The sequence below is a fragment of the Somniosus microcephalus genome, chromosome 15 (assembly GCF_052327205.1).
Source record: "Somniosus microcephalus isolate GS21.2 chromosome 15, FLI_Smic_1.0, whole genome shotgun sequence".
Taxonomy (NCBI): Eukaryota; Metazoa; Chordata; class Chondrichthyes; order Squaliformes; family Somniosidae; genus Somniosus; species Somniosus microcephalus.
The window spans coordinates 125970532-126042620 of NC_141001.1; the positions used below are offsets into that span (position 1 = coordinate 125970532).

The following is a 72089-nucleotide window of genomic DNA, read 5'->3' on the forward strand; positions in this document are numbered from 1 at the left end:
AGTTCTGGTGACTTATCTATTTTAAGTACAGCCAGCCTTTCTAGTACCTCCTCTTTATCAATTTTTATCCCATCCAGTATCTCAACTACCTCCTCTTTCACTATGTCTATGGCAGCATCTTCTTCCTTGGTGAAGACAGATGCAAAGGACTCATTTAGTACCTCAGCCATGTCCTCTGCCTCCATGCGTAGGTCTCCTTTTTGGTCCCTAATCAGCCCCACCCCTCCTCTTACTACCCGTTTACTATTTATATGCCTAAAGACTTTTGGATTCCCTTTTATGTTAGCTGCTAATCTATTCACATACTCTGGGCTGGATTTTATCAATGGAGGCGTATAGGAGGCGGGACTATAACTTTTGGGGTTGTAGTCCCGCCTCCATCGAGTTGTGGCCAACCCACTTGATTTTCACTTGATTGACCTTGTTGAGCCCGCCCAGCGGGTCGGGGGTGGGATGGGTTTGTGCCCCCCGATTTCACGATTTTAACCCCCCACACGCCTTCAATCCCACCTCAACGGCCCGATGAAATTTGAGCCCTCTCTCTTTGCCCCTCTTATTTCCTTTTTCACTTAACCTCTGAACTTTCTATATTCAGCCTGGTTCTCACTTGTTTTCTCAACCTGACCCCTGTCATACCCGCTCTTTTTCTGCTTCATCTTACTCTCTGTCTCTTTCGTCATCCAGGGAGCTCTGGCTTCAGTAGCCCTGCCTTTAACCCTCATGGGAATGTACCTCGACTGTACCCCAACCATCTCCTCTTTAAAGGCAGCCCATTGTTTGATTACAGTTTTGCCTGCCAACCTCTTGATTCCAGTTTCCCCGGGCCAGATCCGTTCTCAACCCACTGAAATTGGCCTTCCTCCAATTAAGTATTTTTACTCTAGATTGCTCCCTATCCTTTTCCATAGCTAATCTAAACCTTGTGATACTATGATCACTGTTCCCTAAATGTTCACCTACTGACACTTGCTCCACTTGACCCACCTTATTCCCCAGAACCAGATCCAGCAATGCCTCCTTCCTCGTTGGGCTGGAAACATTCTGATCAAGAAAGTTCTCCTGAACACACTTCAGAAATTCTTCCCCCTCTCTGCCCTTTACACTGTTACTATCCCAGTCTATATTAGGATAGTTGAAGTCCCCTGTTAGCACTACTCTATAGTTCTTGCACCTCTCTGTAATTTCCCTGTAAATTTGCTCCTCCATATTTTTCCCACTAGTTGGCGGTCTACAGAATACACCTAGTAGTGTAATGGCACCTCTATTATTTCTTAACTCTAGCCATATAGATTCTGTCCTTGTCCCCTCCAGGACATCCTCTCTCTCCAGCACTGTAACATTCTCCTTAACCAATACTGCCACACCACCTCCTTTCTTTCCTTCCCTATCTTTCCCGAACACCTTATAACCAGGAATATTTAATACCCAATCCTGCCCTTTTTTGAGCCAGGTCTCCGTTATCGCCATGACATCATATTCCCATGTGGCTATTTGTGCGTGCAGCTCATCAACCTTATTTACCACGCTTCGTGCGTTTACACACACGCCCTGTAAACCTCTCTTAGATCGTCTTGTATTCTCTTAGTCTGACCCCACCTAATACCGCACTATTTCTTACTCTAGTGCTATCTGTCTCTGCCAATCCTTTGTGCACTTTGTTTCTGATGCTACATCCTGGTGTCCATCCAGATTGCCCATTTTATGCTTCAAAAATACAATTAAAAACTAACCTGCTTCCCACATATTCAAATGGAATTTGAAGTTATCTGATATTTAATGCTGAAATTGTTAACTCTTTTTTAAGACAGATCTGTATTCACTTATGGATATTGTACGGCAGGATTTTTATATATTTGTTATAGAAATGGTGCAGCACTCGTCCATTCGTCCTGCAGGTGGTGAACGAGTTCCTGTAAACTGGGTGCAGGGACACTGAGGATAGAATCCTGGGAAATGTAGTCCATCAGGACCAGACTGTGCGATAATCTCCACTTAATTAACACATTGAGAATACTGGAACTACTGAGCAGGTCAGTGGAGAGCGAGAAACCAGCATTTTCTGTTTGGATTTCAGATTTCCAGCATCCAAAGCATTTTGCTTTTGTTTTCTCTTAACTTAGTTTGATTGTGAGATTGTTATTTTAATATTTTCACATTTCCTTAAGTGTGTGGCGTTACCACAATCTGTTCTAAACTAGAAACATCGAATCATACAGCACAGGAGGAGGCCATTCGGTCCATCGTGCCTGTGCCGGCTCTTTGAAAGAGCTCTCCAATTAGTCCCACTCCCCCCTGCTCTTTCCCCACAGCCCTGTGAATTTCTCCTTTCAATTATTATCCAATTCCCCTTTGAAAGTTATTATTGAATCTTCTTCCACCGCCCTTTCAGGCAGCGCGTTCCAGATCACAGCAACTCGCTGCGTAAAAACATTCTCCTCATCTCCCCCTCTGATTCTTTTGGCAATCACCTTCAATCTGTCCTCTGATCACCGACCCTCCTGCCACTGGAAACAGTTTTGTGCATAAAACAATTATAATGTAATATAGCCTCCGGAATGTTTTCCTTAATTAAAGCTTAGACAGAGCACAGCTTAGAGAAGAAAAACACAGCAACAACCAATTGTTCCCAACCCAACATTTATTCAGGTCAGCGCCGTGGCTCAGTGGGTAACATTCTCGCGTCTCTGAGTCAGAAGGTTGTGGGCTCAAGTCTCACTCCAGAGACCAGCACAAAATCCAGGCTGACACTCCCAGTGCAGTGCTGACGGATGTTTGGTGTAAGGCCTATGCTCTTGTACGCTTCGGTGAAGGTGTTGCCGATGGTTTGGAGTTCGACCTCCGAGTGAGCACAGACACAAGCGTGGTCTGCATACTGTAATTCGACGACACAGGATGGGACGACCTTGGATCTGGACTGGAGGCGACGGAGTTTCCCATCTGTTCTGTAAATTAGCTCCACTCCAGCGGGGAGCTTACTGAGGGTGAGATGGAGCATTGCAGCAAGGAAGATCGAGAAGAGCGTTGGTGCGATGACACAGCCTTGCTTGACCCCGGTCCATACGTGAACCGCCACACAGTACTGCCCCCCGATTATCAAAATCAACAACAAGGCCTTGGACAACGTGGACCACTTTCCATACCTCAGGAGTCTACTGTCAACAAGGGCAGACGTCGACGACGAAGTCCAACACCACCTTCAGTGTGCCAGTGCAGCCTTCGGTCACCTGAGGAAGAGAGTGTTTGAAGACCAGGACCTCAAACCCGGCACTAAGCTCATGGTCTACAGAGCAGCAGTGATACCAGCCTGCTGTATGCCTCAGAGACATGGACCATGTACAGCAGGCACCTCAAAGCACTGGAGAGGTACCACCAACGCTGCCTCCGCAAGATCCTGCAAATCCATTGGCAGGATAGGCGCACCAACGTCAGTGTTCTCGCTCAGGCCAACATCCCCAGCATCAAAGCTTTGACCATGCTCGATCAACTCTGATGGACGGGTCACATTGTCCACATGCCCGATACGAGACTCCCAAAACAAGCGCTCTACTCAGAGCTCCAATACGGCAAGAGAACCCCAGGTGGGCAGAGGAAACGCTTCAATGACACCCTCAAAGCCTCCTTGAAAAAGTATAACTTCCCCACCGACACATGGGAAACCCTGACATAAGACTGCACAAAGTGGAGGAGAAGCATCCGGGAAGGCGCCGAACACCTCCAGTCTCTTCGCCGGGAGCAAGCGGAAGCCAAGCGCAATGAACGCACGTCAACCCAAGCACCCCACCCACCCGCCCCTTCAACTTCCGTCTGCCCCGCCTGTGACAGAGTATGTAGGTTTCGCATTGGACTCATCAGTCACCTGAGAACTCATTTTTAATGTGGAAGCAAGTCATCCTCGGTTCCGAGGGACTGCCTAAGAAGAAGAGAAGAAGTACTGATGGAGTGCTGCACTGTCGGTGGGGCAGTACTGAGGGAGAGCCGCACTGTCGGAGGGGCAGTATTGAGGGAGAGCCGCACTGTCGGAGGGGCAGTATTGAGGGAGAGCCGCACTGTCGGAGGGGCAGTACTGAGGGAGCGCTGCACTGTCGGTGGGGCAGTACTGAGGGAGAGCCGCACTGTCGGAGGGGCAGTATTGAGGGAGAGCCGCACTGTCGGAGGGGCAGTACTGAGGGAGCGCCGCACCGTCGGAAGGGCAGTGCTGAGGGAGCGCTGCACTGTTGGAGGGGCAGTACTGAGGGAGCGCTGCACTGTCGGAGGGGCAGTACTGAGGGAGCGCTGCACTGTCGGAGGGGCAGTACTGAGGGAGTGCCGCACTGTCGGAGGGGCAGTATTGAGGGAGTGCTGCACTGTTGGAGGGGCAGTACTGAGGGAGCGCTGCACTGTCGGAGGGGCAGTACTGAGGGCGAACTGCAATTCAGGATTGGTTAATGGACAGAAAACAGAGAGTAGGAATAAAGGGGTCATTTTTGGGTTGGCAGGCTGTAACTAGTGGGGTACCGCAAGGATCAGAGCTTGGGCCTCAGCTATTCACAATCTGCATCAATGATTTGGATGAGGGGACCAAATGTAATATATCCAAGTTTGCTGATGATACAAAGCTGGGTGGGAATGTAAGTTGTGAGGAGGATGCAAGGAGGCTTCAAGGGGATATAGACAGGCTAAGTGAATGGGCAATTCAGAGCAAATGGAATATAATGTGGAGAAATGTAATGTTATCCACTTTAGTAGGAAAAATAGAAAAGCAGAGTATTTTTTAAATGGTGAGAGATTGGGAAATGTTGGTGTTCAGAGGGACCTGGGTGTCCTTGTACACGAATCACTGAAAGTTAACATGCAGGTACAGCAAGCAATTAGGAAAGCAAATGGTATGTTGGCCTTTATTACAAGAGGATTTGAGTATAAGAGTAAAGACGTCTTACTGCAATTATATAGGGCCCTGGTGAGACCACACCTGGAGTATTGTGGACAGTTTTGGTCTCCTTACCTAAGGAAGGGTATACTTGCCATAGAGGGAGTGCAACGAAGGTTCACCAGACTGGTTCCTGGGATGGGGGGATTGTCCTGTGAGGAGAGATTGAGTAGACTAGGCCTATATTCTCTAGAGTTTAGAAGAATGAGAGGTGATCTCATTGAAACATACAACATTCTTACAGGGCTTGACAGGGTAGATGCAGGGAGGATGTTTCCCCTGGCTGGGGAGTCTAGAACCAGGGGTCACAGTCTCAGATTAAGGGGTCGGCCATTTAGGACTGAGATGAGGAGAAACTTCTTCACTCAGAGGGTGGTGAATCTTTGGAATTCTCTACCCCAGAGGGCTGTGGAGGCTCAGTCGTTGAGTATATTCAAGGCTGAGATCGATAGATTTTTGAATATTAAGTGAATCAAGGGATATGGGGATAGTGCAGGAAAGTGGAGATGAGGTCGAAGATCAGCCATGATCTTATTGAATGGCGGAGCAGGCTCGAAGGGCCAAATGGCCGACTCCTGCTCCTATTTCTTATGTTCTTTTGGATGAGACATTAAACTGAGGCCCTGTCTGTCCTCTCAGGTGAATGTTTTTATTTCAGATTTCCAGCGTCCGCAGTATTTTGTTTTTGTTTTAATGCTCAGGTTCTGGTGGTAAATTACACGGGAACAATTCTGCAATAGGACCCTAATTAGCATTGACTTGTCGAGAGGAGAATAGCGATGTGAAGACCCTGACACCGTCTCTGTGTTGTAGCCATGTTCATTCTTTGAAGCAGAAGCACGGCAGCAGATTGAGCCTGGATTCACTTGGCATCAAATTAACAACATGTGACGACGCACCAAATCTAAACCACACTCAGAATGGATTTTCTTACTGACTTAGTCATCAGGGACGACAGGAACTGCCTGCAACCCGCCTGTCAGACTGTGAACGGGACTCGGTGCGAGTTAGGACACGGGCAGCAGAGTTTAAGATGAGCTCAGGTTTACGGAGGGTGTAAAGTGGGAAGCGTTGGAATAGTCGCGCCTGGAGGTAACAAAGAGGAGATGGTTCGGGTACAGAGTAGACACATTCCCACAAGGGGGAAAGGACGGGCATCTAAAACTAGAGCTCCCTGGATGACTAAAGATACAGAGGGAGAAATTGGGCAACTTAGTGCCTCCTGTTAACGCCCGGAGATCGCAATGTCATCGCCATGCGCATCTACACTTTATCTATTTTTATCCTATCCAATTACTCTAAATTGGAGGGCAGTGGAAGCAGATTCAATCGTAACTTTACAAAGGGAATTGGATAAATAGTAGAAGGGGAAAATGTGCAGGGCTCTGGGGAGAGAGCAGCGAGTGGGCTCAAAGAGCCGGCACAGGCACGATGGGCCGAATGGCCTCCTCCTGTGCTGCCTCATTCTATGATTCAATTATATCAGAGTCATGGAGTCGTACACTCCCGATATATCGGGCTTCAGCCCAAACCCCCTCCAGTTTTCCCTGATTCGATTCCAATGACATTGGGATTAGATCTGTAGCCGCGGGCGGAGTGAGACTCCCGGGTACCGGCGCTGATCCGGAGTAAGTCCCGGGGACCGGCGCTGATCCGGAGTAAGTCCCGGGGACCGGCGCTGATCCGGAGTAAGTCCCGGGGACCGGCGCTGATCCGGAGTAACTCCCGGGGACCGGCGCTGATCCGGAGTAAGTCCCGGGGACCGGCGCTGATCCGGAGTAAGTCCCGGGGACAGGCGCTGATCCGGAGTAAGTCCCGGGGACCGGCGCTGATCCGGAGTAAGTCCCGGGGACCGGCGCTGATCCGGAGTAAGTCCCGGGGACCGGCGCTGATCCGGAGTAACTCCGGGAGCGGGCGGGGCGGGGCTCCGGGATTGTGTTCTGTCTCCATGGAGATCGCGAGTCGTAGGTTTGTTTGTCGGAGCCGAGATTCCGGAGGCAGCGAGAGAGACTGGATCAGTAAGTGAAACACTGTCTGCACCCTAAACACTGTCTGTCTGTCTGCACCCTAAACACTGTCTGCACCCTAAACACTGTCTGTCTGTCTGCACTCTAAACACTGTCTGCATCCTAAACACTGTCTGTCTGTCTGCACCCTAAACACTGTCTGTCTGTCTGCACCCTAAACACTGTCTGTCTGCACTCTAAACACTGTCTGCATCCTAAACACTGTCTGTCTGTCTGCACCCTAAACACTGTCTGTCTGTCTGCACCCTAAACACTGTCTGTCTGCACTCTAAACACTGTCTGCATCCTAAACACTGTCTGTCTGCACCCTAAACACTGTCTGTCTGTCTGCACCCTAAACACTGTCTGCACCCTAAACACTGTCTGCATCCTAAACACTGTCTGTCTGTCTGCACCCTAAACACTGTCTGTCTGCACCCTAAATACTGTCTGTCTGCACCCCAATCACTGCCTGTCTCTGAACCCACTGCCTGTACAGTGTTGGGTTAACCCAGCCTCGTCAGTGGAGATACCAGTCTCTGAATACATGCCAATGGACAGATGTCACATTGAAATAAATCTCAGTTCTCGAGTCCGGCATTGCTTCTGCTGGATGTTGCTGCAGCGTGTTTGAAAAGTGTGGCTTTGTTAATTAATTGATGAAGTGTTTTCCTTTCCCGAAGGTCCTGTCACTTCGAGCTGCAGCCATGAGCTCCGGGGAGTGGGTCGGAACCTGGAGACCGCACAGGCCAAGAGGACCAATCGCAGCTTATTACAGCAGCCCGGGACCCAAGTATGGACTGCCCGGATCCACAGGTGGGCACTGCAGGAGTCTGAAAAGTCACAACCCCTGTCTGCTAACTGCTGTGCGCGCCCAGCTTCAGTCCAGGGGCCATTCCAGCACGGCTATACCTACAGGCAGCAGTGGCATGCCCAGCTTATCACAGAACCATCCGGGAAAGATGAGAGTTTCTTGAGGAGGTAACAAGGAGGGTCGATGAGGATAGTGTGTTTGATGTAGTGTATATGGACTTTAGCAAGGCTTTTGATAAGGTCCCGCATGGCAGACTGGTCACTAAAGTAAAAGCCCATGGGATCCAGGGCAAAGTGGCAAGTTGGATCCAAAACTGGCTCAGAGGCAGGAAACAAAGGGTAATGGTTGAAGGGTGTTTTGTGACTGGAAGGCTGTTTCCAGTGGCGTTCTGCAGGGCTCAGTACTGGGTCCTTTGCTTTTTGTGGTATATATCAATGATTTAGACTTGAATGTAGGAAGTATGATTAAGAAGTTTGCAGACGGTACAAAAATTGGCCGTGTGGTTGATAGTGAGGAAGAAAGCTGCAGACTGCAGGAAGACATCAATGGACTGGTCAGGTGGGCAGAACAGTGGCAAATGGAATTCAATCCAGACAAGTGCCAGGTAATGCATTTGGGGAGGGCTAACAAGGAAAGGGAATACACTATAAATGGTCGGACACTGAGAAGTGCAGAGGATCAGAGGGACCTTGGAGTGCATGTCCACAGATCCCTGAAGGTAGCAGGACAGGTAGATAAGGTGGTTAAGAAGGCATACGGGATACTTGCCTTTATTAGCCGAGGCACAGAATATAAGAACAGGGGAGTTATACTTGAACTGTATAAAACACTAGTTAGGCCACAGCTAGAATACTGCCTGCAGTTCTGGTCACCACATTACAGGAAGGATGTGATTGCACTAGAGAGGGTGCAGAGGAGATTTACGAGGATGTTGCCTGGGCTGGGGAATTTTAGCTATGAGGAAAGATTGGAGAGGCTGGGTTTATTTTCTTTGGGTCAGAGGAGGCTGAGGAGAGATTTAATTGAGGTGAAATTATGAAGGGCCTAGATAGAGTGGATAGGAAGGACCTATTTCCCTTAGCAAAGAGGTCAATAACCAGGGGGCATAGATTTAAAGTAATTGGTAGAAGGATTAGAGGGGAGTTGAGGAGAACTTTCTTCACCCAGAGGGTGGTGGGGGTCTGGAACTCACTGCCTGAAAGGGTGGGAGAGGCAGAAACTGAAACCACATTTAAAAAGTACTTGGATATGCCCTTGAAGTGCTGTAACCTACAAGGCTACGGACCAAGAGCTGGACAGTGGGATTAGGCTGGAGAGCTTTGTCGGCCGGTACAGACACATTGGGCTGAATGGCCTCCTTCTGTGCCGTAAACCTCTATGATTCTATGATTTGCACCTTAGCAAAGGCTACAATTAGACTCAGTGCCGAGGTAGGGAGAGGATTTAAAGCAGTCCGGTCTCCCAGAGCTGGTAGTGACCCTTGCTACAGTTGTGAGTACATTGGTTGAGAGCAGGTTTGGGGCTTGCCTGTGATGCCCTCCCAGGTCCAGCAACATGCTAACACTCGCTGTTTGGAGTGACTAATGAAGGCTGGCACCTGGGGGAGGGCTCCCAGCAACAAGGAGAGGAGGGAAACAACAGAAAGATACACCGAGGTGGAAAAAGTAATGTTTGAGCTTTTTATGAGTGGAAACAAGTCAGTGGGCTGGAAATTGGCCTCCTTAGTGCCTCCGGGGGGGTTAATGGGGAGCTAATGACTTACCGCCCGGGCGCGGCGACATGAACAACTCCCGCAAACTTCGGTGAGAGGTTTGCAGCGGCAGTTTGGCGTGGCACCCTGATTTCCTGCGCCCGGAGATCGTGACGTCATTGCAGTCCACATTGCCCCGGTTGCGCCCCAGTCCTGAACTTAGGTTGCGGCCCCTGCAGCATCGCCGGGCGATGATACCGACAGCTGCAGGAGGCGTTGATCGGGAGGCCGGGTGCTTCGGGGGCGAAAGTTAAAGGCTTAAAGGTAAGTCCCTAAATTTCTGAAAGGTTATGTTCAATTTTTTTTACTTTTCCTGGGCCTAGATCGATCAGCCCGGCGCTCTGCTGGAGAGCACGGGGCTGATCGCGCTGGATCGCGGCCGCTGTCGAGGACCAGCTGATTGGTCCCAAAGCAGAGCCTGCAGCGATGGCCCTTCCCTTTAAGGGAGGGAAGGAGCCTCGGAACGTGGCAGTGCTGCACGGCCCAGTGTGCAGATCCTATTGGATTTTCCTATTAGATTTCTTGGTGACTATCTTTTATTGATGGCCCCTAGTTATGCTCTTCCCCACAAGTGGAAACATTCTCTCTGTATCCACTCTATCAAAACATTTCAGAATTTTAAAGACCTCTATTAGGTCACCCCTCAGCCTTCTTTTTTCAAGAGAAAAGAGACCCAGCCTGTTCATCCTTTCCTGACATGTAGACCCTCACATTTCTGGTATCATCCTTGTAAATCTTCTCTGCACCCTCTCCAGTGTCTCTATATCCTTTTTATAATATGGCGACCAGAACTGTACGCAGTGCTCCAAGTGTGGTCTAACCAAGGTTCGATACAGGTTTAGCATAACTTCCCTACTTTTCAATTCTAGCCCTCTAGAAATAAACCCTAGTGCTTGGTTTGCTTTTTTATGGCCTTGTTAACCTGTGTCGCTACTTTTAGTGATTTGTGTATTTGTACTCCGAGATCCCTTTGTTCCTCTACCTCACCCAGACTCGCACCCTCCAAGTGATAAGTGACCTCCCTATTCTTCCTACCAAAATGTAATACCTCACATTTATCTGTGTTGAACTTCATTTGCCAATTATATGTCCATTCTGCAAGTTTATTAATGTCCTCCTGTAATTTGTTGCAGTCCTCCTCAGTATTGACTATCCCCCCCATTTGGTGTCATCCACAAATTTAGAAATTGTGTTTGATTCCAAAGTCTAAATCGTTAATGTAAATTGTGAACAGCAGTGGTCCCAGCACTGATCCTTGTGGAACACCACTACCCACCTTCTGCCACTGTGAATAGCTACCCTTTACCCGTACTCTCTGCTTCCTGTCTGAAGTCAGCCAGCATTGGGGAGACCAAACGCAGATTGGGTGACCGCTTTGCGGAACACCTCCGTTCAGTCCGTAAGGGTGACCCCGAGCTTCCGGTCGCCTGTCATTTCAATTCACCGCTCCATTCCCACTCGGACCTCACCGTCCTTGGCCTCTTGTACTGTTCCACGGAAGCTCAACGTAAACTCGAGGAACAGCACCTCATCTTCCGATTAGGCACTCTGCAGCCTTCCGGTCTCAATATTGAGTTCAACAATTTCAGATCATAACCTCGGCCCCTATTTCATTTTCACTTATATTTTTCCACTCCTTTCCTTCCCCCCCTCCTTTCCTTTTGTTTCTCTCTCACACCTGGCAGCTATCTTTTACCCTGCCAGTACACTTTACACCCAATCACAGCCTATTACCATCTCGTCTAGCTTCTAATCTCTTTTACTTCTTTTGGTTCTTTTATTCTTTTGTCCGATCGCAGCCCTGCCTTCGATCCAGTTCCTTTTCTCTCCAGTTTTGAAGAAGGGTCAAACCCGAAACGTCAACTCAAATTTCTCTCCACGGATGTTGCCTGACTTGCTGAGTTTTTCCAGCATTTTCTGTTGTTATTTCGGATTTCCAACATCTGCAGTATTTTGCTATCAATCCATTCTGCTACTTGTCCCCTGACTCCGCATTCTCTGACCTTGTTCGTCAGTCTATTATGGGGTACCTTATCGAAGGCCTTTTGAAAATCTAGATAAATTACATCTACTGCATTATCCTTGTCTAATCTCTCTGTTAGCTCTTCAAAAAATTCTATGAGGTTGGTCAAGCAAGACTTTCCCTTTTGAAATCCATGCTGACTATTCATTACTGTTTTTGGTTTCTAGATGTTCTTCTATTCTCTCCTTTAGTAGGGATTCTATTATTTTTCCTACCACCGATGTTAAGCTGACTGGTCTATAATTCCACGGACATGTTCTATCCCCCTTCTTATATATCGGTATTACGTTAGCTATCCGCCAGTCCTCTGGCACTGCATCTATTTCAAATGAATTATTAAATATGTGTAACATAGAAGATAGGAGCAGGAGTAGGCCATTCGGCCCCTCGAGCCTGCTCCGCCATTCAATGCGATCATGGCTGATCATCCAAATTCAGTACCCGGTCCCTGCTTTCTCCCCATACCCATTGATCCCTTTAGTCTTAAGAAATATATCCAACTCCTTCTTGAATATATTTAATGTATTGGCCTCTACTGCCTTCTGTGGTAGAGAATTCCACAGGTTCACCACTCTCTGGGTGAAGAAATTCCTCCTCATTTCTGTCCTAAATGGCCTACCCCTTATCCTTAGACTGTGACCCCTGGTTCTGGACTCCCCGACCATCGGGAACATCCTTCCTGCATCTAGTCTGTCCAGTCCTGTCAGAATTTTATAAGTTTCAATGAGATCCCCTCTCATTCTTCTAAACTCCAGCGAGTACAAGCCCAATCAACCCAATCTCTCCTCATACATCATTCCTGCCATCCCAGGTATCAGCCTGGTGAATCTTCGCTGAACTCCTTCCATGGCAAGAACATCCTTCCTCAGATAAGGCAACCAAAACTGCACACAATACTCAAGATGTGGTCTCACCAAGGCCCTGTAGAACTGCAGCAAGACATCCTTGTTCCTGTACTCAAACCCTCTCGTTACGAAGGCCAACATACCATTTGCCTTCTTAACCGTCTGCTGCACCTGCATGCTTACCTTCAGCGACTGGTGCACAAGGACACCCAGGTCTTGTTGCACTTCCCCTTCTCCCAATCTTTTGCCATTCAGATAATAATCTGCCTTCCTGTTTTTGCCACCAAAGTGGATAACCTCACATTTATCCACGTTATATTGCATCTGCCATTCTTCTGCCCAATCACCCAACCTGTCCAAATCATCCTGTAGTTTCTCGGCATCCTCCTCACAGCACACACGCCCACCCAGATTTGTGTCGTCTGCAAATTTGGAGATATTACATCTAGTTCCCTTGTCTAGATCATTAATATATATTGTGAATAGCTGAGGTCCAAGGACCGATCCCTGCGGTACCCCACTAGTCACTGCCTGCCACTCGGAAAAAGACCCGTTTATTCCAACTCTTTGCTTTCTGTCTGCCAACCAGTTCTCTATCCAAGTCAATACCTTGCCCCCAATCCCATGTGCCTTAACTTTACACACTAATCTCTTATGCGGGACCTTATCGAAAGCCTTCTGAAAGTCCAAATACACCACATCCACTGGTTCTCCCTTATCTATTTTACCAGTTACATCCTCAAAAAATTCCAGTAGATTAGTCAAGCACGATTTACCTTTTGTAAATTCATGTTGACTTTGTCCGAGCCTGTCACTGTTTTCCAAGTGCTCTGCTATTACATCTTTTATAATGGACTCTAGCATTTTCCCCACTACCGATGTCAGGCTTACCGGTCTGTAATTCCCCGTTTTCTCTCTACCACCTTTTTTGAATAGTGGGGTAACATTAGCTACCCTCCAATCCATGGGTACTGTTCCAGGTTCCATCAAATGTTGGAAGATGATCAGCAAAGCATCTACTATTTCTAGGGCCACTTCCTTAAGTACCCTAGGATGTAGATTATCAGGCCCTGGGGATTTATTGGCCTTCAATCCCATCAATTTCCCTAACACCATTTCCCTACAAATACTGATTTCTTTCAGTTCCTCCCTTTTATCAGACCCTATGTTCCCCGACATCTCTGGGAGGTTATTTGTGTCCTCCTTTTTGAAGACAGAACCAAAATATGTATTTAATTGGTCTACCATTTCTTTGTTCCCCATTATAAATGCCCCTGATTCTGACTGCAAGGGACCTACGCTTGACTTCACCAATCTTTTTCTCTTCACATATCTATAAAAGCTTTTAGTCAGTTTTTATGTTCCCTGCAAGCTTACTCTCATATTCTATTTTCCCTTTCTTAATTAATCCCTTTGTCCTCCTTTGTTGAATCCTAAACTGCTCCCAATCCTCTGGTTTACTGCTTTTCCAGGCCAATTTATATGTCCGCTCCTTGGATCTTATGTTATCCCTAATTTCCCTTGTTAGCCACGGTTGAGTCACTTTTTTTGTTTTATTTTTATGCCAAACTGGGATGAACAAATTCGGTAGTTCATCCATGCGGTCTTTGAATGTTTGCCATTGCCTATCCACCGTCAACCCTTTGAGTGACATTCCCCAATCAATCCTACCCAACTCGCGCCTCAGACCATCGTAGTTTCCTTTATTTAAATTCAGGACCCTAGTCTCTGAGTCAACTACTTCATTCTCCATCTTAATGAAGAATTCGATCATATTATGATCGCTCCGACCGAAGGGGCCTCGTACAACAAGATTGCTAATTAATCCTTTCTCGTTACACAATAACCAGTCTAAGATGGCCTGATCTCTAGTTGGTTCCTCAGCATATTGGTCCAGGAAACCATCCCGTAAACACTCCAGGAATTCCTCCTCCACAGTATTGTTACTAATTTGGTTAGCCCAATCTATATGTAGATTAAAGTCACCCATGATGACTGCTGTGCCCTTATTGCACGCATCTCTAATTTCCCTTTTAATGCCATCCCCAACCTCCGCATTACTGTTTGGAGGTCTATATACCACTCCCACTAACGTTTTCTGCCCCTTGGTATTTCTCAGTTCTACCCATACAGATCCACATCATCAGAGCTAATATCCTTCCTTACAATTGTGTTAATCCCTTCTTTAACCAGCAAAGCTACCCCACCTCCCTTTCCTTTTTGCCTATCTTTCCTGAATATTGAATAACCCTGGATGTTGAGTTCCCAGCCTTGGCCACCCTGGAGCCATGTTTCCGTAATCCCAATCAAATCATATTCATTTACCTCTATTTGCGCAGCTAATTCATCCACCTTATTACGAATGCTCCTCGCATTAAGACACAAAGCTTTCAGGCTTGTTTTTTTAACTCTCTTAGACCTATTAGAATTATCGGCCCAGAAATTGGGGTTGGGGGCTTCCCGCAGGTGCAAGCCCTCGACCTGCACTTACCTTGCGCGCCGGCAGTTGAGCTCTGGGCTCCTGTGGAATTCCGCTCCGGGGCCTGCTCCAACTCCCGGCGCGCTGTGCTTGCGTGTCCCAGGGGTGTAGTTAGTGCGATGCGTCCCCTGGGATCACGTGAGCCATGGGCAGCCAATCAGAGGAGGGAAAAGCCCATTCATAAGATGAAGACCTGTCAAAACTTATAAATACTACGGGCCTCAAAATAGCAGTAAACCTTCAAATAATTTTTTTTTAAATCACACTGTTTAAATAAACTATAAATTGCATTAAATAACTATTTTAAACAATAATTTAAATTTTTGAAAAAAATAATTTTATAAAAAAACAGGGCTAAAAATAAACTTACCTTGCTTTAAAGTATTTAAAAATAATAAACCTGTGGAAAAATGTTTTAATTTTAATTAATTGACCACTTGCCTTTTAAAATGCAGGCCTTACGCCTGGTTTTTACATTTCTAAAATCTAAAGACTTACCTGTAAAAAAAACGTAAGTTCAAAGCGCACGCGCAGACTCCCGCGCGCATGCGTTCGACCTCTGAACCCCTTCGTTCAGAGGAATGGAAGTGCCGGTTTCCCGCGCATGTGCAGTGCCGCCGCCGAGATTCCCGCCGCTGCTCACGCCGCTCCTAGATTCTTTTAAAATGCGTGAATGCAATCCATCTAGACCAGGGGTTTTATCCTCTTTGAGTTTGATTAGTTTATTTAGTATATCCCCTTTTTTATTTTAATTGCACTTATCTCATTACTCATCTCATCATCCAATGTCATGTCCACCTGTTCTATCTCCCTGGTAAATACTGAAGCAAAATAATTGTTTAATATTTCTGCCATCTCTCTATCATCACCTGTGGTATTATCCTGTCTATCCCTTAATGGCCCTATTCCCATCCCAACCCTCCTTTTTTTATTGATGCGCCTGTAAAATATTTTACTATTTTGTTTTATGTTCCTTGATAATTTAATTTCATAGTTCCTCTTTGCCTTCCTAATTGTTTTTTTGACTTCTCTCCTAGTCTCTTCGTATTCTCCCTTATCATGCACTCCTCTGCTGTCTATGTACTTAATGGTGTGGAGATGCCGGTGTTGGACTGGGGTGGACAAATGTAAGAAGTCACACAACACCAGGTTATAGTCCAACAGTTTTATTTGAAATCACAAGCTTTCGGAGCGCTGCTCCTTCGTCAGGTGAAGTGGAGAGGTGCATAAAGACACAGCTTATATAGTCAGAGAAAAATGCCAGATGATTACAGGTAATCTTTCTAACTGCCATTTATCACACCTCGGTAGAGAGATAATCACAGCAATCAAAGGTGTGAATGGTGTCCAAACAGGTTAGTCGGGAAAACATTACATCAAAGAACAATGAGGTGGGGTCACAAGGGGTCAAATGTTGCAGATGCTGGGGTCTGTATGAAAAACAAAAAACAGACAAAAAAACATTTTTTTTTGCTGGAAATCACAGCAGGTCCGGCCGCATCTGTGTAGCGAGAACAAGCCAACGACGACGCAAGTCTGGATGACCCTACGTCAGGTGGGGTTACATGTAGCATGACATGAACCCAAGATCCCGGTTGAGGCCATCCTCATGAGTGCAGAACTTGGCTATCAGTTTCTGCTCTACGATTTTGCGTTGTCATGTGTCTCGAAGGCCGCCTTGGAGAATGCTTACCCGAAGATCGGAGGCTGAATGTCCTTGACTGCTGAAGTGTTCCCCGACTGGGAGGGAACACTCCTGCCTGGCGATTGTTGCGCGGTGTCCGTTCATCCGTTGTCGCAGTGTCTGCATGGTCTCGCCGATGTACCATGCTCCGGGGCATCCTTTCCTGCAACGTATGAGGTAGACAACGTTGGCTGAGTCACATGAGTATGTACCATGTACCTGGTGGGTGGTGTCCTCACATGTGATGATGGTATCTGTGTTGATGATCTGCTGGCTTGTCCTCTCTACACAGATGTGGCCGGACCTGCTGTGATTTCCAGCAAAAAAAAAATGTATTTTGTCTGTTTTTTGTTTTTCATACAGACCCCAGCATCTGCAACATTTGACCCCTTGTGACCCCACCTCATTGTTCTTTGATGTAATGTTTTCCTGACTGACCTGTTTGGACACCATTCACACCTTTGATTGCTGTGATTATCTCTCTGCCGAGGTGTGATAAATGGCAGTTAGAAAGATTACCTGTAATCATCTGGCATTATTCTCTGACTATATAAGCTGTGTCTTTATGCATCTCTCCACTTCACCTGACGAAGGAGCAGCGCTCCGAAAGCTTGTGATTTAAAATAAAACTGTTGGACTATAACCTGGTGTTTTGTGACTTCTTACATATGCACTTAATGTTTGCATTTTTCCTTACCCCCAATTGTTTCCTTATGTCTTTATGCATCCATGGAGTCTCATTAGTGTTTAGTTTGTTCTTTCCTTTTAGCAGAATATATTTTTGTTCCTGCACTTGTTGAACACCGTTTTAAATGTTTCCCATTGTCGTTCTACATTGTTGTTTGCCAATATTGTTGCCCATTTTATTTTCCCAAGTTCTAATCTCAGCCCCTCAAAATCATAGAAACATAGAAGATAGGAGCAAGAGTAGGCCATTCTTTCCCTCGAGCCTGCTCCGCCATTTAATGAGATCATGGCTGATCATCCAAATTCAGTACCCGGTCCCTGCTTTCTCCCCATACCCCTTGATCCCTTTAGCCTTAAGAAATATATCCAACTCATTCTTGAATATATTTAATGAATTGGCCTCTACTGCCTTCTGTGGTAGAGAATTCCACAGGTTCACCACTCTCTGGGTGAAGAAATTCCTCATTTCTGTCCTAAATGGCCTAACCCTTATCCTTAGACTGTGACACCTGGTTCTGGACTTCCCGACCATCGGGAACATCCTTCCTGCATCTAGTCTGTCCAGTCCTGTCAGAATTTTATAAGTTTCAATAAAATCCCCTCTCTTATCAGCTTTTCTCCAATCTATTAATGTGTTTTTTGTTATTCTTATGTCCTCTATTGTCATCTTAAAGCGTATTATATTATGGTCACTATTGCCTATATGTTCCTCTACTTTTACTTCTCTTATTTGCTCTGGCTCATTCCCCATAACTAGATCCAATAGCAAATCCTCCCTCGTTGGGCTTTTTACATATTGGGTTAGAAAGGAGTCCTGTACACATTGTAGGAACTCCACTCCCTTATCCCCTTTACCGACCTCTTCTGGCCAATTAATATCGGGGTAGTTGAAATCTGTGTGTGTAAACAGCTCACCTTTCACTGATCAGTGAGGCCAGGACACAGTGATAAGTACACAATCAGTATGGTGATCACATGTCCTCATGGGCCAGATTGATGGATCCGTTTGTGATGCAGCAACACACTGTTTAGTTCAATCCGAAATTTCAAAACAGTCGACCTCCATCAGCTGAGGCTGATACTCTGTAAAATAGCACGAGGGGCTCTTAAATGGATTTGCAACATTTCCCATTCTCTATCTATTGATAGAGAGGGAGAAACTGTTTCCAGTGGCAGGAGGGTCAGTAGACAGGGGACACAGATTTAAGGTAATTGGCAAAAAGGCCGGGGGCGGGTGGGGGGAAGATGAGGAGAAATTTGTTGTGATCTGGAATGCGCTGCCTGAAAGGGCGGTGGAAGCAGATTCAATAGTAACTTTCAAAAGAGAATTGGATAAATACTTAAAAGGAAAACATTTGCTGGACTGTGGGGAAAGAGCAGGGGGGAGTGGGACTAATTGGAGAGCTCGTTCAAAGAGCCGGCACAGGCACGATGGGCCGAATGCTGTATCATTCTATGATTCTAGTTTAGGCACATTGAGAGTGAAAGAGAAAAACTACAGAGGAAGCATAGTGAGAAGCAGAAACACAGGGCCACTGTTATTAATCATTAAACATCGGGAGATGGCGGGCACAGTTATTAATCATTAAACATCGGGATTGGAGGGCACGGTTATTAATCATTAAACATCGGGAGTTGGGAGGGCACAGTTATTAATCATTAAACATTGGGATTGGAGGGCACGGTTATTAATCATTAAACATCGGGAGTTGGGAGGGCACAGTTATTAATCATTAAACATCGGGATTGGAGGGCACGGTTATTAATCATTAAACATCGGGAGATGGCGGGCACAGTTATTAATCATTAAACATCGGGAGTTGGGAGGGCACAGTTATTAATCATTAAACATCGGGATTGGAGGGCACGGTTATTAATCATTAAACATCGGGAGATGGCGGGCACAGTTATTAATCATTAAACATCGGGATTGGAGGGCACAGTTATTAATCATTAAACATCGGGAGACGGGAGGGCACGGTTATTAATCATTAAACATCGGGAGTTGGGAGGGCACAGTTATTAATCATTAAACATCGGGAGATGGCGGGCACAGTTATTAATCATTAAACATCGGGATTGGAGGGCACAGTTATTAATCATTAAACATCGGGAGACGGGAGGGCACGGTTATTAATCATTAAACATCGGGAGTTGGGAGGGCACGGTTATTAATCATTAAACATCGGGAGTTGGGAGGGCACAGTTATTAATCATTAAACATCGGGAGTTGGGAGGGCACAGTTATTAATCATTAAACATCGGGATTGGAGGGCACAGTTATTAATCATTAAACATCGGGAGTTGGGAGGGCACAGTTATTAATCATTAAACATCGGGATTGGAGGGCACAGTTATTAATCATTAAACATCGGGATTGGAGGGCACAGTTATTAATCATTAAACATCGGGAGTTGGGAGGGCACAGTTATTAATCATTAAACATCGGGATTGGAGGGCACGGTTATTAATCATTAAACATCGGGAGTTGGGAGGGCACAGTTATTAATCATTAAACATCGGGATTGGAGGGCACAGTTATTAATCATTAAACATCGGGAGTTGGGAGGGCACAGTTATTAATCATTAAACATCGGGAGATGGAGGGCACGGTTATTAATCATTAAACATCGGGAGTTGGGAGGGCACAGTTATTAATCATTAAACATCGGGATTGGAGGGCACAGTTATTAATCATTAAACATCGGGATTGGAGGGCACAGTTATTAATCATTAAACATCGGGAGTTGGGAGGGCACAGTTATTAATCATTAAACATCGGGATTGGAGGGCACAGTTATTAATCATTAAACATCGGGAGTTGGGAGGGCACAGTTATTAATCATTAAACATCGGGATTGGAGGGCACGGTTATTAATCATTAAACATCGGGAGTTGGGAGGGCACAGTTATTAATCATTAAACATCGGGATTGGAGGGCACAGTTATTAATCATTAAACATCGGGATTGGAGGGCACAGTTATTAATCATTAAACATCGGGATTGGAGGGCACAGTTATTAATCATTAAACATCGGGATTGGAGGGCACAGTTATTAATCATTAAACATCGGGATTGGAGGGCACAGTTATTAATCATTAAACATCGGGAGTTGGGAGGGCACAGTTATTAATCATTAAACATCGGGATTGGAGGGCACAGTTATTAATCATTAAACATCGGGATTGGAGGGCACGGTTATTAATCATTAAACATCGGGAGTTGGGAGGGCACAGTTATTAATCATTAAACATCGGGATTGGAGGGCACAGTTATTAATCATTAAACATCGGGAGATGGAGGGCACGGTTATTAATCATTAAACATCGGGAGTTGGGAGGGCACAGTTATTAATCATTAAACATCGGGATTGGAGGGCACGGTTATTAATCATTAAACATCGGGAGATGGAGGGCACGGTTATTAATCATTAAACATCGGGAGTTGGGAGGGCACAGTTATTAATCATTAAACATCGGGATTGGAGGGCACGGTTATTAATCATTAAACATCGGGAGTTGGGAGGGCACGGTTATTAATCATTAAACATCGGGAGATGGCGGGCACGGTTATTAATCATTAAACATCGGGAGATGGCGGGCACGGTTATTAATCATTAAACATCGGGAGACGGCGGGCACAGTTATTAATCATTAAACATCGGGAGATGGCGGGCACGGTTATTAATCATTAAACATCGGGAGACGGCGGGCACAGTTATTAATCATTAAACATCGGGAGACGGCGGGCACAGTTATTAATCATTAAACATCGGGAGATGGCGGGCACGGTTATTAATCATTAAACATCGGGAGATGGCGGGCACAGTTATTAATCATTAAACATTGGGAGACGGGAGGGCACAGTTATTAATCATTAAACATCGGGATTGGAGGGCACGGTTAATACTCTAACTGTTTGCCCCTTTTTTGTTCACTTCTTCCTGTTTCAATCCATTATGGTTTTTTTTTGTTCATGGGCTGTGGGCGTCGCTGGCAAGGCCCAGCATTTATTGCCCATCCCTAGTTGCCCTCGAGAGGGTGATGGTGAGCCGCCGCCTTGAACCGCTGCAGTCCGTGTGGTGAAGGTACTCCCACAGTGCTGTTAGGGAGGGAGTTCCAGGATTTTGACTCAGCAATGATGTTGTCGCTATAGCAATCCTCTCTGTGTTGTGTGTCTCTCTTTACACTTGCCATGGCCACTATTATTTGTTGTTGTGAGTCCCTCTCTTTGACCCAGTGTTTTGTGCAGCCTGCCTCAGGTTCAGCGCGGCCAATGTCCAACTCAGACTGACTTAGCACTGGCTATCGTTGAAATAGCAGCACCTCCAGGAATATGACACTCTGCTGAAAAACATATCCATTCAACTCTTAAACATTGGTTTGAAGATTAACTGGGCCAAAAGAACAAATTATCAATTCATTAAAAAATCCGATGTTAACACAGAATTATCAACATTTAACATTCTCTTGTTTTGCCGACCAATTTGGACAACACAGAAACTGGGGTCGATCATGACTTTGTGCGATAATGTAAAATGGGTGAGAGTGAATCGGCAATTTTACATCTCTTCTCATTACCATTGACTTCAATGGAAATAAAAATCTGAGCCACGACTGACACTTGCAAAGGATAAAATACCCAGGGAGTAAATCCTTCTGTGGCAGAGTAAGAAAGAACAAACTCCCATTTCTGTCAGACCTTTAATCAAGCAATTAGGAAATTAGATGGCATGTTGGCCTTTATTACAAAAGGATTGGAGTAAAGACATCTTACTGCAATTATATAGGGCCCTGGTGAGACCACACCTGGAGTATTGGGTACAGTTTTGGTCTCCTTACCTAAGGAAGGATATACTTGCCATAGAGGGAGTGCAACGAAGGTTCACCAGACTGGTTCCTGGGATGGGGGGATTGTCCTATGAGGACAGATTGAGTAGACTAGGCCTATATTCTCTAGAGTTTAGAAGAATGAGAGGTGATCTCATTGAAACATACAAAATTCTCACAGGGCTTGACAGGGTAGATGCAGGGAGGATGTTTCCCCTGGCTGGGGAGTCTAGAACCAGGGGTCACAGTCTCAGAATAAGGGGTCGGCCATTTAGGACTGAGGTGAGGAGAAATTTCTTCACTCAGAGGATGGTGAATCTTTGGAATTCTCTACCCCAGAGCGCTGTGGAGGCTCAGTCATTGAGTATATTCAAGACAGAGATCGATAGATTTTTGAATATTAAGGGAATCAAAGGATATGGGGATAGTGCAGGAAAGTGGAGATGAGGTAGGAGATGATCTTATTGAAAGGCGGAGCAGGCTCGAGGGGCCGAAAGGCCGATTCCTGCTCCTAATTATGTTCTCATGTTTCACAACCTCAGGACGTCCCAAAGTGCTTTACAGCCAATGAAGTACTTTTTGAAGTGTAGTCACTGTTGTAATGTAGGAAACGCAGCAAGCTCCCACAAACAGCAATGTGATAATGACCAGATAATCTGTTTTAGTGATGTTGATTGAGGGATAAACATTGGCCCCAGGACATCAGGGAGAACTCCCCCGCTCTTCTTCAAAATAGTGCCGTGGAATCTTTTACATCCTCACAAGAGGATAGACGGGGCCTTGGTTTAACATCTCATCTGAAAGACAGTGCAGTGCTCCCTCAATACTGACCCTCCAACAGTGCAGTGCTCCCTCAGTACTGACCCTCCAACGGTGCAGCGCTCCCTCAGTACTGCCCCTCCGACAGTGCAGCGCTCCCTCAGTACTGCCCCGCCAACAGTGCAGCGCTCCCTCAGTATTGCCCCTCCGACAGTGCAGCGCTCCCTCAGTACTGCCCCTCCAACAGTGCGGCACTCCCTCAGTACTGCCCCTCCGACAGTGCGGCACTCCCTCAGTACTGCCCCTCCGACAGTGCAGCACTCCCTCAGTACTGCCCCTCCGACAGTGCAGCACTCCCTCAGTACTGCCCCTCCGACAGTGCAGCACTCCCTCAGTACTGCCCCTCCAACAGTGCGGCACTCCCTCAGTACTGCCCCTCCGACAGTGCGGCGCTCCCTCAGTACTGCCCCTCCGACAGTGCGGCGCTCCCTCAGTACTGCCCCTCCGACAGTGCGGCGCTCCCTCAGTACTGCCCCTCCGACAGTGCGGCGCTCCCTCAGTACTGCCCCTCCGACAGTGCGGCGCTCCCTCAGTACTGCCCCTCCGACAGTGCGGCGCTCCCTCAGTACTGCCCCTCCGACAGTGCGGCGCTCCCTCAGTACTGCCCCTCCGACAGTGCGGCGCTCCCTCAGTACTGCCCCTCCGACAGTGCGGCGCTCCCTCAGTACTGCCCCTCCGACAGTGCGGCGCTCCCTCAGTACTGCCCCTCCGACAGTGCGGCGCTCCCTCAGTACTGCCCCTCCGACAGTGCGGCGCTCCCTCAGTAATGACCCTCCGACAGTGAGGTGCTCCCTCAGTACTGCCCCTCCGACAGTGTGGCATTCCCTCAGTACTGCCCCTCCGACAGTGCGGCGCTCCCTCAGTACTGCCCCTCCGACAGTGCGGCATTCCCTCAGTACTGCCCCTCCGACAGTGCGGCATTCCCTCAGTACTGCCCCTCTGACAGTGCGGCGCTCCCTCAGTACTGCCCCTCCGACAGTGCGGCGCTCCCTCAGTACTGCCCCTCCAACAGTGCGGCGCTCCCTCAGTACTGACCCTCCGACAGTGAGGTGCTCCCTCAGTACTGCCCCTCCGACAGTGTGGCATTCCCTCAGTACTGCCCCTCCGACAGTGCGGCGCTCCCTCAGTACTGCCCCTCCGACAGTGCGGCATTCCCTCAGTACTGCCCCTCTGACAGTGCGGCGCTCCCTCAGTACTGCCCCTCCGACAGTGCGGCGCTCCCTCAGTACTGCACTGGGAGTGAGAGTCTGGATTATGGGCTCAAGTCTCTGGAGTGGGACTCTAACCCATGATCTGACTCAGAGGTGTGAGTGCTACCCACTGAGCCATGGCTGACTCAAAGAGAGTTAATCCATCCATGGCACTGGAAGGGTTAAGAGACCCATTGGTCTATTAAGGACCCGGTGCTGTGTAAGATTCAATAAATATCCCGGCACAGATAGAGCAGAAAGACGCAGATTGAGAAGAGTTTATTCATATGATACGGCCCCTTCACTGCCTCTCCTCCCCCATCTGCCCCTTCACTGCCTCTCCTCCCCGATCCGCCCCTGTAGTGTATGTGCCTTTAAGTCAGAACTACTTTTTACAGCTCCTGTATACTGTAGTACCGGCAGTAACCACACCGGTATATAAGCTGTGCGCATGCCTCTGTATCCCAGTCTAGAGATGACCCTCCTCCAGTAAAGACCTGTTATTTGTTTATGTACAGCATCCGTGTAATTATTTATCCACTGAACCACGGATCTAACAGTGGCGACGAGTGTCAATTCGAATCTACCTGCAACATTAAAAAAAAAGTCGAGTCCAGGAACACGGGCGTCGACCGCGAGCAACCGCCCAGCAGTCAGGCAGAGATCCAACTTCGCTGGAAAGGCTGTGGAGAGCCGGGCTTGGTTCCCCAGCCACAACGAGCAGTAAGAGACCAACGACAGGTCCAGAGCAGACCCTTCCCGAGCAGCGGCGGCTGGAGCCGACCGACGGCAGAGAGAGAGAGAGCCGAGCAGCGTCGACGGGGTAAGAAAGAGGGTGAAGAGAGCAGGGCGCAGCCGGGGGTTGATCACCGAGCGGCGTCGAGGAAAAATACTGCAAACCGGAGAGAGGGTAAGAAACAGCCAGGTTCTAGACTGAGCGGCGTCGACAAATATCAAGAGAAGAACGCGCAGAGCACAGCCAGGGATCACGGGCTGATCAGGGTCCGCGGGGCGAAGCAAGGGGAGACGCCATTGAGCCGCGGAGAAGCAGGAAGAGCGCGGGAGACGCCATTGAGCTGTGGAGAAGCAGGGAGAGCGCGAGAGGCGCAATTGAGCCGCGGAGAAGGAAGAGCGCAGGAGACGCCATTTTGCGAAGCCGCAGCGGAGAAGACGGGCGCGCGCGGGAAGGAAGGAAAGCGCGGGAGACACCATTTTGTGCCAGCGGAGAAGAAGGGGAAGCGCGGGAGGCGCCATTAGTGATAGTTAACGCACAACCAAGGATGCCGAAGAGTGGCAGTATCTCTACGTTCGACAATGAAGTCGAAGATTGGGCGACATATGTGGAACGTATTGAGGTGTACTGCAGGGCGAATGAAGTGCCAGATGCTAATAAAGCACTGATTCTGTTAAATTCCATGGGTGCAAAAACTTATGGGTTACTGCGAAATTTAATAGCCCCAGAGAAGCCGGTAAACAAGAATTTTGAAAGCATAGTAGAAATCCTACAGGACCACTTAAACCCCACACCGCTGCTGATAGCAGAACGATTTAAGTTCCATAAAAGGAACCAACACAAAGACGAAAGCAATGCTGAGTACCTAACGGAACTGCGCAAGCTATCGAAATACTGCCAGTTTGGAGCGGGACTAGCAGACACGTTAAGGGACAAGTTTGTGTGTGGGCTACAAAGTGAAGGAACCCAGAAACGGCTTCTATCAGAAAAGGATCTTACGCTGGGCAAAGCTTTCAGTATGGCAGTATCACACGAAGCAGCCGCAAGGGGCGCTGCAGAGATACAACGGAGACTGCAAGAATATGGCACCAACGAAATGACCTATGGAACAGGGAAGTGCTATCGCTGCGGCAGAACAACACATGACCAGAAAGATTGTTGGTTCAAGGACCAAGTGTGCAGACAGTGTGGGAAAGCAGGACACATAGCAAGAGTCTGCAGGTCTGGGAAGAAAACCAACAGTAAGAAATCTCCACAGGAGAAGTACAAAAAGGTACACCAGGTGATGGACAGTGGTTCAGACGAACGGAAAAGTGACACAGACTCCGGAAGCAAGGAGCTGGGTTGTCTGAAACTACATAATGTAACCGAAATGGAGGATCACCAGACTATCTGGGTTACACTCAAGATAGACGGAGTCCAAGTGGAAATGGAATTGGACACAGGGTCAGCTCTAACAGTCATAAATCAAAGAGACTACAAGCGGCTATTTTCACACATACCCTTGAAAGCTACAGAGATTGTCTTAAAGACGTATACGGGGCAAAAAGTCTACCCCAAAGGGAAAATAAGGGTGAAAGTGACATATAAAGGTCAGGAAATACCTAAAATGGATATATATGTATTGCCAAATGGAGGACCACCACTGCTAGGACGTAAATGGATCCGAAAGATACAATTAGATTGGCATTCCATACAGGCACTGATCTGGACGACTGTCAAAAATGCTAATTGACGCAAAAGACGTGTTCCAGGAGGGACTAGGAACACTAAAAGGAATAACAGCAACAATTAAAATAGAGGAAAATGCAAGCCCAAAGTTTCTGAAGGCCAGACCAGTGCCTTATGCGATCAGACCAGCGGTTGAAGCAGAGCTGGAAGGGTTGGAACGTTCAGGAGTACTGTCCAAAGTGGACTGGAGCGAGTGGGCTACACCCATCGTTCCTGTAATGAAGAGGTCGTTGAGTAATACGCCTGGGGAACCAAAGAAGGTCCGCATCTGTGGGGATTTTAAGGTGACAGTGAACCCAGTCCTTCACACGGTGCAATATCCGCTTCCACGAATTGAGGATATTTTCGCCTCGCTATCTGGTGGTAAACGCTTCACCAAAATTGATCTAGCCCAGGCGTACTTGCAAATGGAGGTAGAAGAAGCTTCGAAACATTACCTTACGATCAACACCCATAAAGGTCTCTATCAATACAACCGGCTGGTGTTTGGAGTAGCCTCGGCTCTGGCTATCTGGCAAAGGGTGATGGATCAGGTCCTGCAAGGGATTCCAGGGACCCAGTGTTATTTGGACGACATCTTGGTCATGGGCGAAAATGACGGTGATCACCTCGCTAACTTGGAGAAGGTGCTCGCCAGATTAAAGGAATATGGGCTACGAGCTAATCGCCACAAGTGCGAGTTTTTCCAGAAACAGATCTCGTATTGCGGCCACGTCATCGATGAAGAGGGGTTACATAAGTCCCCTGACAAGGTTGAGGCAGTAGTCAAGGCTCCAGCACCGGAAAATGTGTCACAACTGAGGTCGTTCCATAAGTTCTTACCAAATTTGTCTACGGTATTACACCCGCTGAACACCCTACTGCAAACAGGGGTACCATGGAAGTGGGATGACGGACGTAGATGAGCTTTCCAGAAGTGTAAAGAATTGATCACATCAAAAGAGGTGTTGGCCCATTTCAACCCAGCACTACCAATTCGTTTGGCATGTGATGCATCACCCTACGGCATTGGAGCGGTGCTGTCGCACAAATTCCCAGACGGGTTGGAGAGGCCAGTAGCCTTTGCGTCTCGGTCACTAACCTCAGCTGAGCGCAACTACGCCCAGATTGACAGGGAGGCCCTCAGCCTAGTATGGGGAGTAAAAAAATTCAACCACTATCTGCATGGGCAGAAGTTCACCAGCAGTGGACCCTATCGAGATATTTTATTCGTCGATAATTGAACGATTGCCAGTAACAAACGCGGATATAGAGAAGGAGACCCGCAATGATCCGACGCTGTCACGGGTATATGAATTGACGGTGAGGGGATGGCCAACACATGGCGACTCACTGTTGCCAGCATTCTCATCCAGAAGAGAACAGCTGTCAGTATGCCAGGGGACAGTGATGTGTGGATCCAGAGTGGTGACTCCACCCAAGTTAAGGGAGAGAGTGCTAAATTAGCTACATGAAGGTCATCTGGGGGGAGTGAAAATGAAAAGCCTTGCCAGGGCTTATGTGTGGTGGCCGGGAATCGATCAACAAATCGAAGACCTAACGAAGAGCTGCTTAGGATGCCAGAAGGTCCAAAATGCACCACCACATGCCCCTCTACACCCATGGGAGTGGCCCTCCTCTCCATGGCAACGGGTGCACATTGATTTCGCTGGTCCATTCATGGACTCAATGTTCTTAATAGCAGTGGATGCTCATTCAAAGTGGCCTGAGGTGATAAAGATGTCTTCAACCACTACAGAGAAAATGATTGCAGTCCTACGGACCATATTTGCCAGAAACGGGTTGCCAGAGCAGATCTGCTCTGATAATAGACCACAGTTTGTGTCCGACGAGTTCCAAAAATTCATGAAAAGGAATGGGGTAAAGCATTACACATCCGCCCCGTATCATCCAGCCACCAATGGATTGGCTGAGAGGTTCGTACAAACCTTTAAGAAGGCGATAAAGGCCATGTGCGATGAGGAAATTCCACTACAGCATAAGCTGGACAATTTCTTATTAGCCTACTGAAACGCGACACATGCAGTTACCAACCAGACCCCGGCCATGATGTTCTTTAACCGAAGGTTGAGATCTCGTCTGGACTTGCTCAGACCAAATGTGCGAAGAAATGTTGAGGACAAACAATTCCAGCACATCAACGAGAAGCCGACAAGGAGCTTCAATGTAGGGCAACCAGTCTTGGCCCGTGACTATCAAACAGAGAAGTGGCAACCCGGAACGATATGTACAAGGCAGGGGCCATTAATGTACACAGTGGATGTCGGGGAGAACATTGTGAGACGCCACGTCGATCAGATCTTAGCATCACAGGAATGCGTCAACCCCATGTCTCGAGTACCTGGGGATGAACCCGACATACCGGTAGCATCTACTTCAGACCCAGTAGCAGTGGAACCCGATGAACTACCCGATGAAAAGGGGTCAGAATCGCCTCTGCACCAAGAACAAGAACCTCTGGAAAGGCGCTATCCCGAAAGGGTCAGGAAGCCGCCCCAAAGACTGAATCTATAAATGGACATTTGTTATTGAATGTACATGTAAAAATGCAATTGTTATTTGAATATTAAGGGGGTATTATTAATCTAAAAAGGGAGGAATTGTAGTGTATGTGCCTTTAAGTCAGAACTACTTTTTACAGCTCCTGTATACTGTAGTACCGGCAGTGACCACACCGGTATATAAGCTGTGCGCATGCCTCTGTACCCCAGTCTAGAGATTACCCTCCTCCAGTAAAGACCTGTTATTTGTTAATGTACAGCATCCGTATGATTATTTATCCACTGAACCACGGATCTAACAGCCCCTTCACTGCCTCTCCTCCCTGATCTGCCCCTTCACTGCCTCTCCTCCCTAATCCGCCCCTTCACTGCCTCTCCTCCCCGATCCACCCCTTCACTGCCTCTCCTCCCCGATCCGCCCCTTCACTGCCTCTCCTCCCCGATCCGCCCCTTCACTGCCTCTCCTCCCCGATCCCCCCTTCACTCTCTCTCCTCCCCGATCCGCCCCTTCACTGCCTCTCCTCCCCGATCCGCCCCTTCACTGCCTCTCCTCCCCGATCCCCCCTTCACTCTCCCTCTCCTCCCCGATCCGCCCCTTCACTCCCTCTCCTCCCCGATCCCCCCTTCACTCTCCCTCTCCTCCCCGATCCGCCCCTTCACTGCCTCTCCTCCCCGATCCGCCCCTTCACTGCCTCTCCTCCCCGATCCCCCCTTCACTCTCCCTCTCCTCCCCGATCCCCCCTTCACTCTCCCTCTCCTCCCCGATCCCCCCTTCACTCTCCCTCTCCTCCCCGATCCCCCCTTCACTCTCCCTCTCCTCCCCGATCCCCCTTCACTCTCCCTCTCCTCCCCAATCCGCCCCTTCACTCTCTCTCTCCTCCCCGATCCCCCCTTCACTCTCCCTCTCCTCCCCGATCCCCCCCTTCACTCTCCCTCTCCTCCCCGATCCCCCTTCACTCTCCCTCTCCTCCCCAATCCCCCCTTCACTCTCCCTCTCCTCCCCAATCCGCCCCTTCACTCCCTCTCCTCCCCGATCCCCCCTTCACTCTCCCTCTCCTCCCCGATCCGCCCCTTCACTCCCTCTCCTCCCCGATCCCCCCTTCACTCTCCCTCTCCTCCCCGATCCGCCCCTTCACTCCCTCTCCTCCCCGATCCCCCCTTCACTCTCTCTCTCCTCCCCGATCCCCCCTTCACTCTCCCTCTCCTCCCCGATCCCCCCCTTCACTCTCCCTCTCCTCCCCGATCCCCCTTCACTCTCCCTCTCCTCCCCAATCCCCCCTTCACTCTCCCTCTCCTCCCCAATCCGCCCCTTCACTCCCTCTCCTCCCCGATCCCCCCTTCACTCTCCCTCTCCTCCCCGATCCGCCCCTTCACTCCCTCTCCTCCCCGATCCCCCCTTCACTCTCCCTCTCCTCCCCGATCCCCCCTTCACTCTCCCTCTCCTCCCCGATCCCCCCCTTCACTCTCCCTCTCCTCCCCGATCCCCCCCTTCACTCTCCCTCTCCTCCCCGATCCCCCCCTTCACTCTCCCTCTCCTCCCCGATCCCCCCCTTCACTCTCCTTCTCCTCCCCGATCCCCCCTTCACTCTCCCTCTCCTCCCCGACCTGCCCCTTCACTCTCCCTCTCCTCTCCGATCCCCCCCTTCACTGCCTTTCCTCCCCGATCTGCCCCTTCACTGCCTCTCCTCCCCGATCTGCCCCTTCACTCTCCCTCTCCTCCCCAGAGGCCAGGCTCTGATATTATTGATCTTTACGCTTCTAGGTTATGTCCAGCACGATGCGACCAAGTACAAGTCTCCAGCGTACAGCTTTGGAGTGATGAACAACAGAATCACGGTGGATAGCTCCCCGGGCCCAGCCTACCTCATACCATCGATGCTCACCCGGAGAGGCAAGGACGGTACTCCGGCCTATTCCCTGTACGGCCGGCCCAAGGACCTCAGGCCGTTCCAGACTCCGGGCCCAGGTAACCCAACCCGTCCCAGTCCCCCAGCCCAGGGAACCAACTCCCCACTCTCTCACACACACTGTACCCCATCCAACTCCCCACCCTCACACACACTGTACCCCATCCAACTCCCCACCCCCACACACACTGTACCCCATCCAACTCCCCACTCTCTCACACACACTGTACCCCATCCAACTCCCCACCCTCACACACACTGTACCCCATCCAACTCCCCACCCTCACACACACACTGTACCCCATCTAACACACCCCCGGTTACTGTTCTGTGACCCCCCCCTCCCCGTTACAGGACTGTGCTCGCTCCAGCTCTCGCCGGTGTACAGTGTGTGTGAGGGTGGGGAGTTGGATGGGGTACAGTGTGTGTGTGAGGGTGGGGAGTTGGATGGGGTAGTGTGTGTGAGGGTGGGGAGTTGGATGGGGTACAGTGTGTGTGAGGGTGGGGAGTTGGATGGGGTACAGTGTGTGTGAGGGTGGGGAGTTGGATGGGGTACAGTGTGTGTGAGGGTGGGGAGTTGGATGGGGTACAGTGTGTGTGAGGGTGGGGAGTTGGATGGGGTACAGTGTGTGTGTGAGGGTGGGGAGTTGGATGGGGTACAGTGTGTGTGAGGGTGGGGAGTTGGATGGGGTACAGTGTGTGTGAGGGTGGGGAGTTGGATGGGGTACAGTGTGTGTGAGGGTGGGGAGTTGGATGGGGTACATTGTGTGTGAGGGTGGGAGTTGGATGGGGTACAGTGTGTGTGAGGGTGGGGAGTTGGATGGGGTACAGTGTGTGTGAGGGTGGGGAGTTGGATGGGGTACAGTGTGTGTGAGAGGGTGGGGAGTTGGATGGGGTACCGTGTGTGTGGGGGTGGGGAGTTGGATGGGGTACAGTGTGTGTGGGGGTGGGGAGTTGGATGGGGTACAGTGTGTGTGAGGGTGGGGAGTTGGATGGGGTACAGTGTGTGTGAGGGTGGGGAGTTGGATGGGGTACAGTGTGTGTGAGAGGGTGGGGAGTTGGATGGGGTACAGTGTGTGTGGGGGTGGGGAGTTGGATGGGGTACAGTGTGTGTGAGGGTGGGGAGTTGGATGGGGTACAGTGTGTGTGGGGGTGGGGAGTTGGATGGGGTACAGTGTGTGTGAGGGTGGGGAGTTGGATGGGGTACAGTGTGTGTGGGGGTGGGGAGTTGGATGGGGTACAGTGTGTGTGAGGGTGGGGAGTTGGATGGGGTACAGTGTGTGTGTGAGGGTGGGGAGTTGGATGGGGTACAGTGTGTGTGAGAGAGTGGGGAGTTGGATGGGGTACATAGAAACATAGAAGATAGGAGCAGGAGTAGGCCATTCGGCCCCTCGAGCCTGCTCCGCCATTCAATGCGATCATGGCTGATCATCCAATTTTTGTACCCGGTCCCTGCTTTCTCCCCATACCCCTTGATCCCTTTAGCCTTAAGAAATATATCCAACTCCTTCTTGAATATATTTAATGAATTGGCCTCTACTGTCTTCTGTGGTAGAGAATTCCACAGGTTCACCACTCTCTGGGTGAAGAAATTCCTCCTCATTTCTGTCCTAAATGGCCTACCCCTTATCCTTAGACTGTGACCCCTGGTTCTGGACTCCCCGACCATCAGGAACATCCTTCCTGCATCTAGTCTGTCCAGTCCTGTCAGAATTTTTAAGTTTCAATAAGAGCCCCTCTCATTCTTCTAAACTCCAACGAGTACAAGTCCAATCGACCCACTCTCTCCTCATACGTCATTCCTGCCATCCCAAGTATCAGCCTGGTGAATCTTCGCTGAACTCCTTCCATGACAAGAACATCCTTCCTCAGATAAGGCGACCAAAACTGCACACAATACTCAAGGTGTGGTCTCACCAAGGCCCTGTACAACTGCAGCAAGACATCCTTGTTCCTGTACTCAAACCCTCTCGCTACGAAGGCCAACATACCATTTGCCTTCTTAGCCGCCTGCTGCACCTGCATGCTTACCTTCAGCGACTGGTGCACAAGGAATCCCAGGTCTCGTTGCACTTCCCCTTCTCCCAATCTATTGCCATTCAGATAATAATCTGCCTTCCTGTTTTTGCCACCAAAGTGGATAACCTCACATTTATCCACGTTATATTGCATCTGCCATGTTTTTGCCCAATCACCCAACCTATCCAAATCATCCTGGAGTTTCTCGGCATCCTCCTCACAGCATACCCTCCCACCCGGCTTTGTGTCATCTGCAAATATGGAGATATTACTTCCAGTTCCCTCGTCCAGATCATTAATATATATTGTGAACAGCTGGGGTCCTAGGACCGATCCTTGCGGTACCCCCCTAGTCACTGCCTGCCACTCGAAAAACGACCCGTTTATTCCAACTCTTTGCTTTCTATCTGTCAACCAGTTCTCTATCCAAGTCAATACCTTGCCCCCAAGCCCATGTGCCTTAATTTTGCACGCTAATCTCTTATGCGGGACCTTATCAAAAGCCTTCTGAAAGTCCAAATACACCACATCCACTGGTTCTCCCTTATCTATTTTACCAGTTACATCCTCAAAAAATTCCAGTAGATTAGTCAATTAATTAATTGGTCTGCTATTTCTTTGTTCCCCATTATAAATTCCCCTGATTCTGACTGCAAGGGACCTACGCTTGACTTCGCCAATCCTTTTCTCTTCACATATCTATGAAAGCTTTTACAGTCAGTTTTTATGTTCTTTGCAAGCTTACTCTCACATTCAATTTTCCCCTTCTTAATTAATCCCTTTGTCCTCCTTTGTTGAATCCTAAACTGCTCCCAATCCTCAGGTTTACTGCTTTTTCTGGCCAATTTATATGTCCTCTCCTTGGATCTTATGCTATCCCTAATTTCCCTTGTTAGCCACGGTTGAGTCACCTTTTTTGTTTTATTTTTATGCCAAACTGGGATGAACAAATTCGGTAGTTCATCCATGCGGTCTCTGAATGTTTGCCATTGCCTATCCACCGTCAACCCTTTGAGTGACATTCCCCAATCAATCCTGTGTGTGTGAGGGTGGGGAGTTGGATGGGGTAGTGTGTGTGTGAGGGTGGGGAGTTGGATGGGGTACAGTGTGTGTGTGAGGGTGGGGAGTTGGATGGGGTACAGTTAATGTTCTCACAGGTGCTGAATGGTGTCGTGTCTGTTCTCTGTCCAGGTACCTATGCCCCGGAGCAGTCAGGAAGGTCAGCATTCAGTGCAGCTCCTGCATTCTCCATCGCCAGAAGGACGAAAGGTTTCAGGGTTGACCGGTCACCAGGTGTGGTCACTTCACTTGTTTTGTTGAACACTAGCAGGGCTGAGTTTAATCATTCAGTGGTGTAGATTCTCACAGGAGTAACGCCCACTGACTCGTGTTGATAAACGCCACAGAAACAGATTCATTTGCAGCACCTGTTTCGTTGGATTTCATCGTTTTGCGACTGGAGAATTTCTTATTGATTTCAATCCGTTCTCTAGAGCGAGTTCCGAAGCTAACAGGCTCTTGTGTCTTGTTCCAGGTCCTGCGGCCTACCGACTGCCTTCCGTCCTCGGCCCAAACATTGTGGCCAAAACCTCTTCCGCCAATTTCTCCCTCAGCGGACGGACGAAGGTTGGCAGTTTCCACGAAGACTCCCAGAAGGTACCGTCTGTCCACACCTGGTTCCGAAGGGCACTTTCACCTCAGTAACATCTGTTAATATCTGGTGTGAGAGGCTCGGCTTGTCGGCAGCGATACTGCCCAAAGCAACTGACGCAGCACAGACCCACTCGGGGGTCAGAACACTCCCAGTTAATTCCATGAACACGTTTCCACTAAAGAGGTTCCTCGCTGTAATTTAATCATTCTGGGGATGTGAGCGTTGCTGGCAAAGTGTTTATTGTCCGTCCCTAGTTGCCCTTCAGTGGATGGTGGTCAATGTTCCCGCTAAGCTACACGGCCGCGCAGCGGACTGGAGGTCCCACACAGGATACTCACTGGCTTTAACAAGGAACAAACCTTGTTGAACGGGCCACGCAGCCATTTAAAGGGACCGCACACAATGAAGGAACGGCCGATATATTTCCAAGTAGGGCTGGAGTGTGACTCGGAGGGGATCTTGGAGGTGGAGGCGTTGCCATCACCTCACAACACACAGTTCGATCATTAGGTGACGTTCTCAGACCTGACCCTAAACTGGTCTCCAACTGGTCGACACGGAGGCTGGAACGTGGTCATAGGATAAACACGGGCCAGCACACACCAGAATGCTCCAAGACTGGAACTGAAAAAGCTGTGAGAGATGTGGTAGAACTGAGGGGGTATTGGCACCATAGGTTGCTCAGTAATCCTGTGCCAATCTGTGATGGGCCAGTGTCTCAACACACGCCAAGTTCCTGATCACGTGAGGGGGACGTGTTTCACAAGGGCTCAGTTCTTCACCACAGGGATTGAGGCAAAGCCATCCCATCCGGAACACACCTCACCGTCCCATGGTATGGTTCAACGGCTGAAGTTGAGAACGGAGTCCCTGTGCAGAGCAAATGATTCGGGTGTTTGAACCCTATCCCCTTGCTCCTTGCATTTTCAGCACTTTACAAGTGTTAGCCTTAGCTCAGTTGGTAGCACTCTCACCTGAGTCAGATCGTGGGGTTAAGCCCCATTACATTGTTTCAGCGCACAATCTAGGCTGACATTTCCTTCAACAGAGTGCCTGTCCGCCCTCTCAAATGAATGTAAAACACAGAGAAGCAAATCTGGTATCTTGACTAACAGTTATCCCTCAACCAACACCACAGAACAGATTAACTGGCCATTTATCTCATTGCTGTTTGTGGGATCTTAGGAAGATAGGAACAGGAGGAGGCCATTCAGGTCCTCGAGCATGTTCCACCATTCAGTTAGAACATGGCTGATCTGTATCTTAACTTCCATTTACCCGACTTTGCTCCACATTCCTCAACACCCTATCGATCTATCGCCCTTCGTTTTGAAAGCTCCAATTGTCCCCCAGCATCCAGTTTTTTGGGGGAGGGAGTTCCAGATTTCCACCACCCTTTGTGTGAAAAAGCGCTCCCTGATGTCCCTCCTGAATGGGCGAGCAGTGTAAAAATTGGTTGCCATGTTTGTCAATATAATAACAGTGACTGCACTTCAAAAGTAATGAATTGCTTTGGGAGATCCCGAGAACTTGTTACATTAATGCTAGTTCTCTCGTTCAGGATGAGATTAGATTAAATATTTAGATTTGGTGTTGCTAGCCGGTACAGGAAGGAACTGCCCTAGTTTGCTTTGCTGCTGCAAGTGGAAAATTAAGTGCAGATGGAAGACGATACTTTGGGTCAAATGGCAACTTTCCGAACAAGTGACAGCAAGTACGAAAGCACAAACCACCACTCGCACACAGCGCAGGGCAGGACCTCGCACACAGCGCAGGGCAGGACCTCGCACACAGCGCAGGGCAGGACCTCGCACACAGCGCAGGGCAGGACCTCGCACACAGCGCAGGGCAGGACCTCGCACACAGCGCAGGGCAGGACCTCGCACACAGCGCAGGGCAGGACCTCGCACACAGCGCAGGGCAGGACCTCGCACACAGCGCAGGGCAGGACCTCGCACACAGCGCAGGGCAGGACCTCGCACACAGCGCAGGGCAGGACCTCGCACACAGCGCAGGGCAGGACCTCGCACACAGCGCAGGGCAGGACCTCGCACACAGCGCAGGGCAGGACCTCGCACACAGCGCAGGGCAGGACCTCGCACACAGCGCAGGGCAGGACCTCGCACACAGCGCAGGGCAGGACCTCGCACACAGCGCAGGGCAGGACCTCGCACACAGCGCAGGGCAGGACCTCGCACACAGCGCAGGGCAGGACCTCGCACACAGCGCAGGGCAGGACCTCGCACACAGCGCAGGGCAGGACCTCGCACACAGCGCAGGGCAGGACCTCGCACACAGCGCAGGGCAGGACCTCGCACACAGCGCAGGGCAGGACCTCGCACACAGCGCAGGGCAGGACCTCGCACACAGCGCAGGGCAGAACCTCGCACACAGCGCAGGGCAGAACCTCGCACACAGCACAGGGCAGAACCTCGCACACAGCACAGGGCAGAACCTCGCACACAGCACAGGGCAGAACCTCGCACAGCACAAGGCAGAACCTCGCACAGCACAGGGCAGAACCTCGCACACCGCACAGGGCAGAACCTCGCACACAGCACAGGGCAGAACCTCGCACACAGCACAGGGTAGAACCTCGCACACAGCACAGGGCAGAACCTCGCACACAGCACAGGGCAGAACCTCGCACAGCACAAGGCAGAACCTCGCACAGCACAGGGCAGAACCTCGCACACAGCACAGGGCAGAACCTCGCACACCGCACAGGGCAGAACCTCGCACACAGCACAGGGCAGAACCTCACAGCACAGGGCAGAACCTCGCACACAGCACAGGGCAGAACCTCGCACACAGCACAGGGCAGAACCTCACAGCACAGGGCAGAACCTCGCACAGCACAGGGCAGAACCTCGCACACCGCACAGGGCAGAACCTCGCACACAGCACAGGGCAGAACCTCGCACACAGCACAGGGCAGAACCTCGCACACAGCACAGGGCAGAACCTCGCACAGCACAGGGCAGAACCTCGCACACAGCACAGGGCAGAACCTCGCACACCGCACAGGGCAGAACCTCGCACACCGCACAGGGCAGAACCTCGCACACCGCACAGGGCAGAACCTCGCACACCGCACAGGGCAGAACCTCGCACACCGCACAGGGCAGAACCTCGCACACCGCACAGGGCAGAACCTCGCACACCGCACAGGGCAGAACCTCGCACACAGCACAGGGCAGAACCTCGCACACAGCACAGGGCAGAACCTCGCACACAGCACAGGGCAGAACCTCGCACACAGCACAGGGCAGAACCTCGCACACAGCACAGGGCAGAACCTCGCACACAGCACAGGGCAGAACCTCGCACACAGCACAGGGCAGAACCTCGCACACAGCACAGGGCAGAACCTCACAGCATAGGGCAGAACCTCGCACACAGCACAGGGCAGAACCTCGCACACAGCACAGGGCAGAACCTCGCACACAGCACAGGGCAGAACCTCGCACACAGCACAGGGCAGAACCTCGCACACAGCACAGGGCAGAACCTCGCACACAGCACAGGGCAGAACCTCGCACAGCACAGGGCAGAACCTCACAGCACAGGGCAGAACCTCGCACAGCACAGGGCAGAACCTCGCACACAGCACAGGGCAGAACCGTCCTGCTGGGTTAGACAGGAACCCCCATTAATCCATCCATAATCCTAGAAAAGGAATTGGTGTCAGCTGTGGCTCAGTGGGCAGCACTCTCACCTCTCAGTCAGAAGGTTGTGGGTTTAAGTCCCACTCCAGAGACTTGAGCCCACACTCACTATCGTAATGTAGGAAATGTGGCAGCCAATTTGCACACAGCAAACAGCAATGTGATAATAACCAGATAATCAGTTTCAGTGATTGTTGGTTGACTGATAAATGTTGGCCTCAGGACCTTAAGATCTAGAGGGGAGATCAAAAGATCTGGAACACTACCTGTGGTGGAAGCTGATTACATCAATGATTCTAAAAGGGAGTTGGATGGTTCTGGAGGATGAGGAACTCTCAGGGTTACGGACAAAGAGCAGGAGCGTGGGACTGAGCACGACTGCTCTTTCAAAGAGCCAGCACAAGCACGACGGGCTGAATGGCCTCCTTCTGTGCTGTAACTTTCTATGAGGACACCGGGGAGAACTCCCCTGCTCTTGTATGTCCACCCGAGAGGGCAGACCTTAGTTTAACATCTCATCCGAAAGACGGCACCTCCGACAGTGCAGCACTCCATCATTACCACACAGGGAGTGTCAGCCTGGATATTGTGCTCAAGTCTCTGGAGTGGAACTTAAACCGACAATCTTCTGACTCAGAGTCGGGAGTGCTACCCACCGAGCCACGGATGACAACTTAAAAAAGACACCAGCGTGACCAGGAATTGTTGAATTTTATCTCCTGATTAGGACTCAGCAACTTTAAAAAAAATTATTCATTCACAGGATAGTCGCATCACTGGCGAGGCCAGCATTTATTGCCCGTCCCTAGTTGCCCTGGAGAAGGTGGTGGTGAGCCGCCTTCTTGAACCGCTGCAGTCCGTGTGGTGTGGTGACTCCCACAATGCTGTTAGGGAGGGTGTTCCAGGATTTTGACCCAGCGACGATGAAGGATCGGCGATATACTTCAAACTCAGGATGGTGTGTGACTTGGAGGGGAACTTGGAGCTGGTGGTGTTCCCATGCGCCTGCTGCCCTTGTCCTTCTAGGTGGAAGAGGTCGCGGGTTTGGGAGGTGCTGTCGAAGAAGCCTTGGCGCGTTGCTGCAGTGCATCTTGCAGATGGTACACACTGCAGCCACGGTACGCCGGTGGTGGAGGGAGTGAATGTTTAAGGTGGTGGATGGGGTGCCGATCAAGCGGGCTGCTTTGTCCTGGATAGTATCGAGCTTTTTGAGTGTTGGAGCTGCACTCATCCAGGCAAGTGGAGAGTATTCCATCACACTCCTGACTTGTGCCCTGTAGATGGTAGAAAGGCTTTGGGGAGTCGGGGGGCAGGGGGGAGTGTCATTTGCCGTAGAATACCTAGCCTCTAACCTGCTCTTGTAGCCACAGTATTTATGTGGCTGGTCCAGTTAAGTTTCTGGTCAATGGTGACCCCCCCCCCCCCAGGATGTTGATGGTGGGGGATTCGGCAATGGTAACACCGTTGAATGTCAAGGGGCGGTGGTTAGACTCTCGCTTGTTGGAGATAGTCATTGCCTGGCACTTAAGTGGCAGGTAACATTCGCGCCACACATCAGCCCAAGCCTGAATGTCATCCAGGTCTTGATGCATGCAGGCATGGACTGCTTCATTATTTGAGGAGTTGTGAATGAAATTGAACACTGTTCACTGCGGTTCACTAATGTCCTTTAGGGAAGGAAATCTGCCGCCCTTACCCGGTCTGGCCTATATGTGACTCCAGACCCACAGCAATGTGGTTGACTCTTAACTGACCCTCTGAAATGGCCGAGCAAGCCACTCAGTTGTAACAAACCGCTACGAAACACAATAATAATAAAACCAGACAGACCACCCGGCATCGACCTTGGCACCGGCTACGGGCACGGCACACCCAGCCCAGTCAGCCCTGCAAAGTCTTCCACACCAACATCTGGGAACTTATGCCAAAATTGGGAGAGCTGTCCCACAGACTAATCAAGCAACAGCCTGACATAGTCACACTCACAGAATCATACCTTTCAGCCAATGTCCCAAACTCCTCCATCACCATCCCTGGGTATGTCCTGTCCCACCGGCAGGACAGACCCACCAGGGGTGGCGGCACAGTGGTATACAGTCGGGAAGGAGTGGCCCTGGGAGTCCTCAACATTGACTCCGGACCCCATGAAGTCTCATGGCTTCAGGTCAAGCACGGGCAAGGAAACCTCCTGCTGATTACCACCTACCACCCTCCCTCAGCTGATGAATCAGTACTCCTCCATGTTGAACACCACTTGGAAGAAGCACTGAGAGTAGCAAGGGCACAGAATGTACTCTGGGTGGGGGACTTCAATGTCCATCACCAAGAGTGGCTCGGTAGCACCACTACTGACCGAGCTGGCCGAGTCCTGAAGGACATAGCTGCCAGTCTGGGCCTGCGACAGGGAAAAACCTACTTGACCTCGTCCTCACCAATCTACCTGTCCCAGATGCATCTGTCCATGACAGTATTGGTAGCAGTGACCACCGCACAGTCATTGTGGAGACGAAGTCCCGTCTTCACATTGAGGACACCCTCCATCGTGTTGTGTGGCACTACCACCGTGCTAAATGGGTTAGATTCAGAACAGATCTAGCAGCTCAAAACTGGGCATCCATGAGGCGCTGTGGGCCATCAGCAGCAGCAGAATTGTATTCCACCACAATCTGTAACCTCATGGCCCGGCATATACCTCGCTCTACCATTACCATCAAGCCAGGGGACCAACACTGGTTCAATAAGGAGTGTAGAAGAGCATGCCAGGAGCAGCACCAGGCAAAGCTAAAAATGAGGTGCCAACCTGGGGAAGCTGCAACACAGGACTACATGCATGCTAAACAGCGGAAGCAGCATGCTATAGACAGGGTGAAGCGATCCCACAATCAACAGATCAGATCAAAGCTCTGCAGTCCTGCCACATTCAGTCGTGAATGGTGGTGGACCATTAAACAACTAACGGGAGGAGGAGGCTCCATGAATATCCCCATCCTCAATGATGGTGGAGTCTAGCACGTGAGTGCAAAAGACAAGGCTGAAGCGTTTGCAACCATCTTCAGCCAGAAGTGCCGAGTGGATGATCCATATTGGCCTCCTCCTGAGGTCCCCGCCATCACAGAAGCTAGTCTTCAGCCTATTTGATTCACTCCACGTGACATCAAGAAACGGCTGAGCACACTGGATACAGCAAAGGCTGTGGGTCCCAACAACATCCCGGCTGTCATGCTGAAGACTTGTGCTCCAGAACTAGCCGCGCCTCTAGCCAAGCTGTTCCAGTACAGCTACAACACTGGCATCTATCTGACAATGTGGAAAACTGCCCAGGTATGTCCTGTCCACAAAAAGCAGGACAAATCCAATCCGGCCAATTACCGTCCCATCAGTCTACTCTCAATCATCAGCAAAGTGATGGAAGGTGTCATCAACAGTGCTATCAAGCAGCACTTACTCACCAATAACCTGCTCACTGATGCCCAGTTTGGGTTCCGCCAAGACCACTCAGCTCCCGACCTCATTACAGCCTTGGTCCAAACATGAACAAAGGAGCTGAATTCCAGAGGTGAGGTGAGAGTGACTGCCCTTGACCTCAAGGCAGCATTTGACTGAGTCTGGCATCAAGGAGCCCTAGTAAAACTGAAGTCAATGGGAATCGGGTGGAAAACTCTCCACTGGTTGGAGTCGTACTAGCACAAGGGAAGATGGTTGAAGGGCAATCATTACAGCCCCAGGACATCGCTGCAGGAGTTTCTCAGGGCAGTGTCCTAGGCCCAACCATCTTCAGCTGCTTCATCAATGACCTTCCCTCCAACATAAGGTCAGAAATGGGGATGTTCGCTGATGACTGCAGTGTTCAGTGCCATTCACAACTCGTCAGATAATGAAGCAGTCCATGCCCGCATGCAACAAGACCTGGATGATGTTCAGGCTTGGGCTGATAAGTGGCAAGTAACATTCGCGCCACACAAGTGCCAGACAATGACTCTCTCCAACAAGCAAGAATCTAACCACCGCCCTTTGACATTCAAAAGCATTACCATCACCGAATCCCCCATCAACATCCTGGGGGTCACCATTAACCAGAAACTTAACTGGACCAGCCACATAAATATTGTGGCAACAAGAGCAGGTCAGAGGCTGGGTATTCTGCAGTGAGTGTCTCACCTCCTGACTCCCCAAAGCCTTTCTACCATCTACAAGGCACAAGTAAGGAGTGTGATGGAATACTTTCCACTTGCCTGGATGAGTGCAGCTCCAACAATACTCAAGAAGCTTGACACCATCCAGGACAAAGCAGCCTGCTTGATTGGCGCTCCATCCACCACCATAAACATTCACTCCCTCCACTACCGGTGTACCGTGGCTGCAGTGTGTACCATCTACAGGATGCACTGCAGCAACTTGCCAAGGCTTCTTCGGCAGCACCTCCCAAACCCGCGACCTCTACCACCTAGAGGGACAAGGGCAGCAGGCACATGGGAACACCACCACCTCCAAGTTCCCCTCCAAGTCACACACCATCTTGACTTGGAAATACATCGGCTGTTCCTTCATCGTCGCTGGGTCAAAATCCTCGAACTCCCTCTCTAACAGCACTGTGGGAGTACCTTCACCACACGGACTGCAGCGGTTCAATAAGGCGGCTCACCACCACCTTCTGAAGGGCAATAAATGCTGGCCTTGCCAGCGACGCCCCCATCCCATAAACAAATTTAAAAAAAATCATCAGCACACATCCCCACTTCTGACCTTATGTTGGAGGGAAGGTCATTGATGAAGCAGCTGAAGATGGTTGTGCCTAGGACACTGCCCTGAGCAACTCCTGCAACAATGTCCTGGGGCTGTGATGATTGACCTCCAACAACCACAAGCATCTTCCTTTGTGCTAGGTATGACTCCAGCCAGTGTAGTTTCCCTCCCCCCCCCGATTCCCATTTGTTAAAGTGTCACAGTTTCTGTCAGTTGGATGAAGGCACAACATATCTGTGAGGCAACTAATTCTGGCATGAACGGCAGGACAGGGCTCATGATCATGACTCTATCCAATGGGCAGACAGTCCCACCAGGAGAGTGGGCAATGTCTGCTGCCTGAGCCCATAGCGTTTCTCCGTAAGCGGGTTGCACTGGATAGCGCGGCTCATGTTGACGTCATAAGGCCTTTTCAAATCACCATTTTGATTTCTTTTCTCAGACTCCAGGACCTGGTGCATACAGAGTCACTGATCCCAACATATACAAGTACAAACCGCCTCACTTCAGTATAATAGGTCGGAACCAGCTGCCCAGCGATTCAACAAGAAAACCGGGGCCTGGGAGTCACAGTCCAGAGAAGGTAATGTGAATCCCACAGAACTTTCTGTCCTATCACCAGTGAATGGCAGGGCAGGGCTTATGATCATGACTCTATCCAATGGGCAGACAGTCCCACCAGGAGAGTGGGCAATGTCTGCTGCCTGAGCCCATAGCGTTTCTCCGTAAGCAGGTTGCACTGGATAGCGCGGCGCGTGTTGCCATCACAAGGCCTTTTCAAATCACCATTTTATCATGCTCACCTCTCCCTATCTCTAATCTCCTCCAGCCCTACAATCCTCTGAGATCTCTGCACTCCTCCAGTTCGGGCCTCTTGAGCATCCCCGATTTTAATTGCTCTACCATTGGTGGCTATGCCTTCAGCCACTTGGGCCCTAATCTCTGGAATTCTCTCCCTAAACCTCTCCGTCTCTCTCTCCTCCTTTAAGACCCTCCTTAAAACCTACCTCTTTGACCAAGCTTTTGGTCACCTGTCCTAATATCTCATGTGGCTCGGTGTCAAATTTTGTCTGATGATCGCTCCTGTGAAGCACCTTGGGACGTTTTACTATGTTAAAGGCGCTATATAAATGCAAGTTGTTGTTAATTACCAATGCTAGCGAGTTCCAAACTCAGTCCCTTTGTGACATCACTTAGCATAGGTTTCAATTCAGTTGTGATGAGAAAATATCAATTAGCAGAAACAATTAAAATGCAGAACCTGTGACGAATTCTAATAATCAATCCACAATTAGCAGCAACAAGAAGCAGCTTTTGTTGCTGAATCAAATTGATCATTTTCTCTTCTGCCGCTCGACGTTCAGTCCACACAGACCAGAGAATCTGCCTCAATCCTCCTGCACCAAACTGCAACCAAGGTGCAACTGAGTTCTGCTCAGTTTCCACAATCCTAAATGTTTGAAAGGGAGGTGAATGGCCCAACACTTACTACCGTCATCAGCTAGCTCTCTTGCCTCGGAGTCAGAAGGTCGTGGGTTCAAGTCCCACTGCAGAGACTCGAGCCCCTAATCCAGGCCGACACTCCCAGTGCAGGACTGAGGCCCCGGGCGTCTGCCCCCTACGGGGCTCTATTCGAAGAACGGCCGAGTTCTCCCCAGTGTCCTGGCCAATACTTAGCCTTCAACCAACGTCACATTGCTGTTTGTGGGAGCTTGCTGTGCGCAAATTGGCTGCCGCGTTTCCTACATTACAACAGTGACCACACTTCAAAAGTACTTCATTGGCTGTAAAGCGCTTTGGGACGTCCTGAGGTGGTGGAAGGCGCGGGAGAAATGGAAGTTCTGTGTCTCTCTTTATTCGTGTGTTGAAAGCGCTGAGCCCGAAGGCAGCCTCGGAACAGGCAGTGTGTGGAATCCCATTCACCGACAGGATGATGTCCGCTCCAGACATGAACTGTGTGCAGTGCCCAGCAGCCCTTAATCTCCATTCACAAGGTCATGGGAAAGGACTTTTAGTGTCAGTGAGGAGCAGACTCCTCAGCTGTCTGAAGTAGGTTTAAAGCATAAAATACACAAGGGAAGAACTGAAAGACACTGTTACTTGTGCAGGAACCTTCAAGTGGTCAGCGTAATGCACTCTCCCTCTAACTACCGACAGTGGTGTGGTTCTCGGTTTTATTTGTTGCTTTACTTATAGCGACATACTTTCTCAGTGGCCAAGCACTCAAGTTGGAAGCTGAGCGAAGCCTGCAATTAACAATTCCCGAATGGCAGTAAAAAGCACACTGGAATTTATGTAGAATTCCCAGCTCATTTTCAGTCTATTGAAATCACCAGAAATAAGAGTGACCAGAGATTCTGCAAGCTGAACCTCGGAGAAATTAATTTACAAATTTAGGCCGAGTTATAAAATTCAGAGAATTAGACTAACACTAGAATACCAGACAACTAGGATTTAGCAAACACCTGTGGTCTTGGAATCACATTCCACGATTCCATTACTTTATAAGTCAGCCTTGCTTTAAGCTGACTCAGCAAGTTCAATGCCGTATGCATTACACAGGTGTCTGGGATTTCCACCTGTGTTTTTGGGACTGCGTTCTGTGATCCGCCCCTTTTCTCATGGACCCGCTTATGGGGTCTGCAAAAGGGAAGAGAGCTGAAGCTGTAGATTGGGCTTACACTCTCGGGAATTTAGAAGAATGAGAGGTGATCTCATTAAAACATGCAAGATTCTGAGGGGGATTGACAGGGTAGATGCTGAGAAGATGTTTCCCCTGGCTGGAGAGTTTAGAACTCGGGGGTCATGGTCTCAGGATAAGGGGTCGGCCATTTAAGACTGAGATGAGGAGGAATTTCTTCACTCAGAGGGTGGTGAATCTTTGGAATTCTCTACCCCAGAGGGCTGTGGAGGCTCAGTCGTCGAGTATATTCAAGGTGTTTTGGATATTAAGGGAATTAAGGGATATGGGGATCGGGCGGGATAGTGGAGTTGAGGTCGAAGATCAGCCATGAGTTTATTGAATGGCGGAGTAGGCTCGAGGGGCCGAATGGCTGACTCCTAATTCTTATGTTCTTATGAGGCGGAAACAGAAAATAATTTTTAAAACTCACAACAGAAACTGAATTTAAAACCATCAGAAATGATGGTCTGAAGCACTCGAGCCACCTCTGATCAGAAGGGGCCGATTCAGCTGGAGATTGTCAAATACAAAGAGGCTGCTATTAACACTTTTCAGTCAACTGACTATATTGTTTGATGTGAGAGCTGAATGCTGGATAGTGGCGAGAGTGTGAAGGGAGTGCAGCGTTCAGTGCTGCGTGTGCCCCTACACAGGCTAACCACCAAATAAATTCTGCATTTATTAAAGGGTGGGAGGAGACTCATGTAGAGCGCCAACACCGGCACGGACCAGGTGGGCCGAATGGCCTGTTTCTGTGCTGTACATTCCATGTAAAGGACCATTTGAGATACACTGAATTGTTTTTAAGAGGATGGTGGAGCATTGTAGTTTTCATTCGCTTTATAATTGGAGAACATGTTCGTATAAAAAGGTAGTTTTGATCTAACCAATATTCTTATTATTCAGTTATCTAGAATGAAACTAACTATAAATATGAAGGTCGCGACTGCTGCCAACCAAGTTGAAGTCGTTTCACGAGCGCAGTTTCGGGGTTTGTCGGTTGTTCGCAAGCTGAAAATATTGTCGTCATCACAAAGAAAACACTTTCAGAGAGAGGGGGGGAGGGGGTGGTGAGGGGGAGGGGGTGGTGAGGGGAGATTGCTGCTGCCGAACAGAACCACATCAGGGAAAGAAAATCTGTGCCAGCAAAACACAGTAAACATCCATCTTTATTAATTTTCTTATTTTTATTAATTTTCTTATCCTTTCCCTTCACACTGCACTCGCACTCCGTACAAATAAATCTCTGCGACCCTCCCCCCGCGAAGATATCACATTAATACTTAAACCAACCCGCGCTATTACACATTCCTAAACCAACCCATACTCCAGACCTGCAATATGACTATTATTATACATTGATACTTAAACCACCAGATTTATGCACAGAACGCTTCTGCGCAGCTTGCGGTTGGTTGGCAGCAGTCACTCCACAATATGAAATGCCTGCCTTACTCGCCTGAAATGATCACAATGCCTCTCTTTGACCTCACACACAGGTCGTAGTAAACCGCAATGTGGCTCCCGCCTTCTCCTTCGGCGTCAGACATTCCGAGTATGTGGCACCAGTAATCGTCGATGCTGTGTAACATCACAAACTCCTCATTATGTAGAAAATGTTTTACACCTTGTATACAATTTGCCATATTCTGATCCAAGTTCCTTCCCTTTGGAAATTTTCTGAATCAGTTTAAGAAGTTACTATACTTTTTATCTAATGTTTCAAACCTTCTCTGCAGACCCCCCAGGTGATGTATCTCTGTGGAGACCCCCAGGTGATGTATCTCTCTGTGTGGAGACCCCCAGGTGATGTATCTCTCTGTGGAGACCCCCAGGTGATGTATCTCTCTGTGGAGACCCCCAGGTGATGTATCTCTGTGGAGACCCCCAGGTGATGTATCTCTCTGTGGAGACCCCCAGGTGATGTATCTCTCTGGAGACCCCCAGGTGTTGTATCTCTCTGTGGAGACCCCCAGGTGATGTATCTCTGTGGAGACCCCCAGGTGATGTATCTCTCTGTGTGGAGACCCCCAGGTGATGTATCTCTCTGTGGAGACCCCCAGGTGATGTATCTCTGTGGAGACCCCCAGGTGATGTATCTCTCTGTGGAGACCCCCAGGTGATGTATCTCTCTGTGTGGAGACCCCCAGGTGTTGTATCTCTCTGTGTGGAGACCCCCAGGTGATGTATCTCTCTGTGGAGACCCCCAGGTGATGTATCTCTCTGTGGAGACCCCCAGGTGATGTATCTCTCTGTGGAGACCCCCAGGTGATGTATCTCTCTGTGGAGACCCCCAGGTGATGTATCTCTCTGTGGAGACCCCCAGGTGATGTATCTCTCTGTGGAGACCCCCAGGTGATGTATCTCTCTGTGGAGACCCCCAGGTGATGTATCTCTGTGGAGACCCCCAGGTGATGTATCTCTCTGTGTGGAGACCCCCAGGTGATGTATCTCTCTGTGTGGAGACGCCCAGGTGATGTATCTCTCTCTGTGGAGACCCCCAGGTGATGTATCTCTCTCTGTGGAGACCCCCAGCTGATGTATCTCTGTGGAGACCCCCAGGTGATGTATCTCTGTGTGTGGAGACCCCCAGGTGATGTATCTCTCTCTGTGGAGACCCCCAGGTGATGTATCTCTCTCTGTGGAGACCCCCAGGTGATATATCTTGCAGCTACAGGTTTATGGTTTTACAGAAGCAAATCACATTTGCAACCTGCTGTAATAGTGAAGTCTGTGACTTGATTTGTTAGTTAAAGATGTGGGTAAATGGAGAACACAGCAACTGAAACCTGAACCACACACAGTAGCAGGAGTGAAAAGAAAGGTGCTTTTAGAAATGTATAATTACTTAAATGGACAGCAAGAGATACTGCAACTGATTATATACTTTGCATTTTGTACTAATTGCCTTTATTGAGTTTTGCTAGCCTTTAATATTTAATCTCTGAAATGTTTACTGAACTAGTATTGAGCAGACCAATGCTATTCAGTAACTCTCATCCAAGGAGCTTCTCAGGGCCACTGTCCAGAGGTGGGACATGTGTCTGTGATTCCCCCACACGGTGATGGGACGCATGTCTGTGTCTGTGATTCCCCCACACGGTGATGGGATGTGGGTCTGTGTCTGTGATTCCCCCACACGGTGATGGGACGCATGTCTGTGTCTGTGATTCCCCCACACGGTGATGGGATGTGGGTCTGTGTCTGTGATTCCCCCACACGGTGATGGGACGCGGGTCTGTGTCTGTGATTCCCCCACACGGTGATAGGACGCGGGTCTGTGTCTGTGATTCCCCCACACGGTGATAGGACGTGGGTCTGTGTCTGTGATTCCCCGCAGGCTGACGGGACGCATGTCTGTGATTCCCCCACACGGTGATAGGACGCGGGTCTGTGTCTGTGATTCCCCCACACGGTGATAGGACGCGGGTCTGTGTCTGTGATTCCCCCACACGGTGATAGGACGCGGGTCTGTGTCTGTGATTCCCCCACACGGTGATGGGACGCATGTCTGTGTCTGTGATTCCCGCACACGGTGATAGGACGCGGGTCTGTGTCTGTGATTCCCCCACACGGTGATAGGACGCGGGTCTGTGTCTGTGATTCCCCCACACGGTGATAGGACGCGGGTCTGTGTCTGTGATTCCCCCACACGGTGATAGGACGTGGGTCTGTGTCTGTGATTCCCCCACACGGTGATAGGACGCGGGTCTGTGTCTGTGATTCCCCCACACGATGATGGGGCGCGGGTCTGTGTCTGTGATTCCCGCACACGGTGATAGGACGCGGGTCTGTGTCTGTGATTCCCCCACACGGTGATAGGACGCGGGTCTGTGTCTGTGATTCCCCCACACGGTGATAGGACGTGGGTCTGTGTCTGTGATTCCCCCACACGGTGATAGGACGCGGGTCTGTGTCTGTGATTCCCCCACACGATGATGGGGCGCGGGTCTGTGTCTGTGATTCCCCCACACGGTGATGGGATGTGGGTCTGTGTCTGTGATTCCCCCACACGGTGATGGGATGTGGGTCTGTGTCTACGATTCCCCCACACGGTGATAGGACGCGGGTCTGTGTCTACGATTCCCCCACACGGTGATGGGACGCGGGTCTGTGTCTGTGATTCCCCCACACGGTGATAGGACGCGGGTCTGTGTCTGTGATTCCCCCACACGGTGATGGGGCGCGGGTCTGTGTCTGTGATTCCCCCACACGGTGATAGGACGTGGGTCTGTGTCTGTGATTCCCCCACATGGTGATAGGATGTGGGTCTGTGTCTGTGATTCCCCCACACGGTGATAGGACGCGGGTCTGTGTCTGTGATTCCCCCACACGGTGATAGGACGTGGGTCTGTGTCTGTGATTCCCCCACACGGTGATGGGATGTGGGTCTGTGTCTGTGATTCCCCCACACGGTGATGGGATGTGGGTCTGTGTCTGTGATTCCCCCACACGGTGATGGGATGTGGGTCTGTGTCTACGATTCCCCCACACGGTGATGGGATGTGGGTCTGTGTCTGTGATTCCCCCACACGGTGATGGGATGTGGGTCTGTGTCTGTGATTCCCCCACACGGTGATGGGATGTGGGTCTGTGTCTGTGATTCCCGCACACGGTGATAGGATGTGGGTCTGTGTCTACGATTGCCCCACACGGTGATGGGATGTGGGTCTGTGTCTACGATTCCCCCACACGGTGATGGGATGTGGGTCTGTACCTGCGATTGCCCCACACGGTGATGGGATGTGGGTCTGTGTCTACGATTCCCCCACACGGTGATGGGATGTGGGTCTGTGTCTGTGATTCCCCCACACGGTGATGGGATGTGGGTCTGTGTCTGTGATTCCCCCACACGATGATGGGACGCGGGTCTGTGTCTGTGATTCCCCCACACGGTGATGGGATGTGGGTCTGTACCTGCGATTGCCCCACACGGTGATGGGATGTGGGTCTGTGTCTGTGATTCCCCCACACGGTGATGGGATGTGGGTCTGTGTCTGTGATTCCCCCACACGGTGATGGGACGCGGGTCTGTGTCTGTGATTCCCCCACACGGTGATGGGATGTGGGTCTGTACCTGCGATTGCCCCACACGGTGATGGGATGTGGGTCTGTGTCTGTGATTCCCCCACACGGTGATGGGACGCGGGTCTGTGTCTGCGATTCCCCCACACGGTGATGGGATGTGGGTCTGTACCTGCGATTGCCCCACACGGTGATGGGATGTGGGTCTGTGTCTGTGATTCCCCCACACGGTGATGGGATGTGGGTCTGTGTCTGCGATTCCCCCACACGGTGATGGGATGTGGGTCTGTACCTGCGATTGCCCCACACGGTGATGGGATGTGGGTCTGTGTCTGTGATTCCCCCACACGGTGATGGGATGTGGGTCTGTGTCTACGATTCCCCCACACGGTGATGGGATGTGGGTCTGTACCTGCGATTGCCCCACACGGTGATGGGATGTGGGTCTGTGTCTGTGATTCCCCCACACGGTGATGGGATGTGGGTCTATACCTGCGATTGCCCCACACGGTGATGGGATGTGGGTCTGTACCTGCGATTGCCCCACACGGTGATGGGATGTGGGTCTGTGTCTACGATTCCCCCACACGGTGATGGGATGTGGGTCTGTACCTGCGATTGCCCTACACGGTGATGGGATGTGGGTCTGTGTCTACGATTCCCCCACACGGTGATGGGATGTGGGTCTGTACCTGCGATTGCCCCACACGGTGATGGGATGTGGGTCTGTGTCTGTGATTCCCCCACACGGTGATGGGACGCGGGTCTGTGTCTACGATTCCCCCACACGGTGATGGGATGTGGGTCTATACCTGCGATTGCCCCACATATTCGTATCCTAATTTCAGTCATGTCAGTATGGGCAGTTGCAAAGTGCAGCCAGGCATTTCCGCACAGGAGGAGAAAATAAATGATGAACCAATAGCTGCATTAAATTGTTGCATTTTGAACCTCTCCAATACTCGCTGTGCGTAAGTCAGCCTCCTTCCTCTTGAGAACAAGTAAAGGGGAGGGAACTGCCACGAATGCCAGTTCCATCAAACTCTCAGCGCCAGGCAGGACAATCGATGGACAGATAGAGCAGTGAGGCCGCAGTGGGTCACAGGTCACGGATGGGGGCTTCAAACCCAAGAAGGCCTGAGCTGTCTTCTTCAGTACCTGTGAATTACCGATATTCTCTATCGAGCACTGGCCAATGTAGGATACAATAACACTCTGTCTACAGGTAAACTGTGATTCCTCAGGTAACATACCATTTCAGTTAACACAACACAACTTACACTGGTATAAGAATTCCCAGCCAATGTCATTCACTGATGTCAAACAGGTCAGGAGAGTTCTACTCTGAGTAGCTGCAATGAATTGGGTTGCAAATGAAAAAATAAACCCTGGTGTTAAAGGAATAGTTTACTTGTAATTTCTTGCACTGTTGAATAAACCATTTAGTAAGAAGTTTCCCAGCTCATTTACTTGTGTGGGTTTTGAAGGACTTTTTTGGGGCGAGAATCTATCGAAGATGTGTAACTGTTGATTCACTAGCCACTGGTGGATACCGCAAGGCTCGATGAGAAAGGGCCAGCCCAAATTCTACAGCACCCCCCCCCCCCCCAACAATCACAGCTGCCTGAGGGGAGAGGGAGAAGTGGAGGGGGGAGAGAGAGAGAGAGAGGAGGTGAGAGAGAGAGAGAGAGAGAGAGAGGAGGTGAGAGAGAGAGAGAGAGAGAGAGAGAGAGAGAGAGGAGGTGAGAGAGGAAGGAGAGAAATATGCAAAAAACTGGAAAAGCTCGAAATGGCCATAAAAGATAACCAAAACCCGCTAGACGCCATAATAACAGAAAAAGAACTATTTGAAAAACTCAAGGACCTGCGACCAGGAAAAGCTTGCGGGGCAGACGGCATACTAAGCGAGATGATTAAACACACAGATGATAAAATGAAACTGGCTATCCTAAAACTCTTCAACTTGGTTCTGAGTGTCGGTTACTTCCCTGATATCTGGAACAAAGGACTCATAACGCCCATATACAAAAGTGGGGACAAAGTCGACCCAAATAACTATCGAGGCATCTGTGTAAACAGTAACCTGGGGAAGGTATTCTGTAGTATCATAAACAAAAGACTAATAAACTTCCTTGAGGAGCACAATGTCTTGAGTAAAAGCCAAATTGGATTCCTGCCAAACTATAGAACATCAGATCATATCTTCACCCTACAGACCCTAATTGACAAACACGTTCATCAAAACAAAAGCAAAATCTACGCATGCTTTATAGATTTCCAGAAGGCTTTCGATTGCATCTGGCACGACGGTTTATTCCTGAAACTTATCGAAAGCGGGATAGGGGGAAAAACATATGATGTAATTAAATCAATGTATACAAACAACAAATGTGCAGTTAAAATTGGAGACAAACAAACAAAATACTTCCCACAGGGGCGGGGGGTGACGCAGGGCTCGCCAATCTCACCGACACTCTTTAATATTTACATAAATGAATTGGCAAAACTACTTGAACAATCTACAGCACCCGGCCTCACCCTATATGAATCCAAGGTTAAATTCCTCCTCTATGCAGATGACCTGGTTCTGCTGTCACCAACTAAGGAAGGTCTACAGCAGAACCTGGATCTGCTGGAGTCGTACTGCCAGACTTGGGCCCTGACAATAAATCCCCAGAAAACCAAAGTCCTTGTGTTCCAGCAAAGATCCAGACATCAGGGACCCAAAACAAATTTCACACTAGGAACAACCAAAATTGAACAAACCACTAACTACACATACTTGGGCTTAAAAATCAGTTCTACGGGAAATTTCCATCTGGCTGTGAATGAACTGAAAGAGAAAGCAAGAAGGGCTTTCTATGCCATTAAAAAATCAATCCAAATAGAAATCCCAATTAGCATTTGGCTCAAAATTTTCAAATCAGTAATTGAACCAATTGCACTCTATGGCAGTGAGGTGTGGGGACCGCTAACACAACAAGAATTTGCAAAATGGGACAAACACCCAATTGAGATCCTACATGCAGAATTCTGTAAAAGTATCCTCCGGACTCAAAGGAAAACCGTAAACAATGCATGCAGGGCAGAACTAGGCCAATATCCATTAATAATCACTATCCAAAAAAGAGCCACCAAATTTTGGAAACACCTAGAAATGAGCAACCCCCAATGCTATCATTACGAAGCCCTGAAATGCCAAGAGAGGACCATAAAGAAGAATACCCTCAGTCAACTAGTCCTGGGACTCAGTGAAGTAACTACTAACACTACTAACAATAACCAGTCCCAGGACAGTGACAGCGTAACACAAAGAATTCGACCCAACACAATCGTCGCTAAGCAAAAGGAAAAATATCTGTCATATTGGGCAGAAACAACAAAAACCCAAAGCAAACTCAATTGCTACTTGGCCCTAAACAGACAATACAACATGGCTGATTACCTGACCATGGTAAAGGATAGCAAACTGAGAAAAACCTTGACAATGTACAGACTTAGTGAACATAGCCTGGCGATCGAAAAAGGTAGACACAGGCAGACCCGGCTACCAAGAGAGGACAGGATATGCTCTCACTGCAGTCAGGGAGTGGTGGAGACAGAGATGCACTTCCTCACAGCTTGTAGAAAATATCAGGGCATAAGGGAGAATTTCTACCCAAAATTCACAAAAATATGCCCATAATTCAGAAATTTGAATGACGACCAAAAACTCCCATACCTACTAGGGGAAGAGAGAAATTGTGTAACACTAGCGGCACACTATGTTACAGCTTGCCATAAACAGAGGGACAACCACTAAATATAAGAAGAGTATATATAAAATATATGAATGTATATTTATACACTCAGGGATATATCTGTTTATACACTGTATGGATAGATCTGTATTTTTATGTACAAACATGAATGTTTTTCGATGCTTTGGCAACATAAGATGTAACTTGTCATGCCAATAAAGCGATTTGAATTGAATTGAATTGAATTGAGAAAGGGGGAGAGAGAGAGGGGGGGGGAGAGAGAGAGGGGGGGGGGGAAGAGAGAGAGGAGGGGAGAGGGGGGGAGAGAGAGAGAGAGAGAGAGCAATGATTAGGAAGGCAAGCAGTACATTTCCAAACACTAGAATCACTGTTTCCACAATATTGCCGAGAACAGACTTCAACAACAACACAATTCATGAGATAAATGCCAGCATAGCAAGAGACTGCGAATCAAACCACAACGTACACCTGGCCCAACACCCCACCCTCGATGAGGAATGTCTTTACGACCACGTCCACATCCAAAGGCAAAGAATATCGATCTTTGCTAAAGCCCTGAAGGACGTCGCTTTTAACCGGGTCCATACCCAGACTCCAAGAGGACCCCCCCCCGACCACCAGAGATCAGCGGGGGTACATATCAGGAACACTACAAAGACCACCACCACACCAACCGAGACCAGAGAGGATCAACAATATCAGACCTGCACCACTCCTGTCCCACAGGGGAATAGGACCGCCCCCAGCCAGACAGAGGGAGAGATGCACAGGACGTACGCAATACCTCAGACAGAAACAATCCATTAAGAGACAATAAGCAGATGTGCAGCAGCATCTACTTCCGCCTTATGGATCAAGGACTAATTAATAGAAAGAACTGTAACCAAATTGTATTAACTTTTATGGACAACTGAGGTGATCTTTTTTTCCCCACACTTAGACACGACAAACACGTACCACTCTTTAACCTATCATAGTAAAAGATCAAACTTAACATGAAATCCTTATATATTTCGACCTGGAATATCCAAGGTCTACGCTCTTCAGTGCTAGAAGTGAAGAGTAGGACCCCAGAGTTCATAGAAGAAACTAAAGATCTAGATATTATCATTTTACAGGAAACTTGGTATAAAGGAAAAGGACACACTGGCTGTCCCCAAGGGTACACTGAGCTAGTGGTCCCCTCCAATAAATTACCAAGTGTAACCCAAGGCAGAGACTCCGGAGGCATACTGATCTGGTTTAAAACAGAACTTAAGAATTACATCAAATTTATAAAAAAGGGCGAAAACCATATGTGGCTCAAACTTGAGAGGGAGATTATCTCAAACACCCAAGATGTTTACATTTGCGCACTTTATATCCCTCCAATCGATTCCCCGTACTTTAAAGAGGACACCTTCTCCAACATGGAGGGGGAAATTATCCAATACCAGGCCAACGGGAACGTGTTGATCTGTGGGGACCTCAATTCAAGAACGGGCGAAGAACCAGACTTCACCAATAATCAGGGAAACAATTACATATTCGAGAATAACCACTTTGACATCCCTTCCCTTCCATACAGGCATAACTGCGACAAGCAGTCAAATACCAACGGAAAACAACTACTACAGCTCTGTCGAAACCTGGGTCTGTACATTGTCAATGGTAGGTTCATAGGAGACCTCCTAGGAAGATCGACCTATTGCTCACCTCTTGGCTGCAGCACAGTAGACTATATGATTACAGACTTAGACCCATCCTCTTTCAGAGCATTCACAGTCAAACCACAAACAACACTGTCAGATCACAGTCAAATTACTATGTTTCTCAAAAAGACAGAAACAAACAACATAGAAACACAACCCAGTAAACTGTACAACACCAAAAAATCGTACAGATGGGCCAAAAATGACACGGAAAAATACCAGAAAACAATTAGCAATGCATCAACTCAAGCTCTCTTAGACACCTTTCTGGATAACATATACACTCACAATAAAGAAGGCGTAAACCGGGCAGTTAGTAAACTAAACAATATTTTTGATAATTTGGCAACAAATGCAAACTTGAAAGCTCGCAAGAACAAACCCAAAACAAAAAACTATGAAAAATGGTTTGACCATGATTGCCATAACATGAGGAAAAAACTTAGAAAAATATCAAACCAAAAACACAGACATCCAGAAAACGAGGAATTACGCCTTACTTATTGTCAGACACTAACACAATACAGAAACACACTCAGAACCAAAAAAGAGCAATTTATTAAGAATACACTCAGCTCCATGGAGGAATCCATTGATTCCAATTGTTTCTGGGACAACTTGAAAACACTACACAAAAAACAACACGACAATTTGTCCATTCAAAATGGGGACACATGGGTAAACCACTTTGAAAAATTATACCAGAAAAACACACTAAGACCAGAGCAATGCCAAATACGCAAAAAACTGGAAAAGCTTGAATTGGCCATAAAAGATAACCAAAACCCGCTAGACGCCATAATAACAGAAAAAGAACTTCTTGAAAAACTCAAGGACCTGCGACCAGGAAAAGCTTGCAGGACAGACGGCATACTAAACGAGATGATTAAACACGCAGACGACAAAATGAAACTAGCTATCCTAAAACTCTTCAACTTGGTTCTGAATGTCGGTTATTTCCCTGACATCTGGAACAAAGGACTCATAACACCCATATACAAAAGTGGGGACAAAATCGACCCAAACAACTATCGAGGCATCTGTGTAAACAGTAACCTGGGGAAGGTATTCTGTAGCATCATAAACAAAAGACATAAACTTCCTTGAGGAGCACAATGTCTTGAGTAAAAGCCAAATTGGATTCCTGCCAAACTATAGAACATCCGATCATATCTTCACCCTACAGACCCTAATTGACAAACACGTTCACCATAACAAAAGCAAAATCTACGCATGCTTTGTAGATTTCCAGAAGGCTTTCGACTCCATCTGGCATGACGGTTTATTCCTGAAACTTATCGAAAGCGGGGTAGGAGGGAAAACATATGATGTAATTAAATCAATGTATACAAACAATAAATGTGCAGTTAAAATTGGAGACAAACAAAATACTTCCCACAGGGGCGGGGGGGGTGACGCAGGGCTCGCCAATCTCACCGACACTCTTTAATATTTACATTAATGGATTGGCAAAACTACTTGAACAATCTACAGCACCTGGCCTCACCCTATATGAATCCAAGGTTAAATTCCTCCTCTATGCAGACGACCTGGTTCTGCTGTCACCAACTAAGGAGGGTCTACAGCAGAACCTGGACCTGCTGGAGTCGTACTGCCAGACTTGGGCCCTGACAATAAATCCCCAAAAAACCAAAGTCCTTGTGTTCCAGCAAAGATCCAAGCATCAGGGACCCAAAATAAATTTCACAGTAGGAACAACCAAAATTGAACAAACCACTCACTACACATACTTGGGCTTAAAAATCAGTTCTACGGGAAACTTCAAACTGGCTGTGAATGAACTGAAAGAGAAAGCAAGAAGGGCTTTCTATGCCATCAAAAAATCAATCCAAATAGAAATCCCAATTAGCATTTGGCTCAAAATTTTCAAATCAGTAATTGAACCAATTGCACTCTATGGCAGTGAGGTATGGGGACCGCTAACACAACAAGAATTTGCAAAATGGGACAAACACCCAATTGAGATCCTACATGCAGAATTCTGTAAAAGTATCCTCCGGACTCAAAGGAAAACAGTAAACAATGCATGCAGGGCGGAACTAGGCCAATATCCATTAATAATCACTATCCAAAAAAGAGCCACCAAATTTTGGAATCACCTACAAATGAGCAACCCCCAATGCTATCACTACGACGCCCTGAAATGCCAAGAGCTGACCATAAAGAAAAATACCCTCAGTCAACTAGTCCTGGGACTCAGTGAAGTAACTACTAACAACACTAACAATAACCAGTCCCAGGACAGTGACAGGGTAACACAAAGAATTCGACCCCAACACAATCGTCGCTAAGCAAAAGGAAAAATATCTGACATATTGGGCAGAAACAACAAAAACCCAAAGCAAACTCAATTGCTACTTGGCCCTAAACAGACAATACAACATAGCTGATTACCTGACCATGGTAAAGGATAACAAACTGAGAAGAACCTTGACAAGGTACAGACTTAGCGAACATAGCCTAGCGATCGAAAAAGGCAGACACAGGCAGACCAGGCTGCCAAGAGAAGACAGGATATGCTCTCACTGCAGTCTGGGAGTAGTTGAGACAGAGATGCACTTCCTCACAGCCTGTGGAAAATATCAGGACATCAGGGAGAATTTCTACCAAAAATTCTCCCAAATATGCCCTGAATTCAGAAATCTGAATGACAACCAAAAACTCCCTTTCCTACTGGGGGAGGAGAGAAGCTGTGTAACACTGGCGGCACACTATGTTACAGCTTGCCATGAACAGAGGGACAACCAGTAAACTAAGACAAGAATATATACAAACAAGGCGAATGTATATTTATAAACTGTATGAATAGAACCGCGTTTATGTGTTCAACCATGAATGTATTTTGATGCTTTGGCAACATAAGATGTACCTTATCATGCCAATAAAGCGATTTGAATTGTGAATTGTGAATTGAGAGGGGGGGGGGAGAGAGAGGGGGGGGGGGAGAGAGAGGGGGGGGGGAGAGAGAGGGGGGGGAGAGAGAGAGGGGGGGGAGAGAGGGAGGGGGGGAGAGAGGGAGGGGGGGAGAGAGGGAGGGGGGGAGAGAGGGAGGGGGGGAGAGAGAGGGGGGGAGAGAGAGGGGGGGGAGAGAGAGGGGGGAGAGAGGAGGGGGGGGAGAGAGAGGGGGGAGAGAGAGGGGAGAGAGAGGGGGGAGAGAGAGGGGGAGAGAGAGGGGGGGAGAGAGAGGGGGGGAGAGGAGGGGGGAGAGAGAGAGCGGGAGGGGGGAGAGAGAAGAGAGCGGGAGGGGGGAGAGAGAGAGAGAGCGGAGGGGGGAGAGAGAGAGAGCGGAGGGGGGGTGAGAGAGAGAGAGCGGGAGGGGGAGAGGGGGTGGGGGAGGGAGGAGCGGGAGAGGGGGGAGGGGAGGAGGGGAGAGGGGGTGGGGAGGAGGGGAGAGGGGGGTGGGAGAGGGGAGAAGGGGTGGGGAGGAGGGGGAGAGGGGGTGGGGCGGGGAGAGGGGGTGGGGAGGGGGAAGAGGGGGAGAGGGGGTGGAGGGAGAGGTGGGAGAGGGGGTGGGGTGGGGAGAGGGGGGGGGAGAGGGGGGGGAGGGGTGGAGGCACCATGGGAAAATAAACAGGACGCTTAGAGTTTAAAACAGTTTAGGTGATCAACATTTATTCTGAGGGAAATACTTTAAATACACACACTAACTATTCATCCTTTACTACTGTAAGTTAAGAGAGAAACAGTGAATTTTGAAAAGAAGTCATTTAACTCAGAGTAGATTATTAAATCAGGAAACTATTATTGTCCTGGGAATAAAATATTACAAATATCTGTGGCAAAATTAAAATGTCATGAAACCAATAATTCTAATGATTATAAAGGTGTCGTTTGGTGAAGAATTTTCTTTAAAGAATGGGTTTGGGTTTGTGCGGGAGACGGAGCCGCGGTTTATCCTGTTGCTGGAATGGATAGATCGGGGCTCTAACACAGGCCTATCATTGCACAGAACTCACACTGGAGATGGCAACTGGTCATTCTTTGCACTGTACACCAGCATGTGTAGTAGTGTCATACAATACCTATTCCCTCACCACTCTCAAAGTGCATCTTCATCATTGATTCCCAGGCTGATCAAGGAACCTCTTGAAGAGTAAGGAAAAAAACCTTAGAGTAAAGGAGAGAGCAGTCAGCTCTTCGGCAGTGTTCCAAAGGCAGCTTGATGAGTATTCCCCGTAACTGGATCAGTCCTGGTCACGTTGTGCGATGTAATCAGATCAAGTCTGCATCGGCTGACCATGTAGTACAGGATGAAGAGAGCAGGACCTGTCACAACAGATATGTAGCACAGTAACTTCTTGTTGTCTCTGCCCGAATTTCACCATCGTGGAAAACATCTCTTCCACACTTCCGTCAAAAGTCCAGTAACACTCAAAAAATCAGAATCCTGGCACAGACTCAAAACAAACCCATCATGGTTAAAAGATAATTACTCTCAACGCACTAATCATTCTAACCCATACGCATTGGAGCATATGCTCCATATCTGAAGCGGTGTTGCACTCACTCCGGGCGAGAGCAGGAAGCTGATGAATGGGTAGACTATCCCTCTGCAGCTCTCGGCTCCGACCTCGTCGCTCACCCCCATCAGCTTAGTGTGTTCCCCGTTGCGCCCTTTAAGCTTTGTTTCCCCGTGCTCCCTTTAATTGACATTACCACAGGCTGCTCTCCGCCGTGCGTTCGACTCTCAATGTTACGAAGCTCCAAGTACCCGGACTTAGCACCGGCCTCCTAGAATATTACAACACAGGAGGAGGACACTGGTTCTCTGAAAGAACTAGCCCCGTAGTCCCACCCCCCCTTAGTCCCACCCCCCGTCGTCCTACCCCTCTTAGTCCCGTCCCCCCTTAGTCCCGCCCCCCGTAGTCCCGCCCCCCGTAGTCCCGCCCCCGTAGTCCCGCCCCCCGCAGTCCCGCTCCCCGCAGTCCCGCCCCCCGCAGTCCCGCCCCCCCGTAGTCCCGCCCCCCCCGCAGTCCCGCTCCCCGCAGTCCCGCCCCCCCGCAGTCCCGCCCCCCCGCAGTCCCGCCCCCCGCAGTCCCGTCCCCCCGCAGTCCCGCCCCCCCCGCAGTCCCGCCCCCCCCGCAGTCCCGCCCCCCCGCAGTCCCGCCCCCCCGCAGTCCCGCCCCCCGCAGTCCCGCCCCCCCGCAGTCCCGCCCCCCCCGCAGTCCCGCCCCCCCGCAGTCCCGCTCCCCGCAGTCCCGCCCCCCCGCAGTCCCGCCCCCCCGCAGTCCCGCCCCCCGCAGTCCCGCCCCCCGCAGTCCCGCCCCCCGCAGTCCCGCCCCCCTGCAGTCCCATCCCCCGCAGTCCCATCACCATACCCTTTGAAAATGTTCTTTTACAAATATTTATCCACTTCACTTTTAAAAGCTGTTCTGGATTCTGTTCCCGCATGATTTCTGGTCAGACATTCCGTGCCTTTAAACAGTGTGTAAGAAAAACATCTTGCCTCCTCCTTGTTCTTTTGATCTTAAATTTATGCCCACTAGTTACTGAGCTATTTATTTTATCAAAACCCCATCTACATCCTCACTGCACTGTCTCCGACCCCAACTCATACCTTCCCAGAACCTCCAAACCGTGGATCTCCGTAACTTGGTCACTCTTGCCTTCCACCTGCAATCGACAGGCTTTCAAACCCGAGCTTGCCCTCACCCCTCACCAATTCTTTTACCCTGTCTTCAGTGTCACTGCTGCTCTGCATGATGGCCTCAAATTTTGGTTTCTCAATTTTAGTGCTTTATCAAATTAAATCTAAATAAAATAACTTGGGCTTCTTTCCCTTTGGAAATGTGTACTCACCATGCCATCCAGATACTGATTCTGATCGTCTGCCTCCTGATCAATATCTAGGGCAATCTGTTTGACCAGAAAATTGATTAAATTAACAAGGTATGAACAAAGCAACCGACAGACAGAGGCCGTTGCAGGGACGACACAACACAACACAAGGTTATAAACCAGCAATTACTGCAAATTACAACACACGTCAGTCGTGGCTCAGTGGTCACACTCTCTCTTCGCAGGCAGAAGGGCGAGAGTTCAAGTCCCACTGCAGGACTTGAGCACAATATCTAGGCTGACACATCAGTGCAGTGCTGAGGGAGCGCTGCACTGTCGAAGGGGCAGTACTGAGGGAGCGCTGCACTGTCGGAGGGGCAGTACTGAGGGAGCGCCGCACTGTCGAAGGGGCAGTACTGAGGGAGCGCCACACTGTCGAAGGGGCAGTACTGAGGGAGCGCTGCACTGTCGAAGGGGCAGTACTGAGGGAGCGCTGCACTGTCGGAGGGGCAGTACTGAGGGAGCGCTGCACTGTCGGAGGGGCAGTACTGAGGGAGCGCCGCACTGTCGGAGGGGCAATACTGAGGGAGCGCCGCACTGTCGGAGGGGCAGTACTGAGGGAGCGCCGCACTGTCGGAGGGGCAGTACTGAGGGAGCGCCGCACTGTCGGAGGGGCAGTACTGAGGGAGCGCCGCACTGTCGGAGGGGCAGTACTGAGGGAGCGCCGCACTGTCGGAGGGGCAGTACTGAGGGAGCGCCGCACTGTCGGAGGGGCAGTACTGAGGGAGCGCCGCACTGTCGGAGGGGCAGTACTGAGGGAGCGCCGCACTGTCGGAGGGGCAGTACTGAGGGAGCGCCGCACTGTCGGAGGGGCAGTACTGAGGGAGCGCCGCACTGTCGGAGGGGCAGTACTGAGGGAGCGCTGCACTGTCGGAGGGGCAGTACTGAGGGAGCGCTGCACTGTCGGATGAAACATTAAGCTGAGGCCCCGTCTGCTCTCTCGGGTGGATGTTGAAAATCCCAAGGCCACTATTCAAAGAGCAGAGAGTGTTCTGGCTCTCCTCATCAAACATTGTTCCCTCAACCAACAGCAGAAGCACATCCACTGGTCATTCACCTCGCTGACATTACAACAGTACAAAGTACTTCATTGGCTGTAAACGGTTCGGGACGTCCTGAGGTTGTGAAAGGCGCTGGGGAAATACAAGTCTTTCTTTTTACTGTCTGGAGGGGTTTGCGTAAAACGGCTGCCACATTTACCTAATTAACATCACAAACATCATTCTCTGACTCTGACTGCGGTGCATTATCCTTCTTCGTCCTCTCTGCCGCTGTCAACACGTTTGACCACACGCCCCTTCTCCACACTGCTCCTGTTGTCCGGCTACTAGAGACTGCCCTCTTACCCATTCCATCATAGCCAGAGCAGCTCAAGTAATGGCTTCACTTCCCACCGTACAGTCACCTCAGGAGTTCCCCCAAAGATCCAACACTGCCCTTCTTCCTCATCTCTGTGCTGCCCCTTGGACATGGGCTCAGCTTCCACAAGAACACTCTTGATCCATCCACTGCCTCAGTGCTGACAGGCTACTCGCCTAACAGCCACTCTTCCATGAATATTAACTTCTTCCAACCAAATCCTAGCAAGAGCAAAACCATCATCTTCAGCCCCCACCATACCTGCCCACTGATTCCATCCCCCTCCCCAGCCACCGTCTCAGGCTGAACTGTTGGCAATTCAATCCCAAGCTGAGTTTCTAACCTCCAGATCCTCTCCATCACCAAACCGCCTACTCCCAACTCTAACACTGCCTGCCACTGAACACAAGGAACAGGAGCAGGAGTCGGCCATTCGGCCCCTCGAGCCTGCTCCGCCATTCAATAAGATCATGGCTGATCTTCTACCTCAACTCCACTTTCCCGCTCTATCCCCCATATCCGTGCCCCTTCCTCAGCCCACCTGCCATTCAAACCCTCCATCCATGACTTTGTCACTCCCAGACTCGACCATTCCAATGCTTTCCCGGCCAGCTTTCCACCCTCCATATCTCTATCTGTAACATCTGCTAGCCCTAAACCCGTCCCCCCAATTCCCTGGCTCCTGTGACTCTGGCCTCTTGCGCAACCCTCACTCCCTTCATCCTACCATTGGCGGTCATGCCTTAAACCAACTAGGCCCTGCTCCCTAGAATTTCTTCCCGAAACCCCTCCATCTCCCTCTCCTCCTTCAAGGCCCCCAGCATTGACCCGGCTTCGGATCTCCCCATTCTAATCTCTCCTCTTTTGCCTCTGCATCCAGTTTCCTCACTCTCCGAGTGCCTTGTCACATTTCCCTATGTTCAAGGTGCTATATAAATAGAAGCTGCTGTTGTTATTCTTCCAACACATTAAACTCTCCCTGTGAAGTTAATCTTCTTGCATTTGATTGGAACAGATAGGCGGCATCTCTTGGAAACAATCCTGTTGTTTTGGAATCATATCTTTAAATGATTCCCTAGGATCGCGTTATCATTATTGTAATGAATACGCTTGAAAAAAATATGGACAAAAATCTAAATTGTGTGGTCATGCAGCTTAAACTGTTCCAGTTAAATACTAGTTTCATTTGTTACTAGTTATACTCTAAACACCATCAAACAGATGATCAATGATTGTCACAGGTTAGAGAAGAGGTCAGCAAGTCTGCAGCAACATCACGTCCCCAGGCACCCATTAATCTTCTCAACTAAAACTAACGAAGGCCTCGAGGATTATTGTAGTGCAGCATTTTAAAAACATGTTTGGATTATTCTCGAGGGAACTCTAACCACGAGTCCATTTTATTCCATGAATTAGCATCGCGATTCCACGCCGAGGCCGGCCAATCGACATTGGATGATGGGAAGCCCGAGGACGAGGGAAGACCAGCATTTTAAGGTTACTTATTCCGAGATGAGGCTTAAAAATGTTAAAAATTAAAATGTGACAAACCGATTTGAGCCGGGACACTTTGCTGGACAAGTTATCGGCCATCCGTTTGTTTTCTACATCAAGCATTTGGTCCATTGCACTGGAGCCGAGGCCTGGGGGGGGAAACAGAAATGGCCAGCGTGTGAATACAGAGCGAAGGCTGCCGCGATCAATCAGACAGAGTGAGAACTCTCTCAGACAAACGCTCAGAATAGTTGGAAGGAACGAATCCAATAAATCAAACAATGCATTTCCAAATGCTTACTAATTTTGTCTCCAATTATGAATTCCAAGAGATTGCCAACATCAGAGTTAGACTAACTGGTCTAAAGTTACCCGGTTAAACATCCTATTCTTTCTTGAACAAAGGTGGTTACCCTCTAGTCCCACACCACAACTTGCATATCTATGGAGGATTGAAGCATTGAGGTCAGAACCTCTGCTGTCTCCTCTCTGCCTTCCTGAAGCTTGGCTCAGCAGCACTCTCACCTCAGAGTCAAAGGTGATGGATTCTAGCTCCACTCCAGCACTCCCGTGCAGTACGGAGCGAGTGCTGCATTGTTGAGGCGCCGTCTTTCGGAAGAGGCGTTAAACCGAAGCCCTGCCTACCTGGATCTGGTGGATGCAAACGATCTCATGGCCCTATTCAATGAAGAGCAGGGGCGCACTCCCACAGTCCGGGTAACACTGATCCCACAACACAGTCCCGGCTAACACTGATCCCACAACACAGTCCCGGCTAACACTGATCCCACAACACAGTCCCGGCTAACACTGATCCCACAACACAGTCCCGGCTAACACTGATCCCACAACACAGTCCTGGCTAACACTGATCCCACAACACAGTCCCGGCTAACACTGATCCCACAACACAGTCCCGGGAACACTGATCCCACAACACAGTCCCGGGAACACTGATCCCACAACACAGTCCCGGCTAACACTGATCCCACAACACAGTCCCAGGAACACTGATCCCACAACACAGTCCCGGCTAACACTGATCCCACAACACAGTCCCGGCTAACACTGATCCCACAACACAGTCCCGGCTAACACTGATCCCACAACACAGTCCCGGCTAACACTGATCCCACAACACAGTCCCGGCTAACACTGATCCCACAACACAGTCCCGGCTAACACTGATCCCACAACACAGTCCCGGCTAACACTGATCCCACAACACAGTCCCGGCTAACACTGATCCCACAACACAGTCCCGGCTAACACTGATCCCACAACACAGTCCCGGCTAACACTGATCCCACAACACAGTCCCGGCTAACACTGATCCCACAACACAGTCCCGGCTAACACTGATCCCACAACACAGTCCCGGCTAACACTGATCCCACAACACAGTCCCGGCTAACACTGATCCCACAACACAGTCCCGGCTAACACTGATCCCACAACACAGTCCCGGCTAACACTGATCCCACAACACAGTCCCAGGAACACTGATCCCACAACACAGTCCCGGCTAACACTGATCCCACAACACAGTCCCGGCTAACACTGATCCCACAACACAGTCCCGGCTAACACTGATCCCACAACACAGTCCCGGCTAACACTGATCCCACAACACAGTCCTGGGAACACTGATCCCACAACACAGTCCTGGGAACACTGATCCCACAACACAGTCCCGGCTAACACTGATCCCACAACACAGTCCGGGTAACACTGATCCCACAACACAGTCCCAGCTAACACTGATCCCACAACACAGTCCCGGCTAACACTGATCCCACAACACAGTCCCGGCTAACACTGATCCCACAACACAGTCCCGGCTAACACTGATCCCACAACACAGTCCCGGCTAACACTGATCCCACAACACAGTCCCGGCTAACACTGATCCCACAACACAGTCCGGCTAACACTGATCCCACAACACAGTCCCGGCTAACACTGATCCCACAACACAGTCCCGGCTAACACTGATCCCACAACACAGTCCCGGCTAACACTGATCCCACAACACAGTCCCGGCTAACACTGATCCCACAACACAGTCCCGGCTAACACTGATCCCACAACACAGTCCCGGCTAACACTGATCCCACAACACAGTCCCGGCTAACACTGATCCCACAACACAGTCCCGGCTAACACTGATCCCACAACACAGTCCCGGCTAACACTGATCCCACAACACAGTCCCGGCTAACACTGATCCCACAACACAGTCCCGGCTAACACTGATCCCACAACACAGTCCCGGGAACACTGGTCCCACAACACAGTCCCGGCTAACACTGATCCCACAACACAGTCCTGGCAACACTGATCCCACAACACAGTCCCGGCTAACACTGATCCCACAACACAGTCCCGGCTAACACTGATCCCACAACACAGTCCCGGCTAACACTGATCCCACAACACAGTCCGGGTAACACTGATCCCACAACACAGTCCCGGGAACACTGATCCCACAACACAGTCCCGGCTAACACTGATCCCACAACACAGTCCCGGCTAACACTGATCCCACAACACAGTCCCGGCTAACACTGATCCCACAACACAGTCCCGGCTAACACTGATCCCACAACACAGTCCGGGTAACACTGATCCCACAACACAGTCCCGGCTAACACTGATCCCACAACACAGTCCGGGTAACACTGATCCCACAACACAGTCCCGGCTAACACTGATCCCACGACACAGTCCGGGTAACACTGATCCCACAACACAGTCCGGGGTAACACTGATCCCACAACACAGTCCCGGCTAACACTGATCCCACAACACAGTCCCGGCTAACACTGATCCCACAACACAGTCCCGGTAACACTGATCCCACAACACAGTCCCGGGAACACTGATCCCACAACACAGTCCCGGGAACACTGATCCCACAACACAGTCCCGGGAACACTGATCCCACAACACAGTCCGGGTAACACTGATCCCACAACACAGTCCCGGGAACACTGATCCCACAACACAGTCCCGGGAACACTGATCCCACAACACAGTCCCGGGAACACTGATCCCACAACACAGTCCCGGCTAACACTGATCCCACAACACAGTCCGGCTAACACTGATCCCACAACACAGTCCCGGCTAACACTGATCCCACAACACAGTCCCGACTAACACTGATCCCACAACACAGTCCGGGGTAACACTGATCGCACAACACAGTCCGGGTAACACTGATCCCACAACACAGTCCCGGCTAACACTGATCCCACAACACAGTCCCGGCTAACACTGATCCCACAACACAGTCCCGACTAACACTGATCCCACAACACAGTCCCGGCTAACACTGATCCCACAACACAGTCCGGCTAACACTGATCCCACAACACAGTCCCGGCTAACACTGATCCCACAACACAGTCCCGGCTAACACTGATCCCACAACACAGTCCCGGCTAACACTGATCCCACAACACAGTCCCGGCTAACACTGATCCCACAACACAGTCCCGGCTAACACTGATCCCACAACACAGTCCGGGTAACACTGATCCCACAACACAGTCCCGGCTAACACTGATCCCACAACACAGTCCGGCTAACACTGATCCCACAACACAGTCCCGGGAACACTGATCCCACAACACAGTCCCGGCTAACACTGATCCCACAACACAGTCCCGGCTAACACTGATCCCACAACACAGTCCCGGCTAACACTGATCCCACAACACAGTCCCGGCTAACACTGATCCCACAACACAGTCCCGGCTAACACTGATCCCGTGACACAGTCCCGGCTAACACTGATCTCACAACACAGTCCGGGCTAACACTGATCCCACAACACAGTCCCGGCTAACACTGATCCCACAACACAGTCCCGGCTAACACTGATCCCACAACACAGTCCCGGCTAACACTGATCCCACAACACAGTCCGGGTAACACTGATCCCACAACACAGTCCCGGCTAACACTGATCCCACAACACAGTCCCGGCTAACACTGATCCCACAACACAGTCCCGGCTAACACTGATCCCACAACACAGTCCCGGCTAACACTGATCCCACAACACAGTCCCGGCTAACACTGATCCCACAACACAGTCCCGGCTAACACTGATCCCACAACACAGTCCCGGGAACACTGATCCCACAAACACAGTCCCGGGAACACTGATCCCACAACACAGTCCCGGCTAACACTGATCCCACAACACAGTCCCGGCTAACACTGATCCCACAACACAGTCCGGGTAACACTGATCCCACAACACAGTCCCGGCTAACACTGATCCCACAACACAGTCCCGGGAACACTGATCCCACAACACAGTCCCGGCTAACACTGATCCCACAACACAGTCCCGGGAACACTGATCCCACAACACAGTCCCGGCTAACACTGATCCCACAACACAGTCCCGGCTAACACTGATCCCACAACACAGTGCGGGAACACTGATCCCACAACACAGTCCCGGCTAACACTGATCCCACAACACAGTCCCGGGAACACTGATCCCACAACACAGTCCGGGTAACATTGATCCCACAACACAGTCTGGCTAACACTGATCCCACAACACAGTCCCGGCTAACACTGATCCCACAACACAGTCCGGGTAACACTGATCCCACAACACAGTCCCGGGAACACTGATCCCACAACACAGTCCCGGGAACACTGATCCCACAACACAGTCCCGGGAACACTGATCCCACAACACAGTCCCGGCTAACACTGATCCCACAACACAGTCCCGGCTAACACTGATCCCACAACACAGTCCCGGCTAACATTGATCCCACAACACAGTCCGGGTAACACTGATCCCACAACACAGTCCCGGCTAACACTGATCCCACAACACAGTCCCGGGAACACTGATCCCACAACACAGTCCCGGCTAACACTGATCCCACAACACAGTCCCGGGAACACTGATCCCACAACACAGTCCCGGCTAACACTGATCCCACAACACAGTCCCGGCTAACACTGATCCCACAACACAGTGCGGGAACACTGATCCCACAACACAGTCCCGGCTAACACTGATCCCACAACACAGTCCCGGGAACACTGATCCCACAACACAGTCCGGGTAACATTGATCCCACAACACAGTCTGGCTAACACTGATCCCACAACACAGTCCCGGCTAACACTGATCCCACAACACAGTCCCGGGAACACTGATCCCACAACACAGTCCCGGCTAACACTGATCCCACAACACAGTCCCGGCTAACACTGATCCCACAACACAGTCCGGGTAACACTGATCCCACAACACAGTCCCGGCTAACACTGATCCCACAACACAGTCCCGGGAACACTGATCCCACAACACAGTCCCGGCTAACACTGATCCCACAACACAGTCCCGGGAACACTGATCCCACAACACAGTCCCGGCTAACACTGATCCCACAACACAGTCCCGGCTAACACTGATCCCACAACACAGTGCGGGAACACTGATCCCACAACACAGTCCCGGCTAACACTGATCCCACAACACAGTCCCGGGAACACTGATCCCACAACACAGTCCGGGTAACATTGATCCCACAACACAGTCTGGCTAACACTGATCCCACAACACAGTCCCGGCTAACACTGATCCCACAACACAGTCCGGGTAACACTGATCCCACAACACAGTCCCGGGAACACTGATCCCACAACACAGTCCCGGGAACACTGATCCCACAACACAGTCCCGGGAACACTGATCCCACAACACAGTCCCGGCTAACACTGATCCCACAACACAGTCCCGGCTAACACTGATCCCACAACACAGTCCCGGCTAACATTGATCCCACAACACAGTCCGGGTAACACTGATCCCACAACACAGTCCCGGGAACACTGATCCCACAGCACAGTCCCGGGAACACTGATCCCACAACACAGTCCCGGGAACACTGATCCCACAACACAGTCCCGGCTAACACTGATCCCACAACACAGTCCCGGGAACACTGATCCCACAACACAGTCCGGCTAACACTGATCCCACAACACAGTCCCGGCTAACACTGATCCCACAACACAGTCCCGGCTAACACTGATCCCACAACACAGTCCCGGCTAACATTGATCTCACAACACAGTCCCGGCTAACACTGATCCCACAACACAGTCCCGGCTAACACTGATCCCACAACACAGTCCCGGGAACACTGATCCCACAACACAGTCCCGGCTAACACTGATCCCACAACACAGTCCCGGGAACACTGATCCCACAACACAGTCCCGGCTAACACTGATCCCACAACACAGTCCCGGCTAACACTGATCCCACAACACAGTCCCGGGAACACTGATCCCACAACACAGTCCCGGCTAACACTGATCCCACAACACAGTCCCGGGAACACTGATCCCACAACACAGTCCCGGCTAACACTGATCCCACAACACAGTCCCGGCTAACACTGATCCCACAACACAGTGCGGGAACACTGATCCCACAACACAGTCCCGGCTAACACTGATCCCACAACACAGTCCCGGGAACACTGATCCCACAACACAGTCCGGGTAACATTGATCCCACAACACAGTCTGGCTAACACTGATCCCACAACACAGTCCCGGCTAACACTGATCCCACAACACAGTCCCGGCTAACACTGATCCCACAACACAGTCCCGGGAACACTGATCCCACAACACAGTCCCGGCTAACACTGATCCCACAACACAGTCCCGGGAACACTGATCCCACAACACAGTCCCGGCTAACACTGATCCCACAACACAGTCCCGGCTAACACTGATCCCACAACACAGTGCGGGAACACTGATCCCACAACACAGTCCCGGCTAACACTGATCCCACAACACAGTACGGGACCTTGCTGTGCGGAAATTGGCTGCCATGTCTGCATACAAACAGTGATCACATTTTAAAGTAATTTATTGGCTGTGAAGCACTTTGGGATGTCGTGAGGATATGGAGGGTGCTATATAAATGCACGTCCTTTCTTCTCCTAACAGCCTACGGTGCACGACATTGGGGTGTAGTGACATATCCACCTGAAGTTTAAAAAGGAGTCACTCAGGTACAGAAGTAGGCCATTCTGCCCCTCACCTCGTGCCTGGGTCTGTTTTAGACTCATTCAGAGAGATTGATTGGTGTGATTGGTCAGAACTCCATTATCGTTGGATTGTGTGAGTACCGGGATGGTAGGAGGCGAACGATTCCTACTGA

General features: G+C 49.9%; 2 protein-coding genes across 2 annotated transcripts in view; one reads left to right on the plus strand and one right to left on the minus strand.

The window, feature by feature from the left end:
• Positions 1-6818: 6818 nt before the first annotated feature.
• LOC147107220 (ciliary microtubule associated protein 1A-like) lies at positions 6819-47610 on the plus strand. Its single transcript, XM_086008428.1, has 7 exons — positions 6819-6924; positions 7596-7728; positions 30761-30964; positions 34116-34217; positions 34459-34580; positions 43432-43572; positions 47172-47610. The coding sequence occupies exons 2-7, from the start codon at positions 7620-7622 to the stop codon at positions 47259-47261; spliced, it is 768 nt and encodes a 255-aa protein (XP_085864554.1). The 5' UTR covers positions 6819-6924; positions 7596-7619; the 3' UTR covers positions 47262-47610.
• Positions 47611-60757: 13147 nt separating this feature from the next.
• LOC147107221 (BET1-like protein) overlaps positions 60758-72089 on the minus strand; it is a 42141-nt gene continuing 30809 nt past the window's right edge. The window contains exons 2-4 of the mRNA XM_086007549.1: positions 64919-65010; positions 61970-62026; positions 60758-60901 (exon numbers count right to left, since the gene is read on the minus strand). Coding sequence (XP_085863675.1) covers positions 60758-60901; positions 61970-62026; positions 64919-65010 — 293 coding nt within the window. The remainder of the gene's footprint in view (positions 60902-61969; positions 62027-64918; positions 65011-72089) is intronic.

Coding starts and splice junctions, on each gene's coding strand:
- LOC147107220 (XM_086008428.1), top strand. CDS start 7,620: ATGAGCTCCGGGGAGTGGGTCGGAACCTGGAGACCGCACAGGCCAAGA. Junction 7,729..30,760: donor TGGACTGCCCGGATCCACAG/GTGGGCACTGCA, acceptor TTACGCTTCTAG/GTTATGTCCAGCACGATGCG. Junction 43,573..47,171: donor GGAGTCACAGTCCAGAGAAG/GTAATGTGAATC, acceptor CCTCACACACAG/GTCGTAGTAAACCGCAATGT.